This window comes from Aptenodytes patagonicus, chromosome 6 (genome assembly GCF_965638725.1).
Source record: "Aptenodytes patagonicus chromosome 6, bAptPat1.pri.cur, whole genome shotgun sequence".
Taxonomy (NCBI): domain Eukaryota; kingdom Metazoa; phylum Chordata; class Aves; order Sphenisciformes; family Spheniscidae; genus Aptenodytes; species Aptenodytes patagonicus.
The window spans coordinates 30,570,049-30,639,541 of NC_134954.1; the positions used below are offsets into that span (position 1 = coordinate 30,570,049).

At 52.3% G+C, this 69,493-nt stretch overlaps 3 protein-coding genes across 5 annotated transcripts; all 3 read right to left on the reverse strand.

The window, feature by feature from the left end:
• Positions 1–10,223: 10,223 nt before the first annotated feature.
• Positions 10,224–31,124, reverse strand: UBE2G2 (ubiquitin conjugating enzyme E2 G2). Of its 2 annotated transcripts, none has more exons than XM_076341855.1 (6): positions 31,019–31,124; positions 23,336–23,371; positions 23,205–23,250; positions 17,471–17,589; positions 14,217–14,357; positions 10,224–12,293 (listed from the first exon to the last, which is right to left on the reverse strand). In XM_076341855.1, exons 1-6 carry the CDS (start codon positions 31,059–31,061, stop codon positions 12,166–12,168), a joined length of 513 nt encoding a protein of 170 aa, XP_076197970.1. In that variant the 5' UTR covers positions 31,062–31,124; the 3' UTR covers positions 10,224–12,165. The 2 variants fall into 2 exon arrangements, with proteins under 2 accessions (XP_076197970.1, XP_076197971.1); XM_076341856.1 differs by having other exon boundaries at positions 10,224–12,278; positions 31,019–31,120.
• Positions 31,125–31,619: 495 nt separating this feature from the next.
• SUMO3 (small ubiquitin like modifier 3) lies at positions 31,620–36,251 on the reverse strand. The gene is made up of 4 exons (XM_076341857.1): positions 36,142–36,251; positions 35,587–35,715; positions 33,800–33,871; positions 31,620–33,125 (listed from the first exon to the last, which is right to left on the reverse strand). The coding sequence occupies exons 1-4, from the start codon at positions 36,160–36,162 to the stop codon at positions 33,063–33,065; spliced, it is 285 nt and encodes a 94-aa protein (XP_076197972.1). The 5' UTR covers positions 36,163–36,251; the 3' UTR covers positions 31,620–33,062.
• Positions 36,252–49,808: 13,557 nt separating this feature from the next.
• On the reverse strand, positions 49,809–59,787 carry PTTG1IP (PTTG1 interacting protein). 2 transcript variants are annotated; one of them, XM_076341859.1, is made up of 7 exons: positions 59,700–59,787; positions 56,819–56,871; positions 55,771–55,879; positions 52,795–52,897; positions 52,622–52,687; positions 52,148–52,194; positions 49,809–50,593 (listed from the first exon to the last, which is right to left on the reverse strand). In XM_076341859.1, exons 1-7 carry the CDS (start codon positions 59,776–59,778, stop codon positions 50,550–50,552), a joined length of 501 nt encoding a protein of 166 aa, XP_076197974.1. In that variant the 5' UTR covers positions 59,779–59,787; the 3' UTR covers positions 49,809–50,549. The 2 variants fall into 2 exon arrangements, with proteins under 2 accessions (XP_076197974.1, XP_076197975.1); XM_076341860.1 differs by lacking the exon at positions 59,700–59,787 and adding an exon at positions 57,727–58,042.
• Positions 59,788–69,493: the final 9,706 nt, after the last annotated feature.

The window sequence follows — 69,493 nt, forward strand, 5'->3', positions numbered from 1 at the left end:
TGCTGGGGGGAGATCCTCTGTACCCTCCAGTCCACTCCACCCTGCCCCAAAAAAAACCAGCCCACAAGGTGCATATTTTTCCCCCAAAATGGCCTCGGGCAGGTGATGCACAGCTGGTGCCAGGGGCAAGGCTCCAGCCCAAAGGCTGGCCACCAGACCCAGTCCTGTCGCGAGGAGGGCAGCAGCATGCCAAGCATCGATTCGGAAACCCTCGAGGTTACACTGTTCAAACGGGAGAGACAGCAGTGGAAAAACTCCCTGCACGCAGCAAGCTCCGCTGGGTTTCTCCAGCTGCAAAACAAGTTACTTCCATTCCCTGAACAATTGAAATGAGCTCCCACCCACCCCCGTCCCCAAAGCCTTCCCGCAAGGCAAGCACCAGAATAGAAAGCGAATGGCCGGGACAAAACGCCAAAAAATTGTGTCGCAAACTGGGGGTTTCATCAGCAAGGAACAGCCAGAGCTGGACCTGTGGACGTGCCTCGCTGCCAGTCTGTCCGCACCCCTTGCCGGCCAGAAACCCACCGAGCTGGCACCAGGGAGGGTGCAGCCTATGGGGTGCGGGCATATGGTGGAGCGGAGTGCCCTGCACCTCGGTCCCAAATCCTGAGAGGAGCTGCTACCAGAGCCCGCAGACACCCAAATGCCATCGGTGCCTCCGTCTTGGAGTCAAATAGCCTGGAGGGCAGCTGCGTGCATGTCCGGGGATGCTCTGCACAGAGTAGGGCTGCACGGAGCTCCCCCTCCCCACAAAGCCTCTCTTTGGGCACTCCCCAAATTAGGGCTCTACCAGGACCATACTTAAGCGGAGCTTAAGCAGAGCTTAACCTCTCTCCAGAGAGAGCTGCAGAAGCGAGGCACCACATCCCTCCTCATCCCTGCGCTGGGGACAGCGCCCAGTGGCACGGCCACCGCCCAAACCCAGGGATCCCAAATGGCAGCTGCTGGCAGTGACCACAAGGGATGTGGGAGGTGCAAACCATTCCATCTCCCCTGACAGGCTCGGCCCCTCGTGTTGCTCCCCGTGGCCTCGGGGACACCCACAAGCGCCAGGGCTGGGAGCAGCCATCTCACTGGGACCCCACGCCGCATCTGCTGGCAGGAGGAAGTGGGGACCGGCGTCCTCGGCCCATCCCACAGAGAGGTCGGCGCATTGGAAGGGAGGCTGGTGCAGAGCGGAGCGCGGCTGCTGGCTGGACCCTGCCTCCCAGCAGGTTGGCTCAGGGTAAGGCGGCACAAATGAGAATCAGAGCCGCCACATTTCCCAGGGCCGCACACATGTGTCAAGTTAAGCGTGGCTTTGGGAGCTGGCAGCACCGCCCCACCGCCCTGAGCGGGGGACTCGTACAAGCGGACGGATTTTGGGAAGTCTCCCACGGATGCCAGCCCCGGCTCTGCGAGGGTCCAGGTAGCCCATGTGACTCTTCCTGGGGAAGGAGAAAAAGTCCTGCTGGGGACCCCGGGGAGGCTGGTTTTCCAAAGGGGATGCAGCCGCCTTTGAGCGCTTCCTCAGCCAAAAAGCCAGGCAGTGGGGACATCTCCAGACCCAAGGACACAGCCACGGGTGTCCTCTCCGGAAGCAGGGGGATCTGGGGACTTCCAGGCAGGAGGTGGAGGAACCGAAGCCCCTGTCAATGAGCACAGAGGATGCACCAGGCAGTACTCAGCCCAGCACTGTGGGCTCAGGCTGCTTTTCAGCCATGTGCTGTTAATGAACAGGGATGGCCCTGAAGCCTGAGGCTGAAGATAGTCTCCTGGTGAGGACAGGGACGTTGATGGACCTCAAGGATTTTCTCCATCCTTGGGCTGGGGACCCTGGCATGGCAGAAGATGGTGGAGCAGCTTGAGCAGTGCCCGGCGCTCTTCTCCCTCCCCAGGAGGACCTGCCCAGGGAACCGAGCTGTGATGTGAAATAAGGACAGGGGCCCATCACTGCCCGCTGTCGCGTTGGGTCCAGGACCCGCTCTGTGTCCCAACAACAGTAGGAAGTGGTCTGCAAAATTGTTCCTAAGCACACACGCGCACATTCCTATGCGCACAAGCAAGCGCAAGAGGATGAAATAAAAGAGACAAACAGCACGACGTTTGCCTAATTCACATGGGTCATAAATAAAACCATGTGGTGGCTCCGAACAAAATGATCCTTGGATTTCCACCAAAAAGGTTTGGCCATCCCTGGGTTAGAAAAGGTTGAGAAACCCATCTGTAGACAATACGTTTCAAGTAGAGCTTCCATGCAGAGGACAGTGTGAGGAGGGCACCTAATCAACACCAGGGACAGGCTGGACCCTGCACACAGGGTAATGTTCCTGCTCTTTCAAGACTGTAACTCATTCCTTATTATTTGCAGACACAAAGTCATGTTTCAGGGATTGTTATGCCCTATTCATTTCAGCCTTTATTCCTGACATCTGCAAAAGCTTTCTCCTTTGAAAGGCAGCGTGCATACAGGCACCGGCCGTGGCAAAGCTTTGAGGGACCCTATGCATAACGCACGGACAAATGCAGCACCGTGCATCTCGTGGGTGTCCCCAGCCCGGGCTCCGGCCAGCAGCAGGCAGCACTGTGTCCATCCCCCTGCCCGCACCGGCAGGGCCAGGGGAACTGGCTGAGCCCGGCTGGCCACCATGCAGGTGTGGCCACACATCCACAGGCATGGAGCTGGAGGTGAATGGTGAGCACATGGAGCTGGTCTCACCTGCGTGAGCAGCAGGGTCAGGATCAGCCCTTTGGGGTCAGTCACAAAGGGGATGGGGGAAAATTGTTCAGAGCAACACCCCAGACGGCAGATGGACAGTTCAGGCTGGGCACCGGGAACAATGCCTTCCCTGGGATGGTGGGATGGAGAGGGACGGGGTCTCCATCCCTGGCAGTTTCCGAGGCTACTCCCTCACCACCTCTGCCCTTTCTTCTAGGCTGAAAATCTTCCCTGTGTTTCCTGGAGCTACTTCAGCTCCCCAAGCCCAGCCCACCGACATAAACTGGAGCTCCCACAAGAAATCTCCGCACCAGGAAACATGTCAGTGTTATACAAGAAGTGTAAATGTCTTTAACCCCATCGCCTTTCAAAAACTTAATTCCCAGAAGTTTTGGAGGGGTTCTGCCAGGAAAAGTTTTGTCGAAGGACTGGGAGGATTGCAAAAGGCACCATTTTTAGGAAATCCACCAAAAAAAGCACAAAGCCACCCCAACACTGCAAGTCCTGCTGCCAGCTTCCCAGGCGTGGAGCTGCCTTTGGGAGCAATCCCTGCCGGGCAGCGGTGAGCCACCAGCATTGCTCACATCCCAGAGCCCTCCGTGTCCACACACCCACACGCTTCCCCGGCGCTGCCAGCCCCATGGCCCCAGGGCACAAAAGAGCTGGGAGCTGCTGTCCTGGCAGGGCTCCCCCCACTTTGGTCACAGGCAGCAGGCAGGACTGGCGACCTGCAGCCCAGGTCCCTTCCCAGGCAGCCGGGAGCGAGCAGAACATCCTGCCCTGCATTTGGAGGACACATGGCAGCCAAGCTGGCAGGCTTTGAAAGGGCTCCAAAAAGCAGTCACTTAACTTTCACCAGTACAAGCAAAAAGGCTTTAAGACCGCGCTTCTGCACTAGAGCTGCTCAGGATGGGGCTAGGCAGCGCCCAGCAGCCGTATCTCCCCTGCACGTGACAAAGCCCTTTATCGCTGCCTGTCCCTCGGTCACAATGGCTTTTTTCTTTTTGCCACCTCTCCCCAGTGCACCTGAACCTCTTGCAAGGGGCTGAGCCACATCCCCGCAGCCGCAGGACCCCCAACCTTTCTCTGCAATCACCACTTTCCAGCAAGCTGACTCCGTATGGATGGAGGGCATCAAACCCAAGCAACCATGAGCATGCAAACTATGGAAATGGTGCTCCGAGTATTTTCTGTAGGTCTTATGTCTACACAAAGGCAAAAGAGTAGCAGGGGGGCTAACATGTCACTCGGTGGCAGTGCAGGAGACCCAGGAGCTCTGTCTGGATTCCCTGTTCCATCTGCAATGCGAAAGCCCCACTTGCCTTTGAGCTCGGCTAAGATCTCTCTGCAAAGGGAATAAACAGAGCTCCCAAGGCCAAGAGGAAGGAGGCAATGTTCCCATTTCATGCTTACTGCTGGAAAGCCCCCGGACGCCCGTGCTCACCTCAGCCTGCTCCCAGCTCTTCAGCAATGGCACTTGCCCGAAGACCCTGGGGGTTTGCAGAGCATGTGCTGCAAGCGGAGAGGGGAGAAAGGGAAGGGTTTTGCAAATGTCTAAGCCTTCCTCGGTCAGGAGCAGCAGTTTACCAGGCTGAATAAGCAAACCTGAGGGCTCTGCGTGGGGAACTGTAAGTGGGAGGGTTTTGCCAAGCAAACCCCATGTCAAGTGCCGCATCTCTCTCAGCAGGCTGCCTTGGGGTAACACCTGAGCCCCAGGGCTGGCTCTGGGACAGGGTCAGCCGCTCCCCATGCGGAGAGGAATCTCCCTTGGCAGCCCTGTGGGAAACCCTCCGCCTTTGCCTTGTGGCCCTTTGATCCGGGCAGTGACCGCATGTTCCAGCTCGCAGCAGGCAGATGGTGTTAAACGGCAGCAAAAGTCATGGTAGAGAAGCCCAGGGACTTGCCCCCACATGCCCGGGCCTCTCAAGGACCGGCAGGGATAGAAAAGGGGATGCACAATGCTGCTTGGACCAGAAACGATCCCATCGTTCCCCGGTTAGGGCCCGGCCAGCACCTTCTCTCCCAGCTGAAGCCCACCTCGGACTGCCCGGGGCAGTATGAAAAGGTGTGGGCATCGCAAGCCCCGCTGCCGGTCAGAGGTCCCCCAGCACAGGCAGCAAATCCCCTGCCTGCACTCAGGGCTGGAGCCAGGTCCTCCCCCCTGCCAGGCTGTGCTGCCTGGAGCACAGGCAGGCTGAGTGCCCCGCAGCAAAGAAAAGCAGCTTTAGCACTGCTTTGCTCTGCAGCCTTAAGAAAACCTCTTGCCCCATGACGATGAGAATCACAGGCCAATTTTATTGCTTGCCCATATAACAATATAGAGCTTTTATTATTATATGAGCGATGATTCACGCTCTGGAGGAGCTGGTGGGACCGGGAGGGTGGTGGGCGGCTGAGCAGGCGGCACGCGACGCAGGCTCCCTGGGTGCCAAGGTGGGAGCGCAGGCAGCCACGCTTGCTCTGCCCACCCGCCAGCAGCCAAGCGCAGCTCCATCTCCTCTGACATCCGGGGAGGGAAGGGAACAAAGACAGAGAACAATTGCTATTGTTTTCCAAGACTTTCTTCGGGCCAGTTCCTCCAGCGCCGTGGAGGCAGGTTCCTGCCCAGCCACTCCGGCTGCAGCACTGCAGTCCCACTGCGCTCAGAGCTGTGCAGACACCGGTGGGGACACGGCCCCCGTCCCCATCGCCTGCCACCCAACCATCAGAGCCTGGTCCCCGCTAGCAGAGAGATGGAGCAGGCATCCTCAGCGCAGTTACCCCATGCACCGCAGCTCCTGTCCTGCTCCCCAATACCATCGGGCATCCCCAAGATGCTCAGGCATGGGGACATCCAGCTTCCCATAACCCACCAAGGCATGATCCCCACAGCAGGGAAGGGGCAATCCCAGCCCATGGCTCAAAGTCATAGGGACGGAGAAGAACAGAGCAGGCTGTCCCGGGGAAGCTGGTCACCCTCCCCTTCGCCGGTCCTGCACAGTCCACGCAGCGAGGAGAGCAACCATTGCTGGCAGCAGGGCCTCATACTGGGGAGCAGGAGGTCATGCAGCAGGACCATGCACGAGCAGGATGAGCATCTCCTTGATTTCCCCCTGAGCAGGGCTCTAATTACAGCCCATCCTCTCCCGGCCCAGCACCGCAGCACCCAGCGATTGCTGCCTTTGAAGCCTGGGCTTTCAGAAACCACCGCAAGGCTGCTAATCGCACTTTGCAAGAGTGGGGAGGGATTAGAGTCAGGAGGGGACAGGTGAGGGTGGCAGCAGGAGCTGCTGCAGGAGGGGGAGCTGGGGTCCTGCCGCCGGGATACTCAGCATGTGGCATCACCCTGGGCTGATCGGTCTCCATGGGTCCCACAGAGGGAGTAGAAAGGTGTCTACAGAAGAAGGTGGTATCTAATGCATGAGAAGGAATTCAACCTAACACGAGGCTTCTTTGACGGGGATTGTAATTAATTGGTAAAATAAATCAGATGCCCCCTGGTTACTGACTTGGTGTTAAAAGGATGGATGCTGAAGAGCATCAAATGCTAAAAGTGAGGCTGCATGGGGACAGTTCAGGCAAGTGGCTTCAGCAACAATACCGAAGTTTTCATAAAATCAACTTTCATATAGAGTCCTAAGACCTTAATCAGGCCCTCAAACATGAGCACTCCCACCAAGACCATGCCTAGGCTCCAAGGCAGAAGATCTTGTGTCAAAGCAGGATCTGGCCAAGGACAAAGCTCAACTTCTAATCACCTCTCCAGGCAAAGTGGATTTGAAAACACCTGCCCTCCAGCCTGCCTTTCTGGCATCCCTCCTTCATCGCAAGAACTGGTGAGCAAAGCTGAGCTCTGGCTGAGCAAGGCGCCTCCTGAGCCACCCTTGCAGCAAACCCACAGACACCAACCAGAAGGATCTCCAACCTTGCTTCCAACATTGCATAAGAGCAAACTCCCCCGACTTGGTCACTGCCCCATACTCCACCATTTCCTAGCTCCCGGAGGGATGAATGGTGAGGGGAAGCCAGGCAAGACATAAAGCCCTGGGGATCAGCTCTGCAGTTCAGTGTCAGCTCAGAGATGTGGGCATCTCTCTTGCCCTTCAAACACACCTGCCGCACAGAGCGACATCCCCCCAGCACCTAATGGCTGCTGTTGACCAAGCTTGGAGGGACTGACGTGTTGACCAGACCGGCAGAGGAAGACAAAGATCCTGGTGAAGCAGCACACCGGGAGAGGGGCCTGCGCAAACCCATCCCAGGCAGACTCAGCAAAGAAACCCCGATTCACCTAACATCATCATGCCAGCCCCAATTTGGGTTCAATTTGCCAAATTGTTTTGGTGTGGGAAAAACTGTTTTGGGGAAAAACTCCCAACCCGGCTGTGGGCGGAGAGCCTCCCCATGCTGGGCCCAGCATCCACGCGTGTGGGTGCCCCCCACCCCCCTGGCATGTTGCATCCTGCATCTCTGCTGCTTTGAACCCACCTCCCGCACCAGCCCGCGGCCCCCAGAGGGGCAGCCACAGCGGGTTCATTCACCTTCACTCCACAGCCCCATGGCACCCACCCTCCTGGCCACCCTCCACAGCCACTCCGGCCAGGGTGACCCAGCTCCTTTCAGAGCTGTGACAGCACCGCAGAGCCACAGCCTCTCCCTCCACTGCACATGCCTGACTCCTGCCTGCATCCCCCGGTTAAACACATCGAAGTGCCCCCGGAAAGCCCTGCCCTGGTGAGACAGGGCCGGTAGGTGCCCCACGCATGGAGGAAGGGGACTCGGCCCAGGACTTGGCTCATCTCCCCCCACGCCCTTCAGGAATGACATGACTAGACAGACCCGCTCGCAAATTGCTCCCTGAGAGCTCACGCACACGCTACTAACACCGGCAGCTACCCTGTAATAACCCACCATCCGTATCATTACCATTAATTATGTATTAACATACCCCATAATCTTAACTGCTGCTAAGTTCGCATCTCAGGGGGTGCGAGCCACTTTCAAAAGCCACCTGGCTGGTTCTCCTCTGGCTCTGACACCACCTGCCCCAGGAGAGGGGCTGATGGCTGAGGCAGGACTAGGATCTGGCAGGCGGCTGCAAGGATTAGGGCTGGGACAGGCAGGAAGATCACCAGGGCTAGAGTCACGGGGAAGGCACTGGTCTCCCAGCCACCTCGTGCTCCTGGGGGACCGTGAGAGCACTGAGCACATTATGCAGGACCCCCAAGCATTAAGCAAGTCCCTCCCCAGTGCTACATTTCATCCCTGCAGCACCAGGGAGCCTTGCACAGCCATAGCTGCCTGCATGACCCCGACAGTGTTTTTGGTGCTCGTGACATGGGTGGGACCTGGCTGCATGAGAGGTGATACCAGAGCCCTCACTGGGGCTGGTGTAGGGGCTCGACGACCTTGCTGTTCAGGCAGCACACGGGAGGGCAGCTCATTCCAACCAGACCTTCAGAGGTTGGAGGAATTCTCCAGATTCCTGCACGTTCCCCTTCCCTGTGCCACCCCCAACCATCCCACCAGCTGGCAGCAAGACCCCCAGCAACCCTCACCTCACTCCTCCCAGCCTCTGAGCTTGCTGAAGGGCAGAGTGATTTTCTTCTTCCACTGAGTGAGGGAAATCTGAGAGAGAAGCAGCATGGGGTAGGTAACCAGCGCTGCTTCTCACCCAGGCAGCGCAGGAACCTCCCATGCTCATACCTCCATGCCCTGCTGCTGCCCGGCTCAACGCTGCTCAGCCAGCACGCACAGCCCTCACCCCACACCACAGGGCAGGGGAGGCTGCTGCTTCGAGCCCGTTTCTGGAGCTACCTCCCAAAAGCTGCGCCGATCCCACATCCGAGACAATCCCCGTATCAGCAGCATGGCTGGCACTGGCGACGGACATTTCGGGTCTGTGCTGACAGAGCGGGTGCTTCTCCTTTCGATTCTCATAGGAGTAAAACATACACAGCATCCTCACCAAGACAAAACTTCAGGAAGAAAGCAAGGATCTTCCAGAGACACAGAGCTTTCACCATTTCACCTCAAAGGCAGCACACCACCTTCCATTCATGATACAGCTCCAGCCAAAAAAAAAAAAGCTGGAAAAAAGCCTGGGGCTGGCTCTGCCCCGAAGCTGCAGCCGTTTCATGTGGCTCCAACGCCTCTTGCCCGACAGCTCACACTTTCAAAGAACCACTTGCATGCACACAGGCACACAAAACAATTAATGAATGTCTCACATCCCACTGTGTGTGTTCTGACACAGCCCCAGTTGCCAAGAAAAAAAAGTGTGCATGTGTGGATGTCTGTACATACAAAAGCTTTAAAGAGGACGTTGCTTGCATTTTTACAGCTTTGTTGAAGGGTTTGGTTTTGTTTTTTCTTTTTTTTAATATAAAAGCCTAAAGCAAATATAATCCAGAGAAAGGGGGTTTTTTAACCTTTAATACTTTATCTTCATGTGTAACACCTGTAGAGCTCCGACACTCCCCAAGGAACATGTTTTACAGTAACTGTTTCAGACTGAGAAAAGGCAACTGCTCAGAAAAAACATTGCTACTGGCTAGTATTACACATGCTGCCAACATGAGTATTCCTTCATGAAAGGAGGGGATTAAGCCTTTCAGGGAAGTCTATCACAGGATCAACTCAGCAGCTTTACAAGCTTTTACTCTCAGGTGTTCCCCAGTTGTAATAAGCCACCTCTCAGGGCAAGCCAGGCACAGCAGCCCACCTGCCTCTGCACAGGTGTGGAGCTGCGTGAGATGAACCCTCATGCTGTGTGCAAGGATTCAGTTTATTACGGAATAATGATGATGAAGCTTTATTTCTTTCCTGCGAGTAAAGCAAATAGGGAATCTAACACATCAACCATGGTGCCATGTTTAAGCCTTTCAATGACCACAAATGCTCACCGTCGATTTCAGCTAAGCAAACAGCCATCGTTCGGGACAGTTCTTCTCACCTCGACACGGCAAGTTTTAGTCCTCTGAGGTGGACTTCTGCTCACATTTTGTCACCTGCAAGACTGCTTGGTATATATGTTCACTGGGTGGCTTAAAACACCTGAGTTAGCAAGCACACTGCATGCCAGTCACTTAAAAAGAAACAATTTTATTTCTAAGCAACAGAGATTTGGGGACTATGGAAATTCTCAGTAGGAATTAGACATCTAACTGTCCTTCTCAAATCCAAGAGCTAGTATCAGCAGATTTTGAATGATATATTAAAACTCATGATTCACCTGTTGCCGTAACAAGACCTTCCTAGGCCAGATACAAAGATCTTGTTATGATCCATGTAAGAAGCAAACCGCATCACATCTGCAGGCTGTCAGATTTTTATAGTTTTCTTGAATTATCAAGTCATTGCCATCATTAGAGACAAGAAACTTGCCTGGAAAGCCCAAGCAACTGTGTCAACTCTTCCACCCCTCTAAAGCATCCCCTGTGTTTTAACTGCGTTAGAATCAACCCTTCCATTCTTTTGGACCAAGTCAGAATTGGACTCTTTTACCCATATAAAACACCCACTGCGATACATTTGCATACATCTATGAAAGGAGAAAATATAATCACTTTATTTTCAGTATACAGAACTAAATCCCACCATAAAATAAAGATAATGAGTGAGCACACATGAATAAAATACTCCGCGCTTAAAAAAAAGCCCACTTTTGCCATGTCTGCCAAATTCATCGTTTGCCATGTGGTGCTCACAGCTCTCCAGCGTTGTTTCCAAAAGCGGCTCCAGTACTCCCAGGAGCAACGCTCCATCTACTACAATTCAAAAAATGCTCCCAGTTTGCATATAAGTACTACATTTTCCTGTATGCCTTGAAATACTAGTTAGGTACAACACTATTTCATCATGTCTGCTCCCAAACTGTGTCAGGTCCCCCTCCCACCCTTACACCAAAGCGAGAATTACTTCTCCAAGAAGGTAAAATCAGCAAGTTGTAGCAATACAAACTCTTCAGAGGTGCAGAATGATGGCATACTGCGATCTGCAGCACGTGAATATGCAGCACGGACAGCAAGACATAAATACTGATGAGTTGTACACACACACACATGCACACAATCACCTCCGTAAAGCTTTCTCCACAGTGTGACTCCTTCCATATCACATGCTTTTCACAGGAAAAAAAAAAAGCCCTTCTCAAATTTAGCCCGTTTAAAGCTGCCAATAAAATTTGATTCCATGTGCTATCAATGGGCATGTTATTGCTTGTAGTAAATTGGAGAAGATTTGGACCTACACAAGAGATTCGCTTGCAAAGCACAAAGGTCACCCATGGCCCCTAAGCAGTTTTACAAACTGATCATTGCAGCTAGTATTTCCCACACCCTCCAACACCAGTGGTCGGCTACAATACTCTGCAGTTCTAAACATGTGTCGTACCATCCTCCAGAAAACAGAGTCGGTGTCTTCTCTGACTCATATTTAAATACACAAGAGCAGTCAGCATAAAGAAGTGCTACAGTTAATTTTACAAAATTCATCATGTTCATCTTCACTCGTTCACCTGCAAAATGGGTGACCGGGGCTGTAATGGCAAAGGCCAGCAGTGCCTAATCCTCTCAACACCCAGATGTCAACAGAAGAGGAGCTGACATTATTGCAGAGATATATTTTACATGCCCAGTGGAGCAGACACATTCTCACTGGATTTTCAGGCTGCCAATGACCTACCTTGCCCATGCTGAACCTGACCGAAGTGTATAAGAATCCAGTCTTTACATCTTGCACCTCTAATTGAATGTAAAGTTTACAATTGAGTGTCTTTAAGGAGTAATAAAGCAGCTCTTGGGATTTCTTCCAAGCAAACACTAACTCAAAGGCTCAATACAAACTCACAGTGTTAACATGGGAACATCAGCCCATTCTAGACCCCCAGCCAGTCACTGACAACTCCCTAGATCTTCTCTTAAAGTTACATGCTGCACAATCACTTTATTTGCTAATGCAACCTGATTATAACCTTGTTTTATAGCCTCTCTCGCTAACTATACTCTTCAAATCAGTTCTGACTGCAAATGCTGTCCTTAACTTAGCGAGTATCATAAAATGGATAGATTATTTCCTGTCTACTGGTGCTCCAGATGCAATGCTACCTATAAAAACATACAACTAATTCTTCCAGCAGGTGATCCAAACCAGCTCTGTTCTCAAACAGCAGATTGGCGAAGGTGCGCTGCAGATTGCAAAGTCTCCAAGCTTTCCATACCATGAAGTGAGGTAGCAACAAGCAGCCTTTAAAACAGCATTGTCTCCATATTTTTCCCTAGTATTAAATCCCTTTTCCACACAATTTAGTGAGTGAACTAGAGGCTTCTCTGGAGCAGTGGAAGAAGAAAAGAGATGGTAAATAAATAACAAATTATAAGAAGAACTAGGCCAATAGTTTTGCAAAGTTTTCCTTTTTGGTACCAGCACTGAGCACTGCTCGTTTTCAGGTGGAGAGAAATACAAAACACTTCAGTCTCTTTGTAAGCTTAAAGTCCAAGTGACTTCTGCACAATCTGCTTGGCAATTTTGTTAAATTGTTCTCTGTCTTCCCGCCACATCTTGGAGGCGTCTACATTGGCTCCACTTTCATCATTTGGCTCTGAAACGAGAGAGACTGAAAGATAGGTGGGCAGGCAGGCAATGGAACAAGACCCTCTTGCTTTTTCAATAATGCCTCTGTACTGCCCACTTCCCTGTGGCTTTGGCATGCTTCCCCTGCTTAGGACTGCAGAACCACCACTAAAGAAAATCCAGTGACAGCTGCTGGACTCCCGAATGGTTCTGACTTAACTGATCATAAGAGAATATCACAGCAAGGTCAAGTTTAGGTAAGAAACAAGTAGCAGAGGAGCAAGACTTTCCTTTGCTTATGGTCTCAGCAGTTGAGCCCCGGCATGCACATGGAACAACACAATGCGGCACCACCAGTGCCATCAAGGGTTTTTAAAACTGCACACTGCTCCCTGCAAAATGCTTTTTTCTGGTTCTGCAGCTTCACAGACACAAAGCCCTCCCGACCAGGCCACCCAAACAGGCTCTGTCACTCTTTGGGATGGCTTGTTCTATTAAAAAACAACAAAACAAACCAAGAAAACCCATACAATGCTTTCATTTCTGCAACATCTTTCATGTGAGGATTTCAGAGCGCTTTACAAAGTACATTAAGCCCCTGTGACTCCAACACTTCAGTTTGTACAGAGGTAAGCTGAAACACGGAATTTATCAGGTTCATGGTCAGCATACAGCAGGACAACTGTCATGGGATTACACAAGTCACTAAGACAGAACGTACTCTACCCATTTTGCTTCACACACTAGTCCAAATCCACCCCAGCCCAGTTCACGGGAGGCATCTTGGGTTCATGTCTTTCTCGACACAATGCTGATGGTCCGCCCTTAAAGCCAGTAGATGTGCAGGTCACCCAGTTTGGTAAGCTTGGGCTTACGCTATCTGCAAGAGCCAGAGCTGAGAGTTTGCCAGCATCCTGACAGAAGGTGACCATTAATGTTTTTTAGGCCAATTCCTCCAAAAAACATGGGAAAACTGGACGCACAGGCAGAAAATGAGAGACCAGGTGACTCCCACGCTAACCAGCCTAGGTAAGGCTGCACCACAAACGAAGTTCTTGGAGGCCATGGGAAGCCCAGTGAGGTACTGTTTGTCTGCACAGCTTCCTAACAGTAGGTTACTATTCTGAAGCTAAAACAGTCCCATGTAAGAATCTGCTGCTTGCTCTTTGATCAGCTTTGCTGCTTCTAAACCCTCTAAACTGCCTAGAATCTTTTATCATTCAAAACCGATTCTAAGGGACACTGCCCTTTTCAGACAGTTCAGTGGCTCTGTCCACTGTGTGGAAAAGGATCCATCTTTCAGGGAGCTGTACACGACAGAGCTGATCCACAGCCCTTGCTGGATTTAGGGAAAGTCATTTAAAAGGCTGCACGAAAAGTTTTTCACCCCACCCCTCTTCTCAAGAAGCCTTCCTCTGAACAGAGATGGCAGAATGGGGTGCATTCCCAGGCTGGCAAATAACAGACAGAAATGGAGGGTGCTGGCTTGTGAATCACAGAGGCCATGGACTCCAGTTTACTGTACTGGTTAGATCTCGCTGGTAACCCTTCAGCTGCTAAAGCCAAATCCAACACAGGCTGTAATCAATAGCTTTAAGACCTGCAAGAGCTGAACAGACATCATAGCAAATACAAAGACGGAGCACAGGTTTTGTGCAGGAGCAGGGAACCAGCTGAGCCTCTGGACCCACCTGACCACCATCTGCTCAGTTGCTGCTGACCTGGAAGGAAAGCAGTGCAGTTGCTCACAAAGCTGGAAACACCTGTTTACTAATTCGGTCTTATTTTTTTCAATTAGTTTCAGAGAACTGGTTTATTAATAAATACTAGGGCTTCAAGAACTGTGGTTGCTGCTGAGCAGCTTTAAATGTCCTTTGCTCACTTAACAAATCAAACAGCAAGAAGCAGCCCTAGCTAACTCAGTAACTGCTATCTGAGCTACTGCTAATAAAACAGTAGTCCTTACCTGCCAGCATGCTAACAACCGACAAGAGGATCTTTTCCACACTCTGCACAGGACTCCACCGCTCAGCGCTGCTCTCATATCCCATGGGATCATCCCCAGGAGCATGAAGAATAGAGATGCAAACTCTCCCATCTGGGTAAACTGCACAAGAAGTATAGGGGATTGATTGTTACTCAGTGGAAACACTTGGCCTCTCCAGATCTTTAGCACAGATGAATGTTTGGACTCGGCCTTCGTATGACTGAAGCTAAACCCAGTTTTAAATCTCCTCTTCCAAAGGCAAGAGGACACAAAATCTGAAAGACAAAAATCTAGCAAAAATTTCCTTTAAGCAAATCTAACAAACTGGGGTTATTCTTCCCCAACAGAAGCCTGCTGGGAGCACTTGTGTCATTCAACGACCAGTGACATGCTCCATGGAAAAAAATAAGAGATGCAGCCTGGTGGAACAATGCAAGTATTTATGCACGGACACAGCTCCAAGTAGGTAACCACTCCTACTTAAATCAAAAGGTAACAGTCACACAGCACTGAATACACTTTGGAGTCCTCCACCGGACAGTGACTGTAAAAAGAATTAAGTGAACTTGCTCTGCTGCAACAAGGAGGGAAAAGTGGTATGTTATAAACAGTATAATTGATCTTATTTTGAACATTACTGAGGTGCAACCAGAAGAGTTCACAGTACCTTTTTAAATTTTGCTTAAAGCTCAGCTGCATTAAAGCACATGGAAAAAAGGTAACCTATCAGTTAAGGATACAGATGTCTTCCCCTCCCACCTTTAGTGTAAGCAAAGCATCTGCAACAGTACAAGTCATCTTCACAGACACTGGACTCCACTGACTTGATAATGAGGCCAAAGAAAGGTTGAAGAGGCAACACAAAGAGCATAGAGTCTGAAACACTGCTTTAGCAACACGGCCTAATTCTACAGCCTCCCAAGGAATGATAATTTTAGCCCAGTATTTTCAGTGCTTCTATTCCTTGGGTGACCAAACCTGTGCCATTGCCAGGAAAACAAGACAAAACAAAAAGAGGGAATGACCGCTGGAAGCAGTTGTGCTCATTTTCAGTTCCTTCCATCCACCCAGCTAATGTCTGCACAAGCCTGCAACACGTAAGCGCTTTGGAAGACTTTTATTTACATCCCCTCCTGCAGCCCCAGGCTGGGGACTGGAGCTGGTCTAGCCGTAGCTGGAAGAGATGAAAACAGCACCTGCTGACTCAGCACTTCTCCTTGCAAGTTAGGAACACACTGGTAGTAGGTACTTCACTGGTAAGTTACTCTAATGTTTTTATGCAGTGCCTCATTTAAAACAGCTGGACCACAGCAGCACAGTCAAGACAGTAAATGCTGATTCCAGGAAGACGTACACATCTTCCCACTTTGTCACTAAGTGCTAATGCAAGACTTGCCATTAATTGCTACTTTGAAGTTATCTTTGCCAGAGCATCCATGAACATAATTTTATTTTAAGAGAAGATAATTCTGTGGTGTCTCAATTCCCCCTGTACATAACACAAACTGCAAAGATAAAGTAACACAGCAGACTTTGTAAACATTTTCCTTGCAGTTCCTCACAGGTGGAGGAGTAAGCACTTAAGGAACAGAAAAAGCACAGCACGGCCACCCATTTCTACAGCCTTTCTGGGTATAACCAGATCATCACAATCCCACCCGAGAGGAAAGATTCAAGTGTCTACTTTTGGTGATCTCAACTTTACATTAACGTGACCCAGAGTCACGGGACTTTAAAGAGCTGAGCTGACCATCCTGTATGTTCCAGTTAACCCCACCAAGGAAGCGCCCACATGTAGAGCCATTCTGTAACACATGAGAGACAAGCAGTTTGTGCTTCTCCGCACCCTACTCCTCCTAGCTATGCTGCACACAAAGCAGCTGCAAGCAGCGAACCTCAAGCCAAGGCCAGAACTGGAGCTGCAGAGTATTGCGTGGACACAGATTTGCTCACGGAGACCAGTTCTGCCAAGAAGTTTGGGTGAATTAGTCTAGCTGGAGCAAGGTGCCAATGCAGCCACACATCTTCCAGGTGCCAAACGCTGCACTGCTGCGGACATCGGAGCTTCAGAGCTGATGCTGCACTGCCTTGGGCAGGTCTGCACAGTTCTATGCTGTGATGTGCAGGTGCATCCTCCACAGAACAGAAAGATGGGCTTGCTTGTGGATTAAATGGGCAAGAATCTGCATCAGTGGTGTTCTGAGAAGGGAAGAACAGAGGATCTTCAAGAAATTGCAAAATTCCTTGGAATAGGATGAAATAAACCGATTCCCAGCTGAGATGAAGATTTGTGTTATGCAAGTGCAGGAACATCAGCTGGGAAGGAAACACTAGGCAGGAGGGCAGCATTTTCCTTTTATTGCTCTCAAGTGGCAGAGACCTAATAGCCTAGAATACAGATCCAGCCCATCAAATCTGGGTGATGATAAACGATCTTTACACAATCCATGTTGATTTAGCAGATGTCATAAGCAACAATTTTACAAAGAATGCCATGGCTGACTCCAGAAAGTAGTGCTCCAGGCTGTGAAAGGGGGTTTTAAGGTTTTTACCTATCCAAGGCTCAAACTTGTTAGCTGTACTTGTTACTACAATTACTTCCACTGAAAAGTCTTAAGTTAATATTGTCACCATCAGAATTGCAGAGAAAAGGCCAGCAAAGTCTTTAATATTGAACGCCTGCAAATGCGTCATCTGCTTGGACAGAGCACTCTGTATCTCAGAAAGATCACATCAGAAATGTTACTAAACCTGTGACTTAATGGGGAAGAAGCCATGCTGCCAAATAAAGCAGCATCCAAACTTTGATCAATATGAACAAATTTTCACTTGTTAAAATAGCACCAAACTACTTACATACAAGCCACAGAGCAAGACTGGAAAGAGTCTGTGTTAATTCACTAAATCTCACATCGTGTACAGAAGATTTATCTTTAGACTATTTATACAATAGTTACAAGTATTCCTGGAATGATGTTAAAGGCAGTGAAATTGTTGGAATCTTTATTGCACTGTTTATGACCAAAAGGTATGTAAGAAATAATGTGATAAAGAGAAAGTGACCCTAAGACAGAGCAAAATTGCTGGACAGCTGAACACTCCTACTGCATACTCAAGGTTGGAAAGGGAGAGAACCACCCTTGGTCAGGATGCCAGCTCTCCTGCTGCAAAAGTTTGTTTTTAAGGTGCACAAGCAACCCACTCCCCCATACATCCTGCTGCATCAGACTCACTGTTTGGATGGAACATCTCGCACGTGAACCTCATCTTCGGAGGACTTAATGGGTAGTCGAGTGGAAAGCTCAGAATAGCAGGGAAAACCCCATACTCGAAACAGGTGTCTTCAGGACCCCTAAAAACAGATAAAAAACTATTCACCAGAGTTTTAAATTGTTCTTTCACCCAAATTCTTGTCTAATGAGACATTTGAAGTTTGGGTTATACCATCTTCTCCAGAAAACAAAGAGTTAACACTTACCCCACACCTCATAAACTTAAATCCAAATATGGGGTTTGGGAGGGAGGGGGGAAATCAAAGCTTGCACACTAAATTACTAGGAAGGTCACAACACTGCTTAATTAGCAAGGTGTGTCTGGATATAATTGGAGTATCTGACTCCAAGGCATGTTCCAGGATTCGAGCGTCTGCATGTCAAGAGAAAGCAGAGGCAGGTGTGGGACTCCTGTGCCTTTGAAGATACTGTTATGCTGCACAAGACAGAGAGAGATGTCAAATGCTGTAGCTCAAAAATAATTTATAAAACTCATGGAGATTCAAACTGCCAGTATCGAGCATAACCACACATAAACACTTATCACTATCTGATGCAAAAAACACAGCAATGTTTTGTAAAAATAAAAACATGGCTCAGGGACCGTAATTGCTAGATGCAGGACAACAATGTTTCTTTGCAGACTTAAGGTATTTAGTTTGCACTCCCTCAAGTGCATGCGGAGAACAAATGGCTTCATCAGGGTTCTTGTAGAAACATTTCCTTATTGTGTTCATCATCTAGTTCAAAGTGCAATCAAGTTGAGAATATAAAGACAACTATTTTACCCTCCCTACATAAAACATTTTTGGAAGGTGAGCAAAAAAGTTTATTAGACATGATTTATTCAAATTTGATGAGCCATCTGGAAGTTATAACACAAACATGATCTCCCTTGATTGGAAAGATCACGAAACAAGCTTCATCACTGAAAATCTTAGCCAAGGAAACCTCATGTATTTAGTAAAAAGCTCTTCAAACACGGGTTTAGGAATACCTTCATGCCTCCTCCTCCCAATCCACATTCTCCATGCCAGAAAGAACATAAAAGTTCAAGGACTCCTAACAGTTAAGACTGTTACAGTTGGTAACCTACAGAAAAAGAAAATTGAGACCAGCAAAACCTAAAGCCCTAGAAGGCTCACTCTCTTAAACTTTGGGATTCAAAAGACTTGGCTGGTAGATAAACACAAGAACTACATGATTTAAACCTGAATATTGACACTGACAGGTAAGATTAGAGAAATGCATCAACATACTGCAAGAATGAAAGTTAAACCATCTCAACCATTTTGTTCCCTTTCTGGCCTTTTCCCTAAATTTAGTCGGGATCCAATTCACATCCAAGAGTAAACTGAATGCATTTTTTCATGAACATTTTAATTCCAGCTGCATTTTAAAGGCTTATTGTTGAACTTCTAAGAGTATGTACATACACGCATTGAAAAGCTGGTGGGCGTCTTATGTTCTGTTTTGAGAGCAAACACACAGCCTTAAGGGCTCTTCTGTCAAATATGTTAACCCAACATGCTCCATTTTAGGTCCTGTATTATGTGAGCAAAATGCTTTTGTTTTAGCCATTCATTGCTGCCAGGATCAACTTCAAAGAAATTATTAAAAGTTAATCTAAGACAGCATTTGCAACTACAAAACACTCAGGAGGCCGCAACATTTAAACTTAACAGCGTCACTTTGAGTTCAAAAAAGAAATTGGCAGGGCCAGAGAGGTAAAGAGCACAGCACCTTTTGCAATCACACCACCTGCTCTGCAAAGATTTCAAAGTACACCACATTCAAAGCTTCCGTGCCTTATGCTATGATCTCATCTGAGCTGCTATGCTAGTTGAAGTCCAGATTAACCCAGTACTTGATTAGGGCTCCTCCAAGAAACACCCAGACCATGCAGTAGTGACACCTATCCCACTGAGTGAAGAGCACCAAGCCAACAGGCCAGTTGCCTTAAGCAGCTCCCATGCCCCAGGAAAGACAAAGCACTTGCCATCACTAACCATGTGCACACAGAAGGCACTCATTCTGCACAGGCTTGAGGCACATAACTCCAAGAAAAACCTTGTCCTAAACCTGCTCCATCTAAGACTCTTCACAGCCTGCAAAGCAGGCAGTCTCTGCATCTTTTTCCATGCATGATGCTACTCTACAGACTTCCCTAAAGCATTGAGGAGCAGACATCAGTTCTCCTCCGGCCATTATATGGCATTAAATGACTTGCTAGACAACCAGACTGTTTAGCTGTGTGTGAGATGTTACAAACAACTCTGTTGACATACGCCATAGCATGAAAGTAGGAAACTCCTAACTCCATGAGCTGGCCATTACTTAGGCAGGGGGAAGAAAAGGATGGCGGGTATCTGCCAAAAAGGAGGGAAAAGCGCATTGACAAGGACAATTAATTCTATAATCATAGCTTCATGTACATTTGTAAATGGCTTATTTGTAAAAAGATGCTGGAAAAAGACCAAAACCCACAGTCATCAGATGCCGAAAAGGGAAATTCCATGCTAAACAAAAGTCATAAGCCTAATTACAGATCTAATTACCTTTCTAGACAGGTTTTTGATAAGTTGACTTCAATTTATGCTGTTTAGTTTTCAAGCAATCTTTAGGCTAATAAAGTTCTTAACAATTATGTGGTTTTGTGTCTTTTGGGGATAAACTTTAATAGCAACACACACTTGTATATGCCAAATAAAGAGGGCAAAACTTGGTCGTGAAATGTTAAATTCACAAACTTGCACAACACAATGCAACCTGTAGGACCTCATGCAGCTCTAAGGAATGGAGTGGCATTATGGTAAACTCTTGACGTGCTGGGGCTATTTATCATCATGAATAAGTCACCCTGTTGCAAAGATTTGGCTTTCACAAATACTCTAATTCAGCTACTGTTTGATGTCTCATCAAAAGGGTGCATTTTACATCAGGCTCCAAACCTCCCCTGTTCAGAAAGATTATCACATTGTATTTCCAGTTCAGGATCTATTACACTCACTTTGGGAGCGTAAGAACTGTTCTATCATTCAGACATGTCAATACAGCCTTAAAATTTATATGTTTAACATTTATCCAGCACTGCTGCTGCAGGCAAGAATACTGGAAATACAAATTATTACCACCATTATTTTAAAAGGCATTATTTTATCTCTGAGCCAAGCTCTTACATCAATCTTTGTAAAATTACCCAGCCCACCTCTGAACTGATAAATGGGCGATGTCTTTTCTCTCTTAGGTGCCTTTATTTATTTCTTTATTTATTTGCCATTACATATGCTCTAGCTTTATACAAATTGGGTGGAGGAAAAAGTATTCTGTTCTCTTCATTATTATGCTACTTACTTACCTTTTGCACTTCATCTGTCCAAAAATTTGAAGCCAACTTTACTTTAATTTCCTCATCTGCACTTCTTTCATTCCCAGAATCTCACACAGCACATTTGAGATTACAAAACATTTGAGAAGATTATCAGACAAATATAAACAAGTCATTTAGCTCGCTTTCCAAATGTACGCAAACACTTCTACTAATAGAGTTTTGTAAAGAGATGAAAGTAACCAAACACGTTTATGGTAAACATGTTTCTATTGTACCACAGCTTCAGAATTTAGCAGATCTTAAAATATAATTTTATTATGACACACACACACAATACAGAAACCAAAATTAAAGCACCTAGGCCTCTCATTTTGCGCTGACAAAGACCTGAAGCTCAACACTCGGCACTTTGAAGGGCTTTCAAGCCTGCAAGCAGCTCCTCTGTTGTTTAAGAATTTGTTATGGGAAACATCAGAAAAAATATTTTCTAGGTAACGAATCAAATCCAAAAGTACCTCTGTGCGTCCCCCATGAAAGCTCTACTCAACCACACAATCTCTGCCATGAGAAAGTACCAATAGGCAGGAATTTCCTTCCATATTCCAAGAAATGCATTAAATTCTCTGGGATTTCTACACTCCAAGCAATGCACAGCCATCTGAACTGAAATTTGGTACATTAGAAAGCGCATGTTTCAGAAGAGTGATAACTATCCCACTTGCAGAAAGAGAAAGCGTAAGACACTGCAGCCAAAATCTTTGGTGTCAGGCAACAAATTACCTATTTCCATGCTAAGTGTTTATTTTCAGGGGACTGAGCTACCAGGAAGTACAACCTGTTCATCACAGGATAAATTGCTGCACATAAGCAGAGGCATTTGCCAACTCTTCATATCAATCAACAAGAAGTGGTAATCCAAACCTCCATTTACCGAGGCCTAAAATAACTCAGAGGCTCACGCTTGCCATAAAGCAGGATCACCCACGCAGCCAGCCTGTGTGGAATAGGTGATATGCTACAGCTCGGGATGCTTTTGTATTGGTTGCATGCCTGATCCCAAGAGACAGAAATCTTGTTTTTCATCCCTAGTCAACACACTCCAAGCAAACCAAGCTAGGAAAATTCTGCCACCCACGCTAGTTGAGAATCTCATAAGTCAGCACTGGTGGTTGCAGTGAAAACCTGCCAAGAGCACAGCAGGCATGCTGCGAGCGGGGCCACAGCCACCGCCTCCTGCCCCCAGTGTCCTCTGGGACCCCCTGGCCCTGGCTGAAGGAAAGGAAATCACCAACTCTTACTAAAGGAATCTTGAAATACAGAGTCTGGATCTACCCTAACAACAGACTATCAGCTTCAAGACAGACTTAGCAGTTTGGAGCTTCTTCATCTTTTAATTCTGTAGCATTTGTGTAAATTGTCGGACCCGAGTGACAAAGGTCTCTTTTCCTCCCCCCTACCATTTTAGAACTTTATTTTGTAAAAATCAAGTTATTCCATGTACTCAAAGTTCCCAAAGAAGGGTACAGCATGAATAAGAGTACAAGCAAGAGAGAAGACAACTTGTAGGATGCTGGGCAAGAAGATTTTGTCTTTTCGTGGCAAATTTTGCTACGAACAACCGTACCCACCAGTTCGGGAGTGGAAGGGGGAGGACACAGCTTTGTAAAGAAGTCTTTGTCACCTCCCAAAACACAACAGGTAGTGATCAGAGCTATTCACCAACAGAAGAGCTTTCTACATGGAACCACTGCACCCAACATCTTTACAACACCAGCCAATTCATGAAGTGTAAAGAATTTCAAAAGAATTATTATTTTTTTTTAATTTGAATACTTTCTCAGATCAATCCCCTTCCATTTTTCCAGAAAAAATTTGAATAGTAAGTAAACTAATTTTAGACATTGATTTCTTCTCCTATCACTGCTAATCTGTGTATTTTGCTCCACTTAAAACATGACAAAAACCTGTCCTGTATTTGCAGTTGAGTAATGTTCCCAACAGGTTTGTGTGATCTACAAGCAATTCATTGTTTCCTACAGTGTTTGTATATGCAACGTATATCCAAGGGAGTCCAAATGAGGATTCCTGTCAAATTTGCAAGTTACTTATGCTGAATGTTGCTTATTATAATGACACCTGTACAACAAATGATCACTTAAGTCCCAATGCTGCCTCTGTCACACTGTTTCAATTCCAAATATAATTACCTGTTTGGGTCAGAAAAGAAGTTCCCAGCCAAAGGTAGGCGAAAGTCGATGTTATGCAGAACTGATACTATTTTTTATTTTTTTACATTCTTGTTCTCCTAGAAGCTAATCATAGCGTGCAAGTGCTGATTTCAGATACAAACCAGTATTAACTCACATAATCAGAGCTTCCCATTCAAAGAAGTTCTCTTCATTCATGGGACCTATTAAGAAAAAACAAAACAATGCTTAGCACTACCTGAACGCAAGGTTACAACTTCACAGTGCAAACCCTGCTCAGCTCCTCACCTGCTACTATCCCTTCTGGTGGGTTCAGGGTCAGCTCTGTAAAAACAAGAACACAAGGAAGGTTAACATGACCTGCAAGCCCAAGCATTTCGTCTAGCATTTGGGTGGCCACAGCTTAGCACAGAGGCCCCACCAGCAAACACCCTTGGAGAAAAGCTTGAGGACACCATGGGAGGAATCTTCTGGCCGTGCTTTACTGGGCAAGACTCCACATGCAGAAGGCCCAGTATCTCACTGCTGACAATTTGACTTCTTCATGCAAGACAGTTTTCTAGCCAAAATTATTTGGCTTTTTGTGCTTTTTCAGATTCCCAAAACTAGCCTTCCCAGGGGCAACAATTTCAAACTGAGAAGGAAGGAAAAAAACCTCTTTCCACAAAGCATGGGAAACACTCTCCTCTTGGAGCACTGTGGTATCTGCAGGTACAAACTCAACAGCCTGAAGAGAAAATGAGTTGTATTCCTGTAACCTCTCTGCACCAATTCAGACTTGACAGCATCTCTATACAAAACCCAAAACGATGCAAAAAGGTGGAGAAGCAAAGCAAGAGAGATTTGACAAGCACCTCTGTTCCTTGAAATCAATCCAACTCCCCCCGCGTGGCCTGGAAAACGCGAGTGAAAAAAGAAGCAGCAAACAAAAAGCAGCCATGGCTGCACACAGCAACTTTGGATCCATCAACCCTCACTTTCTGTAGGAAACTGGTACAATTCCCAATTCGTACAATAACCTTCAGCATCAGAACCTCATTTCAAGCCTGCTGAAACCCAGCACTCTGTGCACAGATATAATAATAACAACCAGGTTTTCTACTATCTAGTGCAATGACCATCAACTTCCAGTTTCTGAAGTCCTGCAGGGTGGTAGCAACTGGCAAGGCAAAGTTCAGCCGTGCATAGGCAACCAGTGGACCTGCAGTCCCTGGGGGGCTGAACACCAGCCCCACAGCTCTGAGCGAGACACGGGGCAGGAGGCAACACTGCAAGGGTGTCAGACCAGAGGAGGTGACAGTAATTAGGCCAACTTAAGTAAGGGCTGTGAGCTGCTCATCTAGAACAGTGTTTCCTAACCAATGGCCTGTGGACTACTAGTGGCCCGCAACACACAAAACGCAGCCACAGGAAATGCCAGGTGCATTCCCGCGCATGAAAACAAGCACGAACACAGACCCAGGGAAGATGGGAAGTCACAAACCAATAAACGAGACGCTTGACCTAATTTCTGTTAAGCTATATGTGAAAATTGTGGGTAGCGCTGCACAGAACAGCGCACAGATTTTTGTCTTAAAACAGCTAAGTTACCATTGGATTAAAAAACGTGCTGAGATACGCCGACAGGAAAGATAGCAAAACTCTTCAGTTCACTCAGATTGCCATTAACTTTGGCACAGACCTCTCTGATTGAAGTTCAAAAGCACAGCAGCAGATTGAAACTCAGCGTTACGGTTTCCCACGACATCCTGATGTTAAGGAGCAGGTTTTTCCAGCTTGACAGTGGGTCTCTAACAGCTTTTCTTGTTGATGTTTTCAGACAGAAAGAGGGAGATGTCAAACCCAGGAGCTCCTGGAATCATTTTGCTCCATCTTGTGGCTCTCTCTAAGAAGAAAAACCCTCCAATATTTCCCACGACTTCCCTTGAAAACCCCGGCAGACAGCTCTCCACTCCCAAGGAAAACCGGAGCAACAGGAAGCAAGAGCCAAACCCTGCTGAGCAAAGGGTCTTTACAAGGTTGGAGGTTCAATTCTCCAGTTTACCTTGCTCAGCTCTCCCCTCGGAGATAGGCGAAAGAGGTTTCCATCCTTAAGGATCAGGCAAAGCAGTAACTGGGCAGTGCAGGGGCACATGAGCTTTGATTTTTGAGTGGCTGTTACTATACCTGGTCATTGAGGAAGGAAAAACCCCTTTTAAACGTGGATGATCACATCCTACCCCATGATTTGTCTAGAGTCGTTCAAAGGGAAATTGGGAGCAGAGCTTTCAGGAGCTACACAGCATGAATTGCCAGTAGCTGACACAGCATCAGCTGCTTCAGTCTTATCAGAGCTTCCAAAGTATGGTCATTTTAATGGAATGTCAGGGGGGATTTTTTCCAATTATTTTCAAGCGAGCAGCAGAAAGCATGTGATCAGAGCATTTGTTTTAACCTTTCACTGCAGAATGACTTTGACAAGTCAGCTAGGCCAAACAGCCTCCTACTCCACGCTCCTCTGCCACCCCAACCATCTGCGGCTGTCCTGCCAAGCAAGTCACATGGCACAACAGGAGCACAGTCAGCAGATGAAACAGCCCGCCCTCCACTCTCCAGGGCATCCAGCCTGGGGGTAACTTCTGGCTAGCCTGAGTTTGGCCTCCTGGCCTGCAAGACCACCACCCCCACATGCATGGTTTAAAGCTTTCCCAAGGAAAGCTCTCCCTCTCTGCAAGTGCCATGCCATGCTGTCCTCTCGCCTGTCCACCCAAGACAGCAGCGTGCCAGCACACACCCACACCCCAGCCACCATCACCCGACAGCCTCAAACACTGATGTGCCGTTTCTGTTCCTGCATGCACCATTTCCCAGTGATAGCAAGGAGCTGAGCTCTCTGCCCGTGCTGAGCATGGACAGCATCCAATGCAAGGCATTACGGGGGAAATGCAGATCCTGAAGCTACACCAGCTACTTGAGAGAGGCAGCTTGCACAAACTGCGAGCCACCGCCCTCGATCCCTTTTTTCCAAGGGGCAAGATCAGCAGAAAGACTTTGCAGGAGCCCTTGATGCAGCAGCTCCTTGCCCATGGCTGACTGGTGACTGCGGGTCCAGGAAAAAGCCTCTGAGGAGTGGAACCTCATGATTTGTGGGACAACCGAGGTGGAAGCAGAGCCGTCAGACACAGAGGGGCCAAACCGAGGTGGAAGCAGAGTCGTCAGACACAGAGGGGCCATCCTGTGCCCTGGAACTGCAGCTTCATCACCCTCACCTGGAGCTGTGGGACCCACATGTGTGTTGGAGCACAGCCACCGTTCTGCAGAACATCACTACTTCCCCCGTTACCAGCAGGTAGATAACCTCTTTGGGGCAGGCAGAGCCAGGCCACCACCTTCCTGTGCAGGTATTTTACATAGTGCTAACTACCATCAGCAGGAGCCGTGGGATAAAGCAGCCTTCCAACATGCCCTCGGAGTACCCTACCGCCAGGCAAGCCTTCGGGGTTCCTACAGAGCAAATGCACTAGCAGCAACGACCTATTAAGGGATTCTGAGAGGCGGAAGGACAAGCAGTCAATGTGGAAAAAAGGATAAAACAGAAAGCCAGAAAAGGAATCAGTTTTGAAAGAGATAAAGAGGAAGGCCAAGAAAAGTCTCTGCAGAAAACAAAGGAGCGGCAGAGTCACGAGGAGAAGCTGAGGCTGGCAGCTGCTGCTGGAAGGAAAGGTTGCAGTGATGTATAGGCACCAGGTCACCTATATATCACCACAACCACTTCAGGGCGCCCCAGGGTCTGGGGGGTTGTGGGGAGCTCTCTACTCAAACACGTGTTGGCTGCATGTTGGAGGAGCCCATGGTGGTGCAGCCCACCACCTGATTCAAAGCAACATCTCCTTTCAGCACTGCATTTGGAGCAGTTTCCATCTTCACATCCTCCACAAGGCATCCTGTTCGGTTTGCAGGGTGGTTTTGCTGCACGCAGTCAGGGGATTTGCTTCCAAATCGAAATGCAATGAAGTCCCAGCTTGTAGCACCATGGCTAAACCTTACTTCAAAGCTTTGCTTAGAAGCTGAGACCGAATTAAATGGAGCTGACACTAGTGAAGTGCAATGCTTCTGTTAGGAACTTGGGGCAGATTTGGGTGCACACACAATCAATGCCTCCCTTTTCATTTCATTGCTCATTATGGAGTCATTATAGGCCAATTATGCCTTGGTCAAAAGGAGAACTGAAAACACACCTTCTTGTTAAAGCAGTTAATAAAAAGACTGACCACATTCTTAAAAGAGAAGTTCAGCCATATGCTTTCTAAAAACTGTATCAATTTAGCGTATCTCCAAGGTGATTAAACGCACAAGACTCAGGAAATATTAAGGGCACATATACACTTCAGTATCTGACAGCATCTGGACTGAGATGCTCAAAACCAGAATCTTGTTCTTTCCACTCTGCCAGAAGTTCTCCCTTCTCTGATGTAGCATCCAATTGGCATAAGGCAGTTTGAGCTCACACAGACACATGGCGCAGTGTGTGTCTGAGATTTCCTAAGCGTTATGCTTAGGAAAAAGCATTTTCAAAGCAGGTTTAACAGCGACAGCTGCAGAGGCCTACCACAAATGTTCACTCCTCTCTCCCCGCCAGAGAGAGCAGCTCATCACAACCCACCCCACCGCAGCGGGAGTTTTCTTCCAGCTCACACAAACTCTCTCCAAGCAATAAGGACAGGAAGCATCGATTGAAGTGCTGCCAGATTTTGTTCTGTACAACGGTGTATTTTTTCTGTGAATCCTGAAACTGAATTAACTTAAATCTCACATTTCTAACCCGACAGCACTCCCAGTGATACCTGTCGGCATTACAATCCACTGCTCTGTTACCTGTTTGTACCAGAAAGGAAATACAGTGCATACAACTAGGCACTACAATACTTGCGTCTCTACAGATTTGACTTAATACTTTAAATCTAAAACGGGTTATTTTGAAAAAGTCCAGCCAGTGATATCTTCAAGATCATGCAGCCAGGAAACAGTAAATGTAGAAAAAGAAGATTTCCATCTCTTAACTCTCACAAGCATAAGCTGCTATTGAGAGACTAATTTCAGGCTTTAATACTGCTAAATATTCTAAATCTAGAATTAATAACAAACATATGCTCTAATAGAAATGATGCTCTTTTTTATATCTGATTTTTTTGAAAGCTTTATCTAAATTAGTTCTGGTAGAGTAGAAAAATACTTGAATAAATATGAGACAGCAAAAAGTCATCACACTGCAAACATGCAAACAAAGATCTAAATGAGAACAAAAAAATACATACATCTCATCTGGCTGCCCACAGCCACCTTCCCTTCCTTCTCCACAAGGAAGGGAAAACAGTGCAATTTCATAGCCTCTGCCAAAATGGAATAATGGGCTCCAACAGATAGAAACTCCTCACAAATTCAAGCATTTTTCACATAAGGTAACAATAAACCTTTATTTAAAGATTTAAACACACACATGCACATACACAGAGAAAATCAAAGACCAAAACTAAAAAAAAAAAAAAAGCAAGTAAGGAAAGAATTAGAAATCTGGTAAACAAAATACACCCACCAGCAGGGCACTGACTGCCAAATATCTCTGTCATGACTACAAGTAACTAAAGGGAAGAGATACAGAAGAAGAAAGAGGAAAATTAAAGAAAAAAAATCATATGCACAAATATATACATAGATATATACAAGATTTCATCCAAGGTGGGCAGCCAGGAGGAAGGGGTCATTTAAAGTCGTCTCTCTATTCCCATCCACCCAGGGCCACACAGTACTTACACCTGCACCAGGAGCATGCATGCTCAGGAGGAAGCTGAAAGTTCACACAAAGCTGAACCTCAGACTACAGCCCTGTCCCAAGACAGGACTTTCTCTTTTTCTGCACAAAGAGGCAACAGAATCACCTACGACTAGGAACTATTTTTATTTTTCAAAATAACTTTTGCTGCAAATTTCTACGGGGCAAAACAGCTTCTGAAGAGCTACAACTAACTGTCCAGTCTTTTGTGAAACACTAGGGAAGGATTATAATTCAGGCTTGATTCTGGGTTTTGTAGCAAAGTTTGATGAGCGCACCCACTAAAGGAAAAGTAACAACTCTGGAAATGCATATACAGCACCGGGTAATCCAGGCAGCCACAGAAACGAAAAAGTCTGGCTTACTCTACTTCTGTAACTCAGGTTTCCAGAAGTAAAAGCATTGTACACTTAGCCATTGTAGATTACATCCATTTTTCACAACGCTATATTTTATTAGAGTCAGGAAAGTATTTATAAAGGAAGATCACAAACAAGATGTTATCTCAGTTCATCGTAAGCGTTACCCTAGGAAACTATGAGGAGATTCATGTAATGTCTACCTGTAGCATCAAAAAGAATTTGACAATGCTATTTAATATCACTTTTTCCTACAGAATTCATTCATACAAGACATTCTAGTAAGATCTCAGAGCTTCTCAACAACAAAGGATCAAAACCACTTTTTGGGACTAAGGGGATTTATGTAAGAGAACAGATAAAAACAGAGTCAGGTCTTTTTGCAGCTGCCTTCCAGGTCAGTGCTTCTGGATAACAATAGAAAAATGCAGGTTCCTAGGACACACCATCAGCACAAGCTTTACCTGCACAATGGCACACAGTGGGGCTTGCTCACTGCCCCGAGCAGCTACCAGCAGCAGCCTGAGCAGCAGAGGGCCCCAGGCCAGCCCTAGCCCTTGTAAACACCTGCGTGACGGTTCAGTTTAGAGATCTGTGCTCTGCAGAGCGGCCTGAGAATAAACACGGTATTTTGTCAGGAAACATGCATCTATAAATACTCTATTTTATTGATGGAGTCTTCCACTAAATGATGGTAAAGCAAGAAACAGCTTCTCATCCCTGGACAACCTCAGGAGCGCTGTCAATGATCTTCACTGGAGCAGGAGGCCAGTTCTTACAGTGTAATGCCATCCTTCACCTACCAAACACTTCTTTTTTTCCCCATTCTACTTCCTTGCCTTAAATAACAGCCAGAACATCAGAGGCCAAAAGCAACTAGGTAAACAAACAAAAAAAGTATTTCTTGCCAAGAAAAGGCACCTTCAGACACCTCACAAGCTCACCAGGGAGCAGATCACCCACCCCAGGAGAAATGGGATGTTCCAGAGGGACCCAGCCCGCAGCAGCAGGTCCCTGCTCCCTCCGGTGGGGCCAGCAAAGACCACAGCGCGCCACTCCTTGCCAAGTCACACCTCACACAGATTTTTAAACAAACAAGTCTATGTCGTTGATCGCTAAATTCGAGTTTAAATGCTGTTATTAACCACCGCACTTCCGTTAAGGTCTTGACAAACACCTCTAATTATCTCTGAGGTAACAAAGCTCTGCAACAGAGGATTCCATGGCTGCATTTTGTTCCACCTGGAAAATTCAACCGTGAAAAAAACTGAAAGAATTGGCCACTTGCCCAGGATTCCTAGGCCTCCCCCATGACTAAGCTCCCTGTGCCATGAAATCCCAGATAAGTCAACCGCTCACAAACCACCCCTCGGTGTCTCAGCCGAAACAGCCGGGGCTCACTGCCAAGGTCGGTGCGCAGGATGCTTTCCTACCCAGGCCTACAGCAACGGCGAAGGGAGAACCTCGCAGAGGGAAGCGGTGCCATCCATGGCTCCCCTCTTCCACAGCCGCACTTCAAAGACCCCGGTGCCCCCTAACCCCTCCCCCGCCCCAGGTCGCTCTGTGGGGACGCAGGGAGAGCTCTGCAGGCCGAGCAAAGCGGAGCAGCCGGCGAGGGCTGGGAAACCGTGGCCGGTGGGGCACAGGGAGGGAGGGAGGCCGGGAGGCCAGCGGCCTGCCCCGTCACCGCCGCCGCCCGGCCCGCGGTCTCCAGTCCTCCCGGGCTTTAAGAAAGATCCCGTCAGGAGGGGCAGCCGGGGGGAAGACCAAGGAGTGCCCGGCCCCGCCGCTCCCCCGACTCACGCTTGTACTCGGCCATCAGCCGCTTGAGCGCTGTCCCCGCCATGGCGCGGCCCCGCCGCTCCCGCCGCCGCTTCCGGGCGGGCGGCTAGAGAGGACGGCCGCCTGCCGCTCCTCCTCTATGGTGTGCACCCAGTCCTCCCAGCACCGGGCAGGGCGGCGGGGCCGCGCATGCGCAAAGCGGCGCCCGCCGTGCGCAGCGCCGAGCACCCCCTGGGCAGAGGCACCCCGTCAGGGCAGCGGGCTCGTCAGGGCTGCACGGGCAGTGGGAAATAGCCGGTCCGGGCGGCGATCCTTTAGGAAACAGGCTGCAGGCACGGAGGGAGAAACTACAGCTGCTCCACGGGGAAGGGAGGAGAGCGAAGAGAGTGCAAAAAGCTGTGTTGTACAGCAAAATGCCCCCGGGAGGATGGGTTTTGCTGCTCACGGAGGGGTACAGCAGATACCCTGGAGATTTATACCTGGCCATGTACTTCTGCTACCTCAAAAGTCCCTAAGGTGGACGTCCGAAGTGCTGCTGCCACATACACCTCCCCCGCCCCCGGAAGGGAAATAAGAAGCCAGGGCAAGGGGAGCACGGCCGTATTAAGCATAAGGCACAAGACAGAGTAGCAAACTATATTTACTGTATACAATAGTAAAGGACAACAAATAAATGTACAAATCGGTGAATAAACAATGAGATCTACCGGACATCCCACCCCAGCCCACATACAAGAAAATGAACAAGAAAACAAGGGCCTTTCCAGCAAGATTTCCAGCAAGCGGGAGGTGATCTAACACAGCCAAATGGGTCAGGGAAAATATAAAAGGCAGATAACGATCCCACGGAGCAGCAGCAGACAGCCTGTCAAGGGACAATAGGATGGCCTTTGTAAAAATTCATCTGGAACAGACTCCACACTTCACATGGAGCTCAAACCCATCACACAAATGCATTTAAAATTCAGGAGTTTTGGGAGGCAGTAGAACAGATTTTTTTTTTTTTTTTTTGAACACACGTACATGCACACACACGTATCTCTCTCCTTGCCCACCCGGTTCTTGACAGCTCTTCTGCACATACAGCTCGGTGACATTAAAAGGCGCTTTTTTCCCTCATTTATCAAGTTTATCTACCAAAAACAAGTATTAAAAAGAAACCTGAGGCCGCACACTTCTAGTACCCACTGAGATATAGAGAGACGTACTAAAGGGAGCAGGAGAAAGGTGACAGATTCTGCCTGTCACTCAGCAAACGGCTGGAGTTGCAGTGACAGGTTTCTCTTTTTATAAGCTTCCACAACAAAAAATACTGCTGTTCCATCATGAGCGTTAGTTTTTGGACCAGCTGCTCTGCTAACTCCGTTTCTGACAATAATTCAGGACAAATCTCATTTCTGCATTAAAAAAAGTGTATTTTGGATGACTTTATCGTAATATGACAAAGCACATGTAAATCTGCAATATTTTAAACTCCAACTCTGTACTAAGCATTGTATCTGCATTGTACCAGCCTTGTGTCATAGGCTTAATGCTTCTGAAGTAACTGTGTTTGCAACACGCACTAAAAACTCAGCATCTCTTTTCCTTCTCTTAGGCATATCTTAAAGGGAAACTTTTATGCTTACAATTGGCATGAAAATATACTGAATTATTTACATGATTAGAATTAAACAGAGGGGCAAGACCGACAAGAGCCAGGAATGAACGCTCCATGTCCTAACACATGGATGAATACTTAGGCCACAGGTTTAAAGAAAAAAAAAACAAAACCATGAAAACAAAAGGTAACAGCAGAGAGACAACGCATATTACTTAATCTGAACTTAAATCAAATTGGCCCAATTGAAGATATAGATTAATCCCTGCAGATACTGTTTTGACTTGCACACGCAGTACGTCAAAGACAACAAGCAATTTTGGTAAACGTCCTCTACAGTTTAGAAGAATCCCGTGTGATTGGCATGTTCATTTGTTTACTATTTAATAGCAAATCCAAGGACAGATGAGAGAGTGAGGTGTGATGAGGATCCTTAAACTCCTCTTCTCAAAACGACAGCATGTCTTAACACACTCCACCCGTCTGCTGTTGGAACACATCGATAGTGTCTTCATCTTCCATCTCCAGCTGTTAGCGTAATACGGAAAATACAAGACTTGAAATACACACAGCTGCAAAAGCACTTAGCTCTCTACTCCTAACCAGTACCAGTAATAGAGCACTTAAGGTGAAATTTTAATTAATTAATGCATGAAACACTTTCCATCAGTCACTCCAGAGCAGGCACTCCATCGTCTCTCTGATCGGAGCATCACCAACACTGAAATGGGTTTCAGAGGCACAGTTGTCAGTCAGACCAAACTTGGCAGTTTAGCGTCTTCCACAACCAATCACCCAGCCAAGCGTCTCCTCTGTTCCTTGCCTCGGGCCTTGTCAGCCCAAAAAATACTGGTGCAAGGGCAGCTACAGCCTGCAGCTTCAGTGCTGGCTCAGAACAGGCTGACGCAGAAGTAGGACAGAGCCGAAAATGCCAGCACTTGCCAGGGGTCCTTTCCACACCAGCACTCCAGTGCCAGCTTGTTCAGCACCGATGCTCTTCCACATTTTCCTCCTGCCCCCCCACCCCCAACAGTGAAAACATTCAAGGGGGAAAAAAAAAAAATCCCCCCCAAACAAATTATTTGTAACACGCTAAACTTACAGCAACTTTTTCAGAATCATTTTGATTTCAAAACCCTTTGATCTACACACAGACATCAAAATATTTGTATAGCAATTTGCAGTAAAAGTATTTTTCATACCTGTGCAGGTGTGTCTGCTTCATTAATTGGTTGTCCATCAAATCTGAATCTAATCTGCCTCATCGACAAGCCCTGCAAGTTTAAAGCAATTAATATGAGAAACCACACTTTTGTTTCTGAATCCAAACAAAACATTTATGGATTTTCTGCCAGAAAAAATATTAACAAAGTTAAGACTCAAAAGATTCAACCAGACAGGAAACTTAGCACATCTGTCTTGCTATATGAACTGAGGAAGCGGAGCTGTTCAAGTGACATCCCGCTGCGCTCCTGTCACAGCAAGGACTCTATATGGAGCCACAGGTGTGGGTTTGGTACCTGGTTCTGATCCTGCTCTGCAAGGCACAGATATCAAAAGTTAATTTGCAAAGGTAATTTAAGAAAAGATCAATCAATACACCATTCTATAAAGCCTCAGGGGACATGTCAGGAAAGAGCAGCAATTGTTTCTCACACAGTCAGAGAAGTAACAGTAGATTAAGTTGACTCAAAGGAAAACGTTTTAAAAAAAGTCTGAAAAAACTACTTTTTTGTGTAACTAGCTATCAACACCGACTACCCATAGTTAAGAGAAGTTTTCACTCATGCCAGGCATCTGCTCCCAGTTCTCGTTCTTTATCTTCTGATGAAAAAAGGAACCACGCAGAAGACTGAGGAAAAAAGAACTTGCAGGACTTGACGCAGATTTTTCCCTTGCAAGGTTTATTAGAAAAATGCTAGGGTCTAACATTAGTAAGTTAACATTGCCCTTAAAACCTGAGTTGAATTCAGGACGGAATCCTGTTTTGACAGTGTTTAATCACATGAGGCAGTCTTTATTCCCTGCCTCAGAGATCGAGGTCTTTGCTTTGCCTTCTAAAATCCTTTGAAATCCCCACGTGATTCACACTTCCAGTCACACACAGAGCCACACAAATGCAAAGACTCCCCACACTTCTCTAAAGACCCTACGTATTCAGTTCTCGTTCCCAACCCAAGAGGAGTTATGCTACATCAGGCATGGGACAGGGCAGAGCATAAGGTTCAAGTAAGCAAAGAAAGGATCCCACAAGGTGACGGACAAGGGGAAAAGTCGGCAAACAAAATCCAACTCCACTTCCGAAAGCCATTCGCATCCCCACCCTCTGCTCTGCGCCACCGAACACAGCGTAGAAGCACAGGCACCGAGGGCTACGGGCTCAGGAACTGGGCTGTGGAGATAAATCCCTCTCCCCTTTAGCTCAGGGTAGCACTGAGGAACAGCCTCTGACACAGAGCAGCCAGCTACCACCTGCAGAATACAGCAGTCCAAACTGCGCAGCGGGCAACAGGAGAGACACGTGAAGGGAGGAGAAAAAAACCCACAATGGAAGTCATGGCACAGAATAATGTGGTTTGTGCCATTTTCCAAACAGAAAACACACTTTGTATGAAGTTGATGAAGTTTTCAGAGATGATAGAACTGAGGGTTATGAGGCTAAAAATTCAAACTGAATTGATCTCAGAGCCAGGATCAGAGCTCAAGAACTTCTGGTAACACTGTCACAGGACATTTTTAGAGCTCTAGGGGCACCTGATGAGGAAGAGGCACTTTTCATTAACTGAAGAGAAAAACTCTTTACACTTAAGGGTTTTCAGCAGCCCTCACCCTCGCTCTCCTACATGCCTGGATATATTCACCCTGACACACTGGTACTTTTAATGTTCCAAACAGAAAAGCAGTGAAGTTTCCACTATCCCAAGGACTGTTCCACACGGAAAGGGGCAAGCCGGGAGCGGCGGGAGCAGCCCCGCCGAGCTGAGCCTACCTGCCGCTCGCAGTACGCCTTCATCAGCTTGCTCAGCGGGGTGTGCCGCTTGATTTTGAACTGCACCACGGAGCCGTCTTGCCCCGCCACTTTCAGGTTGATATGATCGTTCTCCGTTTTCACGCCTTCCTGGATGAAAAACGGGAAAAAGAAGAGGGTTCAGAGCCGGGGCAGGCGAGCCGTACACCGAGCGAGCCCCGCCGCGCCCCTGGGCGAGGTCCCGGCCCCGCAGGCAGCAGCCCCGCCGCCGCCGCTGCTGCTACCCTCCAGGCGGGGCGGAGGTCATGCTCGGGCCGGACACCACCCGCTACGGCCTGCGGAGACTGGGCGGTCCCCCCCCGGCGCGGCGGGGACACGGGACTCCGCGGGGGTGGGGGGGCTCCTCCTCCTCCCGCCGCGCCCCGGCCCGGCCCACCCCGCCATCTTGGCCGCCGCACGCCACCGGGCGGGGCGGGGCCCCACCGGCAGCCCTGCCCCAGAGTCCGGCGAAGAGGCCTCTCCCCCCCGCCCCGGGCCTCGCCACGCCGCGGCTGCCCAGGCCCCGCAGCGCCTCACCTTGGGCTTCTCCTCCGACATGGCGGCGGGGACGGGACGGGGGGGGAAGGGGAGGGGACGGCGCGCGCGCGCTGAGGGAGCGGCCCGCGCGCTCGACTCCCGCCTCGGCTCCCGCCGCCGCCTGCCGCCCGCGAGAGCGCGCGCCTCAGCCCCGCCCCCGTCCTGCCGCCGCGCAAGCCGCCCCGCGCGCCCATTGGCCGCGCCGGCCCGGTCACGTGAGAGGAGGCCCGTAGCGGGCGGGGGCGGGGAAGGAGACCGCGCGCGCCTCCTCAGGCGACTCTGGAAAGTGCGTCACGGGGAACAGGAAGCGCCGCTAGGGGAAGGGCGGGGCCAAGGGGCAGGGAGCGCGGGGTGGGGCCAAGAGGACGAAGGAGTGGGGCGGGGCCCAGGGGCGGGGCCGAGGGCAGCAGGGCCCACGCAGAGCCGCACGGGGTCGCCGTGCGCCGCCCGCCCCGGCACTCCGCCGCCGCGCTTAGAGCGCCCCGTGGGACGGGGAACCGGGTTTTCCCACCTGACCGCAGACCGCCCGCCCGGGGCGGGCATCCGGGGCGGTCCCCCACGAGCAGCTGCATCTGCCGTGCCGCCGGCAGGGAAAGGGACGGACGGCAGGGGAGACGGGGGAGACCCAGAAGCCTTCCAGCCCCAAAGCACAGCCCGGCCGGCGTCTCCACACCGGCCCTGTCCCGGAGCCTCCCAGCACAGTCCTGCCCAGCCCGGCGTCGTGCTGAGCAGCAGGGAGGGCGGGAGTTTAGCGCTGCTGGAGAGAAGAGACCCTGCTGCAGAGCAGCGGGGAAGGGCTCCGGGTTTCCCTGAAGAAAAGACTCCCTAAATATGAGGCACATCCCAGCTGGGGCCACTTCTCCCATGGGCAGCGCAGGCAGCTGCCCTTCGGCAGGCAGCTGTGCCAGGGCTGCCTTCCCCAGCCTGGAGAGCCTCCTCGCGGGATCGCAGCCGTCCGCAGCACAGGGGTGTGCAGGACCGGGAGAGAGAGGAGGGTCTCCCCCAAACCTCCATCTCGGCCTCTTTCCTCGCCCTGGCCTTCAGGAGAGCAGACACTGGCCCCTTTGGGGATCTGCTTGGGAGAGTCCCAGGGGGCTCCCCCTTTCCCTTCCCCTTCCAGGGGTGCATCCCCTCAGGGGTGAGCAAACTGGCACGGAAGAAACCAGGCATGGCCCCTCTCAGCATCCCCGGTGCTTTTATTTCAGAGGGAGTCCGGGGCCCCGCTCAGAAGCGGAGCCAGGGGAGGCGGTTCGCGTGGTCCCCTGAGCCCGGCTCTTCCTCCCGGACCCTCCGCAGCCACGATGGATCTTCACTGGTCTCTGGCGGGTAGCGGAGCCGGCTGCGCCCGTCACTGTCCCACTGCCAGGACAGGCTCCGGACACGCTGGCGGGGCATGGGGGGGCTGCGCTCCCCACCCTCAGCGGAGAGTCTCTGGCGCTGGGGACCTCTGGGGCCCCGCTGCTGCTGCTGCCGCCGCCCCTGCCGCCACGGCCCCATGTAGGGACAGAAGCGGCCGCGGCGACGGCGGGCCACCCCAGCACGCTCATCCTCTACCTGCAGGCGGCGGATGGCCATGATGGGCCCCCGGCAGAGCGGGCAGGTGGCAGCGACGGCGGTGGCAGCCCAGCGCTGGATGCAGGCATGGCAGAACGCATGCCAGCACGGGTCCACGCCAGCGGGGCCTTCGAGGGGACCCAAGCAGATGGGGCAGGTGTCCCCCCACGGGGAGCTCCTGGCGGCTCCCGGCGCTGCCGGCTCATGCCTGGACGCCTCCAGTGCTGCTGCTGGGACTTGGTGTCCTCTCAGCTGCTGGTGGGTCTTGATGTCTTGTCTGCTGCTGGCAGGACTTGATGGGTGCCGCTGGCAGGACTTGAAGGCTCGGGTTCTGCTGTCAGGACTCGGTGGCTCCTTGGCTGCTGGCAGGTCACAACGTCTGGCGTGCCGTTGGCAGGACTCGATGGCTCGGGTGCTGCCCACAGGACTCGACGTCTCGTGTGCCGCTGGCAGTACGTGGCACTGGCATATAGAGCTGCCCATCGCAAGTGACATCATGGGGAGACTGTGACTGGTGACATCACAAGGTTCTCGGGGGCACACCCAGGGGTGCACCGAGGAGCTTCCCCAGCCTCAGAGACAGACCCTGTGATGCAAAGCCCATCTGACAGCGTGCTTCACACCTCCGCGTTTGCTCAGGCCCCTTCCAGGCGGTCCCTGTTGCTGTTGGTGGTTGTGCCAGCATCACATACTCACAGAGCAGCTGGGGATTCCTTCCCCTTTCCCTTCCCCTTCCAGGGGTGCATTCTCAAAGGGACGGGCAAACGGGCGTGGAAGAAACCAGGCCTGGCCCCTTTCAGCACCCCGTGCGCCGGTCCTGGAAACGGCTGCTCAGCATCTTGGCTCCAAGCCTCGTCCCACTTTTTGGGCCAGTGGAGAATGGCCCCATTCTCTGCCGAGGCTGGTCACAGTGCCTGCCCCCACACATGGCCAGGCCAGGTTTTGGGGACAGAGGAAGGATTTTGCACTGGTTGGCACAGAGGCCAGGTACTGGCAGTGGGGGATCTTCAGCAGAGGGACCTGCCGCACCACTGCCTGGACATCTGTTACCAATATGCAGCCATGTCTGTGTTCCTTCACTCCACCACCGTACATTATATATGGCCAGGATGGATTAGTGGGGCTCGCTTACGCATGAGAAATTCCATCGAGGGGCTGGAATAAAATCAAGAAGCAGCAGATCAAAGCCTTTAAACACTGATTGCCCAGCGAGGATCCATTACAGGTTCAGCCTCTTAATCCCTCCCCGGCCCTGGCATGGGCTGACGCCCAGCACAGAGCAGCTCTCGTGGGGGGATGAGCCGACGCCACCCTGCGATACGGCCGCAGCGCCAGAGCAGGTTACACTGTCCTGTAAGGGGAGGATTTTGCCAAAAGCCCTGCAAGGGTTGGATCTTCCTCTAGGTACCAGAAAGCCACTCACAAACATCCTGCCTCCTGCTCCCCTGGAGTGCCGGGGAAGGGCAGAAAGGGCCACCTCGATGCCCAGCACGGCCTGGGACCTCTGACGAGAGGATGCTGCTCAGAGGGAGCCTTTGGGAAGTACCAAAGGGCCGGCTCCCAATTGCCAGCATTTTCCGATCTAAATCTCCATGAGATTTTCATCTTTGCATCCATTTCCGGGGCCCAGAAGGCACTGAGGCACCATGGTCCCCCTGAGCAGCCTCAGCCCATGCTGGGCTGCCCTTGCGGCAGCAGACGCAGCCCCTAAAACTCTTGACATCAATGTTTGGGTCTGCTCGCTGGGAAGCAAGGTCTGCCAAGGCAGCAGGCAGGTGTGGGCAGCAGCGCAGCCCCAATGCCGGGAGCTTCCCAGCCACCTGGTCCATGGGAGGGGATGGAGTGGGGCGGCAGCAAGGGCCTGGCACCCTTCGGGGCACACTGCCACCGCCCAGATCTTGGGGACACCCGGGAGTGCTCCCCATCTGGGGGGATGTGTGGAAGGGCTCTGGGTTTCCCTGAAGAAAAGACTCCCTAAATATGAGGCACATCCCAGCTGGGGCCACTTCTCCCATGGGCAGCGCAGGCAGCTGCCCTTCGGCAGGCAGCTGTGCCAGGGCTGCCTTCCCCAGCCTGGAGAGCCTCCTCGCGGGATCGCAGCCGTCCGCAGCACGGGGGTGTGCAGGACCGGGAGAGAGAGGAGGGTCTCCCCCAAACCTCCATCTCGGCCTCTTTCCTCGCCCTGGCCTTCAGGAGAGCAGACACTGGCCCCTTTGGGGATCTGCTTGGGAGAGTCCCAGGGGGCTCCCCCTTTCCCTTCCCCTTCCAGGGGTGCATCCCCTCAGGGGTGAGCAAACTGGCACGGAAGAAACCAGGCATGGCCCCTCTCAGCATCCCCAGTGCTTTTATTTCAGAGGGAGTCCGGGGCCCCACTCAGAAGCGGAGCCAGGGGAGGCGGTTCGCGTGGTCCCCTGAGCCCGGCTCTTCCTCCCGGACCCTCCGCAGCCACGATGGATCTTCACTGGTCTCTGGCGGGTAGCGGAGCCGGCTGCGCCCGTCACTGTCCCACTGCCAGGACAGGCTCCGGACACGCTGGCGGGGCATGGGGGGGCTGCGCTCCCCACCCTCAGCGGAGAGTCTCTGGCGCTGGGGACCTCTGGGGCCCCGCTGCTGCTGCTGCCGCCGCCCCTGCCGCCACGGCCCCATGTAGGGACAGAAGCGGCCGCGGCGACGGCGGGCCACCCCAGCACGCTCATCCTCTACCTGCAGGCGGCGGATGGCCATGATGGGCCCCCGGCAGAGCGGGCAGGTGGCAGCGACGGCGGTGGCAGCCCAGCGCTGGATGCAGGCATGGCAGAACGCATGCCAGCACGGGTCCACGCCAGCGGGGCCTTCGAGGGGACCCAAGCAGATGGGGCAGGTGTCCCCCCACGGGGAGCTCCTGGCGGCTCCCGGCGCTGCCGGCTCATGCCTGGACGCCTCCAGTGCTGCTGCTGGGACTTGGTGTCCTCTCAGCTGCTGGTGGGTCTTGATGTCTTGTCTGCTGCTGGCAGGACTTGATGGGTGCCGCTGGCAGGACTCGGTGGCTCCTTGGCTGCTGGCAGGTCACAACGTCTGGCGTGCCGTTGGCAGGACTCGATGGCTCGGGTGCTGCCCACAGGACTCGACGTCTCGTGTGCCGCTGGCAGTACGTGGCACTGGCATATAGAGCTGCCCATCGCAAGTGACATCATGGGGAGACTGTGACTCTCTGGTGACATCACAAGGCTCTCGGGGGCACACCCAGCCTCAGAGGCAGACCCTGTGATGCAAAGCCCATCTGACAGCGTGCTTCACACCTCCGCGTTTGCTCAGGCCCCTTCCAAGTGGTCCCTGTTGCTGTTGGTTGTTGTGCCAGCATCACACACTCACAGTGTTGGGGTTGGCAGGGACCTCTGGAGGTCATCTGGTGCAAGGCCCTGCTGAAGGTCCCTTCCTGGTTAACGGGGGAGGTCCCAGACAACTGGAGGCTTGCCAATGTGACACCCATCTACAAGAAGGGCCGGAAGGAGGATCCGGGGAACTACAGGCCTGTCAGCCTGACCTGGGTGCCAGGGAAGATTATGGAGCGGTTCATCTTGAGGGCGCTCACAAGGCATGAGCGGGACAACCAGGGGATCAGGCCCAGCCAGCACGGGTTCATGAGAGGCAGGTCCTGCTTGACCAACCTGATCTCCTTCTATAACCAGGTGACCCGCCTAGTGGATGAGGGAAAGGCTGTGGATATGGTCTACCTGGACTTCAGTAGGGCCTTTGACGCTGTCTCCCACAGCATTCTCCTAGAGAAGCTGGTGGCTCACGGCTTAGACAGGTGTACTCTGCACTGGGTAAAAAACTGGCTGGACGGCCAGGCCCAGAGAGTTGTGGTGAATGGAGTTAGATCCAGTTGGCGGCCGGTCACGAGCGGTGTTCCCCAGGGCTCAGTTTTGGGGCTGGTCTTGTTCAATATCTTTATCAATGATCCTGGATGAGGGGATTGAGTGCCCCCTCAGCAAGTTTGCAGACGACACCAAGTTGGGTGGGAGTGTTGATCTGCTCGAGGGTAGGAAGGCTCTGCAGAGGGACCTGGACAGGCTGGATCGATGGGCCGAGGCCAACTGTATGAGGTTCAACAAGGCCAAGTGCCGGGTCCTGCACTTCGGCCACAACAACCCCATGCAGCACTACAGGCTTGGGGAAGAGTGGCTGGAAAGCTGCCTGTCGGAAAAGGACCTGGGGGTGCTGGTTGACAGCCAGCTGAACATGAGCCAGCAGTGTGCCCAGGCGGCCAAGAAGGCCAATGGCATCCTGGCCTGTATCAGAAATAGCGTGGCCAGCAGGAGTAGGGAAGTGATCGTGCCCCTGTACTCGGCACTGGGGAGGCCGCACTTCGAATACTGTGTTCAGTTTTGGGCCCCTCACTACAAGAAGGACATCGAGGTGCTGGAGCGTGTCCAGAGAAGGGCAATGAAGCTGGTGAAGGGTCTGGAGAACAAGTCCGGTGTGGAGCAGCTGAGGGAACTGGGGTTGTTTAGCCTGGAGAAAAGGAGGCTGAGGGGAGACCTTATTGCGCTCCACAACAACCTGAAAGGAGGTTGTAGCGAGGTGGGTGTCGGTCTCTTTTCCCAAGTAACTAGCGATAGGACAAGAGGAAATGGCCTCAAATTGCGCCAGGGGAGGTTTAGATTGGACGTGAGGAAAAATTTCTTTACTGAAGGAGTGGTTAAACATTCGAACAGGCTGCCCAGGGAAGTGGTTGAGTCCCCATCCCTGGAAGTATTTAAAAGACGTGTAGATGTGGTGCTTAGGGACATGGTTTAGTAGGCATGGTGGTGTTGGATTGACGGTTGGACTCGATGATCTTAGAGGTCTTTTCCAACGTTAATGATTCTATGATTCTAAGGAGGGCCAGCCTCAGCCGGATGGACCCTGGGCACCACTGAAAAGAGCTAGGCTCCATCTTCTTTGCACCCTCCCTTCAGATAGTTATATATATGGAGAAGATCCCCCGAGCCTTCTCTTCTCCAGGCTGAACAGTCCCAGCTCTCTCAGCCCCTCCTCACTGGAGAGACGTTCCAGCCCCTTCCCCATCTCAGTGGCCCTTCACTGGACTCTCTCCAGCCTGTCCTTGTCTCTCTTGTCCTGGGGAGCGCAGTACTGGACACAGCCCTCCAGGGGTGGCCTCACCAGTGCTGAGCAGAGGGGAAGGATCTCCTCCCTCGCCCTGCTGGCAACGCTCCTCCTCGTGCAGCCCAGGACACCGTTGGCCGCCTTTGCTGGCTCAGCTTCAACGTGGTGTCCACCAGGACCTTCTCTGCAGAGCTGCTTTCCAGACGGGCGCCCCCAGCGTGTCCTGGTGCCTGGGGCTGTTCCTCCCCAGGGGCAGGACTTTGCGTGTCCCTTGGTTGAACTTCAGGAGGTTCCCATCAGCTCATTTCTCCAGCCTGTCGAGGTCCCTCTGGGTGGCAGCGCGATCTCCTGGTGTCTCAGCCACTCCTCCCACTGTGGGATTGCCAGCAAACTTGCCGAGGGTGCACTGTGCCCCATCATCCGGATCACTAGTGAAGAGGAAGAGGATCAGACCCAGTACTGACCCTTGGGTTACACCGCAAATGATCGGCCTCCACCTAGGCTTCGTGCCACTGACCAACACCCTTTACTTAAAGACCTAGAGCATCAACTTTCAAAATCACTTCTTCACAGAGCAGAGACTATTTGCAAAGTTCTGCCTCCCCCAAGCCTTCTGCTGTCTCCAAAACCATGAGAAGTTTCCGTGCTATCGTTCATTGGCCCCAGTTAGCATTTTCATCTTCAAATACAGGACCTCTGGAATATAACGTAGGATCTGTTGAATTGTTTGCCGCCTCCTCCACTTTTCCTGAAAATACCGTTGCAGCACTACGTGCTGAAACCGCCTGTCTGAATCATTTTGCGCTCCCTGCAAACACACTGAGGACGCCGCCGCGAAGCTCAGAGAAGCTCGGGGAGCCACCAGAGCAGAGATTTCCAAAGCCGCAAAGGTTTTAAATCCCTTTGGCCGAGGTGGGTCTTGGGTCCCAAAGGAAGCTACAGGTGCAAACCAGAGCCATCGTGCCATCACGCAGTTTCTGCACAATGATTGGCGTCAGAAAGCTTGTGAGAAAGAAATGTCACCGCCAAGGCCTTCCCTAGAGCCGCACACCCACCACAGAAAGCCTTTGGAGACAATCGATGGAGAAACGCAGCCACAACCGTCGCTCCTGCCTCTGCTGTAGACCAGAAGCAGTGCTAGACCTTTGCCTCCCTCACCGCGGAGGGACTCGATGACAGATTTCATGAAGGTCAAAGACTGCATCATGACTCCCGAGTCAGAAAAAAGAACTGCCGAGAGCGATCCCCACTGTTCGCAGTGTCTCTTGCTGCCCGTTGGCTCACAGTTGTCACCCAAACTCTTGTGGTACTCTGCACTGAAGCTAGGTGAGGTCTGGTCCTGACCTCCAGGACTGCCCCAAATGCTTTCAGGTCAGCTGGACGGCACCATCAGGATTGGGTCCTGCGACAGTTCTCTCCGTCCCACCGCAAGAGGTAGGTGCTCGCTCCAAATATCTAAGCTGAGTTTCATTAGGCGGGAGCTGGAGTTCTCGGGGTCTGTCCCTGCCGTGCAAATCCATTCCTGATCCTGCTGCTTCCGCGGCATTATTCAGGCTGCAGAGAAGGGTCCAGGAGGTTGGATCTGCAACCCAACGCCTGCTAAGAAACAGGCATCAAAAAGCCCCTCTCTAAACACTGCCAGAGCAGAGGGACGCGCTGACCACTCTGCAATCATGCCCAAAGACACAGCCATAAAAATAAAAGCTATTTATTTATTTTTTAATATACCATTACAGAAACATCTGAGTAACATTCTCACAACAGGACGGGCAGCTCCGCGGCCCTGGGGGCGAGCGCAGGCAGCCAGCTCCGGGGTCTGCCATGCCGTGCTCCCGAGCTGCCGTTGCTCTCGGTGCACGACGCCCCGCTCCTCACCCTCGGCGGGGAGACCCAGCCCTCCCGGTGTCAGGGCGTCACCTTTTTGTAGGTAATGTGGAGGTGTTGAGTCATGGGCTGCGTAGTGGTTGCCATCGAGACAGTTTGTTCGAGTTTCCCATCGGAATTGAGCCTGAATTTTCTGGTAGTCTAAAAAGGAGGGGAAGAAAAGAAATAACAAAATCAAGCAAACAGCAACCACAGGCTAAATTCCTTACCCGCGCTTTCTACCTTCCCATGCCATCCTTCTGTTTGCTGTCAATGCACCGCAGATGGAAGGGTATGCTCACTACAGCCATGCGAGTAAACGAGGAGAAATTTTCTCTCCTAAAGAAGTCAGCCCTTTCCAAGCCCCAAGACCATTATCCACAGAGCAATGCAGTGTCCTGGCACTACTACTGACATCACCTCAGCACAGACAGGCCAACACCCCTCCACCAGAAGAGCGGCTCCTGGCTGGCGGCTCAGGGAGTTGCTCTGCGCTGGACGACATCCCCAAGGCAGCTCTCAAAACCACTCGGGCTCTCTGCAGGTCACCACACCGTGCCAGACTAAGGCCTTGCTCACGCTACATAGGGAGATGGGAGCCTGCCGAGCCTCGGCTTGCACCTGCAGCCAGGCAGGGGTTCAGCCCCGGGGCAGGAGGGAAGAGCACTGCCATCCTTCAAGAGGGTTCGACAGGCAACATCGTCCCCATCCCTCCTCCCGAGCAGGCTGCAAGTCTCTCTGTGCTGCACCAAACCTCAGGAGAGGCAATCAGGGGTTGCCCTGTGGAGCTGGACCACTTAGGTCCCGTGCAAGCAGACGCTTGAACCCAGGCTTCAGCGGCTTCCAAACCGGAGGAGGGAGTGGCTAAGCGTCCACAGTGTTCAGCCCAGGTTGTAGGTCTGCTCCTCGGTGTTGCCGAAAGAAAGGAGAAAAGTGGGACCATCCTTTTTGAACCTCAGCTCCTGTTCCGGAGTAACGCTCTGGCGGGCGTCACTCCAGCTGCCCGGCCCGGCAGAAGAAGGGCCACGTAACCGTGTGGATGACACCAGGGCACGGGCAGCCCCCCGAGTGGGCGCTGCTGTAAGGAGGCAGCTTGGCACAGACCCCGCGCACCCAGCACTTTGGCCCTTTGCGCGATTTCAGCACAGAAGTTGCTCCACATCATCCAGAAGAGCTGTTTATACTGCCTGGTGGCCACTTGCTGCTTCCCATGCCAAACACAACCCCAGGGGTGAACAGAAACAAAGTCCTGGGGACAGCAGGATAACCTGCAAGCACGATTAATGTGCAGTCACTTAAACCAGCCCCATTTAGAAATTCCTAAAATGCAGAGGCTTTTGCAAATGCATTCGTTTCCAGTGAAGGTCACTCAACGGCACGTCCACGAGCTAGCGCCAGTCTGCGTGCTCTGAGACAGCGTCCTCGCCGTTAACACATCTGTTCCTACGCCGCAGTGTGCCCTTAATGCCAATATCCAACACGTCCTCCTTCCGGGAGGTTATTGCCAGCTGAGAGCGAAGCTACGCAGGGCTGTGGGGGACGCACCGCTGTTCTGACGTTCACGGGGGCAGCAGCAGGAACAGGGTCATAAGCAAATGATGTTTTGACTGATATCTGCTGATCGGATGGGGCTTTCTTTGTAATGCATGACAGTGTTCCTCAAATACCCTAAGCAGGAAAAGGCAATTAAAAGGAATACGGCAGACGCTCATCTTTAACAAGAAATTATCTCACAACGTGTGACCTTAGCTCAAGGTTCCTGAACGGCCCATTTTCTTCTGAATGGACCACTGCAGGTCAGGCAACGAGGTCTGAATGCCAAGAGGAGGAAACGAAATGAACTGGGCAAAAAGAAGAGGGGGAGTTTCCCTTAAAAGCGAGCTTCAGCCAAAGGCTGGCTGATGGTACCGTGGGAGGGCAAGCTCTGTGTACACCTGAGACGCACAGGCAGCCTGCCACTTCCCACACAGGAGAAGAAACATGAAGCACTGGGAAAGGGCTGTGGGAAATTGCTGAATTCAAGGTAAGTGACATCCATGGCTCGTCCCTCCTCCACAAATCCTGCCAAGAGCAGCAAACCTCCAGCCAGCACCGCGGAGCCTCTGCTGGGATCAGCCCCTCACTCTGGCTCTCTCCCAGTGGTGACTCCTGCTCAGCGGGAGCTCCCTCTCCTGCCGGGGCTCGGTCCTCCCAGAAGCCATCGTGGTGCTGCCCTGGCGTGGCTGCTGCTGCTGCAGGTGCCGGAGGCTGTCCCGTGCCGGCTCGCTGCAGAGCGGGGAGGATGCCTCCCTCCTTGGGTGGGAAGGCATTCAAATGACCTGGCGAGGGAGGACACGTGCCCTGGTCTGCCAGGCAAAGGGGGTCCCTCCCGCATCTTCCCCCCACGCCCCAAAAGCATCGTTTGGGCCCGTTTCTCCAAGGAGTTCCCGTGAAGGATGCCTCCTTCCAAGGGCCTTTCCTGAAGCGATGCCTCTTGCCCGGTGGAGACAGAGGCCAGCAGCAGCTGGGAGGGAGGGAGCATCTGTGGTGGAGGCACCGCAGCCACCAGCCCTTCCCTGGGCAGGGCCAGGAGCGCATCCCCGCAGGGGCGAGCAAACTGGCACGGAAGAAACCAGGCATGGCCCCTCTCAGCATCCCCGGTGCTTTTATTTCAGAGGGAGTCCGGGGCCCCACTCAGAAGCGGAGCCAGGGGAGGCGGTTCGCGTGGTCCCCTGAGCCCGGCTCTTCCTCCCGGACCCTCCGCAGCCACGATGGATCTTCACTGGTCTCTGGCGGGTAGCGGAGCCGGCTACGCCCGTCACTGTCCCACTGCCAGGACAGGCTCCGGACACGCTGGCGGGGCATGGGGGGGCTGCGCTCCCCACCCTCAGCGGAGAGTCTCTGGCGCTGGGGACCTCTGGGGCCCCGCTGCTGCTGCTGCCGCCGCCCCTGCCGCCACGGCCCCATGTAGGGACAGAAGCGGCCGCGGCGACGGCGGGCCACCCCAGCACGCTCATCCTCTACCTGCAGGCGGCGGATGGCCATGATGGGCCCCCGGCAGAGCGGGCAGGTGGCAGCGACGGCGGTGGCAGCCCAGCGCTGGATGCAGGCATGGCAGAACGCATGCCAGCACGGGTCCACGCCAGCGGGGCCTTCGAGGGGACCCAAGCAGATGGGGCAGGTGTCCCCCCACGGGGAGCTCCTGGCGGCTCCCGGCGCTGCCGGCTCATGCCTGGACGCCTCCAGTGCTGCTGCTGGGACTTGGTGTCCTCTCAGCTGCTGGTGGGTCTTGATGTCTTGTCTGCTGCTGGCAGGACTTGATGGGTGCCGCTGGCAGGACTTGAAGGCTCGGGTTCTGCTGTCAGGACTCGGTGGCTCCTTGGCTGCTGGCAGGTCACAACGTCTGGCGTGCCGTTGGCAGGACTCGATGGCTCGGGTGCTGCCCACAGGACTCGACGTCTCGTGTGCCGCTGGCAGTACGTGGCACTGGCATATAGAGCTGCCCATCGCAAGTGACATCATGAGGTGACTGTGACTCCCTGGTGACATCACAAGGTTCTCGGGGGCACACCCAGGGGTGCACCGAGGAGCTTCCCCAGCCTCAGAGACAGACCCTGTGATGCAAAGCCCATCTGGCAGCGTGCTTCACACCTCCGCGTTTGCTCAGGCCCCTTCCAGGTGGTCCCTGTTGCTGTTGGTGGTTGTGCCAGCATCACACACTCACAGAGCAGCTGGGGATTCCTTCCCCTTTCCCTTTCCCTTCCCCTTCCAGGGGTGCATTCTCAAAGGGACGGGCAAACGGGCGTGGAAGAAACCAGGCCTGGCCCCTCTCAGCATCCCCAGTGCTTTTATTTCAGAGGGACTCCAGGGGGCCTGGCCGCCACTCTCAGAATGTGAGCCGGGGAGGCAGTTCGCATGGTCCCCTGAGCCCAGATCTTCCTCCCGGACCCTCTGCAGCCATGATGGATCTTCACTGGTCTTTGGTGGGTAGCAGAGCCAACTACGCCTGTTGCTGTCCCACTGCCAGGACAGGGCTCCATGCTTCCTTTTCCATGCGCACAGGGCACTTTGTGCAAGGAGCTCCAAATCAAATGCAGGGCTTTGGGGATTTCTTTAAAGCATCATCTCCCAGCCATGCACAGCCAGATATGCTGTCTCCACCTCCCACAGCTCTTGACCAGCAGCACGAGGATGCAGCCCCTGCCCAGCCAGTCCAACAGACTAGGAGAGAAGATGGGAGAGCACCCATGAGAGCTTGGCAACCCAACCCTAGTTTTTCAGCCCTCATCCCATCACTGCAGCCTAGTTCACACTTACAGGAGCCCAGGTTACAGACCAGGTGCTTATTCAGCATTGACAGCGTCATTCACTTTGTTCCTACCACCTGAAGCCAAGTATCTTCTGGCAGCAGCCAGAGATAGCCTAGATTAAAAGTCTTGCATCTCTCACTATCCTGGCAACAGCCAGACAGATTCTGGCCAGCACACAACTCAGGCAGCAGCAGCAAGTTTTCACAGCTGGTTTAGCTTCAGAAGTTCAGCTCGAGCAGTTTGTGTCTGAGGGCCATAAGCCTGGCAATGCAAATAGAGCATTTTATGCAAGCCCACAGAAATGCTACCATCTGCAGCCCAGAGCAAGTCACCCCACGTGGAAGGCAATAGCCAGCTTTTCTTAGACAAAACTATCAAGGTAGATGTATTGCTTGCATGTGAGGCTCCTTCATGCTGCAAAGCCAATTTTGGTCAAGTATAGGACTACATAAGAGCAGTCAGCTCCCATCCTCATTTCCCCACCCCTGGGTCCCTTACACAGGTAGCACAGCACAGGGTTTAGTCTGTGGCCAACACTTCCAGGAGCCCCCAGGCCACCCCACTTAGACAAGGGCTCTCAGGGGTGCTAGGGGACACAGGCCAAGCTCTTGTGGAAAGACCCAGCTCCTTTGTTAGAGAGCAGTGTTACTCCCACCACCCAGCTTTTCCTAACAACTGAACATCTCCATGAGCAGACTCCCCCTTTCAAGCCCAGCAGAGTTCAAGGCAGCCTTGCTTCTGCCTCACTCAGCCACCCCATCAGAGCCTGACAAGCCGGGGCCATGAGGGCCATGTAACAGTGACAACTCCATCAGCCATCACTGCCAACCCATACCTGATGTGGAAGCAGAATTAAACTCTTTCAGACTGGGATAGTAATCACATCAGTTTAATATAGAGTCAACATTTTGTAAAGGCATCTGAATCATTCAGTATTGCTATCAGCTGTGGCCATCAAGCCCAGGAGACCACCTTTCTGGAAAGGCACAGAGGTAGGAGAGTTGGGGCATTTCCCCAGATTAGTTGCAAGTGAGAACATGCACATGGGACCTTCCTCCTGGAGGCCCGAGATAACCAGAAACTTGTGCTTTTTGAAAGGAATGCTAATGTGCTGGGACAAGTACAGGCACCTGGAGTAACAGCCAAGGCCTCCTGCTGACTGACAAGTCAAGAAACTCTTGCTGGCTTCTGCCTATACTAAAAGAAAAAAAAGAAAGAAGGGGGTGGACAAAAGAGCCTGGCTCTGTGTGTGTGAAGGGTATTTGGTGAGGCAGGAGCAAGAAAGATGCATAAGGTTGCTTTTGCCCTTGGCCAGAGACAAGGGCTGTTATTTGCATTGCTTTGGACTCCATTACCACCCCAGGGTGAGTGAGGAGAAACCTGTTCTCTGGTATTGCCACCATGTTTTCCTGCATCAGCAGAGCAAGAGCAAAGCTCTGGAGCAAACTGAGCATCTGGAGTGGAGACAATAGTGTCACCAAGCATTTGGCTCATCTTCTGTGGCAGCTGAAGCGGGAAGTGGCACCACTGTGGTCTCCTTGTGGCAGGGGAAGCGTGGAGTCCTGCGGCTCTGTGGGAAGGCACTGTTCACTGGGATGGGCAGGTCCGGAGGTGCTAATTCTCAAATTTTGCATAAGGGTTCTCTTCCTTAAACAGGCCTAGAAGAGGAGATAGATTAATTCAGACAGCAGCAGCCATGCCAGTCACAGCCAGCAAGAAACCTAGTTCTTGGTTACAGCTCTTTGTCATTCATGCTTCATCCAGCCTCCTGTCCTGCAGTCCTTCCGAAAGACCTGCTCTTACTCGAGCCGTGCATGCAGTCAGCACTATTTCACTCTCCTCCTCTACACAGGAGGAGAGATCCATTAAGAAGCTTGACCTGATGGCAAACTCCTCTCCCAGGCACACCATATAAAGTCCAGGTAAAGCAGCATGACTGATCTTCCAGAGCACCCCTTCTGCACGCTCCTTCTGTTGGACTGGACTCAGAAGCAGAGAGCCCCAAATTAAATTCAAGCCATTCTTAGACCTGCTCCTGCATCCACAGACTGAGAGACAGCAGAGCAAGGATACAGGGCTGACTTCTGGGCCAGTGACAAGCCCCCATGCCACTCTCTTGACTGCTTTCCCAGCCCCAGCCCAACACTTTTGAGGAGGAACAGCCAGAAAGGATGATATTGCAAACTCTGCAGTCAGGCTGCAGCGAGACAGAGCCCTGGCATGGCAAGTCAGTCCTGGAGCACAGCTCTTCCACTTCCACAAAGTGCTTCCCCCACCAAGTGCTCCTTCAGGCACAGCTTTGCCCGCTCTTCCTCCCTGACAGGAGCCAGCCCAGCCAGAGACCCCCAGATCTCCTGCCCCACCTGGACCTGCAGTGGGCAGCAGCTGCAGGCAGAGGAGAGATCTCCAGCTTTCCCTACAGCCCCACCTAAAGCCAGAGACCACTATGCTCAGTGTGCATGAGCCCAACTGCTCCCTGCTCCACAGCCACCCTGGGAGAGCCCCTGGCAGCCCTGACAGCCAGGCAGGAGAGTCCCCTCCACCAGTTCTGAGCAACTGGCTGCTCACCCCCTTCTTCCCAGGCTGCTGTCCCTCTCAGGTAGGTCCCCACCTGCCCTAGGACCATGGGACTTACCTGAAGGACAGTCCAGCCCCAGGAGGGAAGCTGTGCACTCCCAGAACTCAGGGGACTGAGCCACCTCTCTGGGAATTGCTGGCCAGCACAGAGGACCAGCTCTGTGGTCGGGCTGGTGCCTGCTCTGTGCTCCTGCAGCTGTGGGCACCCGGGCTCCCACCTGGCCCCCCACCCCAGGCTGTTGGCCACTCTGTGACCATAGGGCTGCCGGAGGGCCATGCCTGAAGGGCAGCAGCATTACGTCTGGTGCTGTGTCTACCAGCTTCTGCATCTCCCCTCCAGTGAAGCCCCAGCAGCTTCTCCAATGTGGTGAGTTTGGAGAACACAGGTCCCAGGGAGTGTTAAACACTCCCTTTTCCCTGCCCAAGAGGAGCAGCACTTGTGTGGGGTCACACACTGAGCATCTCTACTCTTGCTCCCAGAGGGCAAGAGAGCAATTCACTGAGACAGGGGAAGCAGAGACTGTGTTTTCCCTGCTGGCTAGGTCTCCTCTGCAGCTGTAACCATAGGAAGGAACACAGTTACTGAGGCTGCTCGATCTAAAGCTTAGTTTGAATCACTTGCGTCAGCACTGTACCATATTTTCTTCGGATTTCATCATGCCGTGATTTCATCTCTGCTCTCCTGCAAGAAGCAAACAGAAAAACCACAAGTCAGTGACTGGCGATACAAAACCAAGCAAGAGGAGCTACAGCTTCTTGCTTCTTCCCAACCCAGGGACCTCCAGGCTGCCAGATTTGCTCAGCCCCCCGCCAGCCACCTCCCCACCTCCTGGAGGCACTGGGGACCACCAGAGCCCACACATGTCAGCAGCCCTCAGGGAGTCAGAAACACAACACCGTTGTGATACTGCATCCATGAGTCACCCCAGAAAGATGTTGCTCACAAGGTTTATGTTCATGCCAAGGTTGAAGCAGCCACTGACTGCACATGTCAAGCCCCACATGCCTCGTGGCATCACGTTTTGACAGTACAGACAGGAGCCAAATCATTCTGCAGCCTGAGGCAGTGTGGCTCACTCAGAGGAGCAGGGGCTGCAGGGCGACCTCACCTCTCCTCCTGCCGCACCCGCCTCTTCTCCCGCTCCCTGGCTGCTCTCTCATCATCCTTGTCTGGCCTGACAGACAGAAGAGCCCATTAGCGGCACTCAGCACTCAGTTCTGCAACAGCATGTGGTTGCATGTGAGCTACTCCGAGAAAACAGCGAACCCCTCTGATACTTACTTTTTGCTCTTTTTCTTACAACAGCAGCAGCAGCAGACCCCCAACATGATAAGGATCATTCCTCCCACCACAGACATCGCAATGATCAGGGCTTCAAAGTTCACTAAAGGATTTGACAAAACACATTTAGCACACAAATACATGGCTGCCTGGAGTTACAATATTTACAAGTATACAGCTACTGTCACCAGCAGCTTCAGTCACTGGGCTGGAGCCATGCATAACAGCCTGGAAAAGCAAGATGGACATCGTTACCTATAGGTATACCAAGCGTTGGCATCAGCACGTACACACCAACTGAGTATATGTAGCTGCTAAATATAGCACTCAGTTACTGGCTATGAAAAAAGGCAAAACCAAATGCACTCAGGTCAAACTCCTCCGGCAGAAACAGGAGCAAAGCTACCTTTATCACTAATCCAGGTGAACAGTAACCCATCAAGGGAAAAAAAACCTGGAGGCTTCAGCGCTGAGGAGCAACCTCCAACAGGCCACAGCTGGCACTGGAGTTATTGCCCACAGGAGCCAGCTTCAGAAGTCATCTAAGATAAGATGACAGTGGACTGGAGGCACTTATGGGTGTCTGGAGTCCTTGGGCAAGAGACAAAGTGAGACAAGATCCATTGGGATTTATCAGCTTGGGACCAGCAGTGCTGCTGAAGCAGCTGAAGGCGGAGGGCTGCTTCATGCACCCCACCATCATGTCTCCCCAGGGCTTGGGGGATCTGTTTGCCCATGCCCATAAAACCCACTGGGACATGGTAGTGAAGCAGCAGCCTTGAGCCCTGGCCCCAGGGAGGCAGTCATCCTACTCTGCTCCTGCAGTAATAGCAGTAGAGACACCAGCCAAAATGGACATATCTAGACATCACCTGAAACCCTTTGCAACAAAAAGGGATTTCTTCCAAGAATGATTCAGACTGTTCAGAGACTTGGACCTGTGGAAATACTTGTTTAGGAGCCACTTCACACACAGCAGCCAAGTTACAGAAATCCTAGTGCACCTGAGCCTTCTCAGAGCACTTCTGATCCCCTCTTCTCCATGCAGCTCGGACTGTGAGCCCAGTGGAAAGCCTGAGCACCACACGTGGTGCATTTCAGAAGATGCCTGCCTGTCCCCTCGCTGCAGGGACTCAGTGGTAGCAAGCTAACTGGGGTGCTCCAGGCTGAGCTGACTCCACTGCTGAAGTTGCTTTCAAAGCCTCCAGCTCCTGCTCCCAGTGGAGAGCTTCATCACTGCCAACAACTGTGCCATCTGACTCTCAAATCATCCTGTGTCCCTACCCAGGCTATCATTGCAAGCACCATGCAAGGAATGTGGTTCCAGATACCAACCACAGATAGCTGCTATGGCCTAGCAGGTCACCAGTGAGACTAGAATTCAGCAAGCCACCAGCTTGCGGACACTTGCGTTTGTCCCCACAGGTAGGCTCACGCAGCCTCTCCAGCAGTCACCCAGCAGCAGGGAGGCCTGCAGGTCCATGTTCCCAGTAAGGCTTTGAGAAAGATGGTATTTGAGACCTGACTGTCCACGGCACTGTCTTGCCTCAGAGCAATGTGAAGCTTTTGCTGACTGCACTGCGACAGACCCACGGAGTCATGTAGGGGACAGCCTAACAGCCAAGGATGAGAAGTCAGCCCAGTGGGGGTGAGACAAACCCAAACAGGCTCTTCAGCTCAAAAAGGAGTTTCTCCACCAGCACATCTGTATTGGTGCTTCTGAAACATCGACTTTCAGGGTGAGCCTGGGGTTCAGATCACCCCTTCCCACAGAGAGATCCATGACAGAGCACCAGGCACTCCTCCACCTGATGATAAAGGCTTAAGTCACACACACCAAAAATGCAGACTCATTTAAGAGCTAATCTCCCACAGGACTAATCTCCTCTAAAGCGAGTTTTGCAAGCTAAGGAATGTGTTCTTCTATAATGAAACCTTTTGTGAAGCTACTCACATACAAACTAGTATTTCAAGGTCTTACACAAGTTTCAGAAAAGCATACTGTAGTGCTCACAAAGAGGAGATTCTTTCTCCACAAGGAATGGGAGCAGTTTTAACTCTCTTGTGGGTAGAGAGCCCACCCTCAAGCACAGTAGATGTCAGGTGACCACAATTCAACTCCAAGTTCCCCATCAAGGGGACAGGTGAGAGAAATCAAGCCCCAGCTTGCTTCCTAGCACCCCAGCCCCCAAAAGCTGGGTCCTGTCTGAGCATGAGCATGCACCAAGCTTGGTCTAAACAAGACACTAATTTCTCCAGAAACCCACCCGGAAACAGAGAACCAAGGAGGAAAGGCAGCCAACAGTCAGCTGTCAGCCAGAAAAAGCTCCCAGAGGTGACCTGGCCGCAGTACAGCTTATGCAGGGCTAGTTTTGGAAGAGGGTATTTTCTCAGGTGGATAAGAGCTGAGCAGGACCACAGCATGCTCAGCACTAGAAGCCCGCGCAGGCCTCCAGAGAAGTTACCTCACTTCTAGTTCCAAGAGCCCCCATGAATTTTAAGAGCCTGCCTGGGACAGCAGCCACACCGCTGAAGGTGAAGAGCCAGAAGCCGTGCAAGGAATGATGCACAGCGTGCAGAGGAAAGTGCTGCCGAAGAGTCAGACACTGGCGTGCACACTTTGAGCACTGGGAAGGTTTGGATGGGCAGCTGCCCACAGAGCACCTTCAACTCTCGATCCTAGGTGCTGGCCACATGTGGAAGCCTCCATCACATCAAAGCATGAGGCATGTATTTAGAATAGCTAAAGCCCCACAGGTCCTTCTTGCCAGAAGGCAGGGACTGCTCACGCTCTGCTTTCTCGCCCACACTTCAGGAAGTTTGGAGAACCCTGATTGACTTCAGCATGTCATTGCTACACCAGCAGTGAGAAAGGGCGGCAAGGGAAACCTCCCAATATCACTAGCACAAGCGGCAGTCAGTGCCATTTAGCAGCAAGCACTAAATGCAGTCATCGCTTGAGTGTGATCCACTTACCCCAGCAGACTCCCCAGCGCGCAGAGCGGAGCTCACAGAGGTCAGCCGGGGGGAGGACTCTTCGGACAGGGTACTCCACGCACCTCCCACTGCTGGCACACCACAGGCACTGGGACACAGGAACCAGGCAGCACAGTGTTACTGGTGCATGACAGTGCTGCCAGTTAGCCATGCTCTGCTTTGTTAGCCGCAGCAACAGGGCCACCACTGCCTGCTCCCAAGGGCCAGGTACCACCCAGCAGCAACAGGATGTATTAGTTGTGTTCAGTCAGCATGGGCTGATCAGGCTTGCCTGCACCAGGAGAGGCAGGCGAGGGGAGTGTAGATTTCTAGAGCAAGTAAAGATGCTGAGAACCCTTCTCCTGGCTTGCATGATGGTAGTAATCACCAAATCCTTCCTGTTTATGCCATGCAGCATTTTTGGGACAAGAAGAAAGCCTTTGAGACAAGCCACTCAACACAGAGCTGATGAGCAGGAGAGGTCTGTGTGTGCCCTCACTAGTCTTTCCCAGCCAGACTACCTGCAGCAGCTTTGCACCCTCCTCTCCTGGTGGCTCCAACCCCCAACGCCAGCATTTGGCTGGGTTTGGTCAAACTGGTTATGGCTGTCAGCTGTGAGATCACACTCAAGTTCAAGTTTGCTGATATCAGAGATAAGGCAGTGGAGGTTGGCAGGACCCAGGTACGCACCCTGCATCCACCCAGTGCCATGGCACCCACAGACTGGTGGAGGGGCAGCTTGACCAGCCAGTCCAGCCCTCTCAGCTCCTTCACTGTGCGCGTCTCCCATCCATGAGGAGGAGCTCCATTACTCGACTCGAAAAGCATACAACAAAACCCAAGCAGTTTCTAGCAACCTCTTCCCAGAGCACCAAGGGGTGTTTGCCCCCTCACCGTCATGGGTGGGTGGCATTTGCAGTGTGTTCAGGACAAGGGCAGGGGAGCAGCCCCCCTTCCAGGAGGGAAACTGCTCCGTAACAGCCCCACAAAGCTCACGCTATGTTTTCAGGCATCGTGAGACGTTGGGAGTTTTACTGCTGCTACTTACAGTGACATTTTTCAGACATTCCTCACAGCTCCTGTTCGTATACTGGCGACAACCTACAGGAAGGAAAAAAGACACCCGAGTACTCTGAAGAGCCTCTTAGTGGTTTAAAACTCTGGGCTCCTCAGAGCCTGCTCCTGCCCGCTGCTTTGCCTACTCCAGGAGGCAGTCACTCCCATCAGACCAGCAGCAATGCAGTGTAATGCTGCTGCAAGAGCTGCCAGCTTCAAAACACACCTGGTGTCACAGTGGGAGGCCCAAATGCAAATGGGAGTCATTTGCCTTGCCCACGCTGACCCAAAGACCCAAGCTGTGAGTTCCTTTCCCTGAGTCTTATTTCCCTAAAAGCCTGAGCATCTGCTGTGGCCGGCAGGCAGCGGGACAGCTGGGGGACACAGCTGGGGTTGGTCCAGAGGGACCCTGCAAGGATGAGGACAAGCATTGGGCAGGAAGTGCAGTCCCATATCACTGGATGACAGAGCAGCTCAAGCAAACAAGCCCCAGACAAGGAAGTTACTACCAGGAAAAGCAGAAGCAGAGGAGCACAAGGCAGGACACGGTCCCTGCAGGAGCCCGTACCCTGCCCCAGCCAATTCATCCAAACCCTCCTTCAGCAGGAAACACTCCAGGTGACGGAAGCAGCACCGCAGCTGAAATCTGCACCCATGTTCAGAAACTGTTTCCACCCCCATTTGGCAGAGGAAGGCCCCTGCTCTATAGACACAGGTGGCTCTTGGCACCAGTGCCACCATGGACAATGGCATCCCCAGGGGATGCAGGTTAGCTGGGTGGGGGGAACAGATCAGGTCTGAACAGAGGACAAGGTAGCCCAGTCCAGCCGCCTTCCTGGGCTTCCCTGCAGCTCCCGGCAGCGCTAGCTCTTCAGGAAAGTCTTCCTACAGGATACTCACCTGCCATTTCATTGGTATGCTCCCCCAGATCCTCAGGAAGCGTGGTTTGCCAGCCCTTGAGAATCAGCCATTTCAACCTCACCCCTGCCTAAAGAATCTAAGCATCAGCCTGTTTGACTGTGGTTTTAAAAAAAAAAAAAAAAAAACACAAAAACCACACAACAGAACAAACCAACTAATTTGCCTGACTACTCAGTAACTGGTGGAAGAAGAATCACTGCTTTGCAGCACCTTAATCAGGAAAAAAAATCAGTCCCAGAGGTGCTTGTTTTCCACACTCACAAGCAGCAAAGCTGCATTTTCTCTCTCCAGCTGGCAGGAACCCTCAGCTGTGACCCACTGTCAACAGTCACATGCTCTGCACAGCCCTCCAAACAACTGGGCAATTTATTAACATAACTCGGATAAGGGTGTTTACACATGGGCCTGGAAAGGCCGAGATTGCAGATTTTAAACACTCTAGGAAGCTGTGTCTTCCCCGTTTTTCCAACCAAGGCCAGAAAAGCATCACAGCGCCTGTGCTGCCCCTGAGACTGTTTGCTTACAAGGAGGCACAAAACAGCCCTCTCGCACCGCAGGAGGCCATCAGCGGGCAAAAGGAGAACCTGCAGTTTTAACTGAGCTTCCTACTGATGCTCTGCTTGCCACTGGGGTGTCCCCTCTCCTGGCACCCCCAGCTGGGGTTCATCCTCTGAGCCATTAAGTCAATGCCACCCTTACAGCTGCATGGGAATGGGCCATTTCCAGGACCTTGCAGCCCTTCAGGATTGGGGTTTTGTCTGAACACCCAATCTCAGGGGACTAGCCCACTCGCACAGGAAGCACCGCAGTCCTTGGGGACAGAGGTGGGAAAGCAGCTCTTGCTGTGCTCTAGCAGGAGGCTTCTAAGCCTCCTGGATACTGCTTTTGCCACTTGGCTACAAGAGATGTGAAGTTAATGGCTTGGGGCAGAAGGAAGACAGTACATGCTGGTCCTCAGTCTCCTCCTCAGTCTCCTCCCAACCAGAGCCACCATGCAGCCATCAAAAGGCTGGTCATCACGTGGAGACTAGTTCCTCACTCAGAAGAGTGGGCAGACTTCTTGGGACACCCCTGAAGGGGGCTGTCCCCACCCTTTGCTAGAGCTTCTCCTCTACCTGGCATGGCACCCATGGGGCTATGCTACATCCTCCACCCAGCAAGGAGAAGCAGTCAGCCACCCACTGCTCCTCACCCGGATCTGACAGCACCCATCTTCTTCCTGGTCTGAAGCTCTCAGCCTGAAGCTCCCCCAGCCAGTCTCCCCTGTCCTGAAGGAGGATCTCCTCCAAAGGGCCATCAGTGGGTGCCTGGTTGCCCAGCAAGTCCCCCCTGCCCAGGACAGGTACCCAACTCCCACCTGAGACCTGGCTGAGCCATTAGCATCACTAAATGCACAGTTACTTTGCAGCGGCAGCTGGAAAAGTGGCAAGTAAAGCCTCTCTTCCAGACCTCAGAGGTGCCCCATCCTGCACAGGATCACACCCTACAGAGCTCCCAGCAAGGATGGGACCTGCCCTCCCGGCTTCCACTGCCCGTCCCCATCCTGAGTGGCCACAGGGCCCTGGCCAGCAGCCACCCTGTGCGCAGTGCACGCCTGGAGTGCAGCCCATGGGGCAACAGCCTGCACCAGGCTGCTTCATGCACCAGACATCCTGCAAAAGTGGGGTCCAAAGTAACTGCAAAGCCATGAGTTTTGGGTGCTCTGCGAGGAGTACTTGCTGCCAGGATCTGCTCCCCACACTCATCCCCATCCCCTGCGGCGCGGTGGGAAGCACCCAGCAGGGCCGGGACCGCAGGGCTCAGCCGATCACAGGGCTCAGAGCCCCCGGTTCCGACGGGAAGGGAGCGCCAGGGGGTGTCACGGTGCCGGGGCGGGCACCCACCCCGCTGGGACCGGCAGAGCCTGTCCGGGACCCCACCAGCGCCGAGACCGGGGCCGGGGCCGCGCTTACCTCCCGCCACGTCCTGCGCGGCGGCGGCTGGCAGCAGCGCTAGGGCCAGGGCGGCGCAGAGCTGGAGCGCCGGTGCCATGGCGGAACGGAGCGGGGCGGACCGGAGCCGGCTGGGGCGGGCGCCGCCGCCTATGTAGGGCCGAGCGCGGGGGCGGGCCGGGGGCAGCTCCTCCCGCCCCGTCCCTGGCGGCCTCCGAGGGACGGAGCGCACGGAGCCAGCGGCGACCGAGGAGCCGGCTGGAGGAGAAGGAAGAACCGTGGGGCCAGAGGCACGCTGGTGCGGTCGCTGGAGGAGTTGCCTGCCCGGTTATCCCTCCCCGCAAAGCGGGCGGAGAGCCCCCCGGGGCTGCCGGAGCCCACCGAGGCGGGAAACCGCCCGCCGCCCCCCGCGCAGCCCCGGGCCCGGCCGCAGGAGGGGGCCAGACCCCCGCGGGAGGAGGAGCTCCCGGCGAGAGGCTGCGGAGGCACCTGCCCTCCCGAGAAACCCTCCGGGTTTGGATAGTGCCAGCCCGAACGGAGACCCTTCTCCTGCCCCCTGCGCAAACGGACCCCCAAAGGGTCCCCAGGATCCCCTTCCCTCACTGTTACATCAACCTTTGTAGCATGAAAGTGCATTAACTTTGTTAATGTATACATTAGTTCACATGATACACTGCGATGTAATGAGGTAGTGGAATTTTACTGGAGGCTTTGGTATTGTTCATGCTTAAGTAAAACAAACTAAAGGACAGCCCGGCCCTGAAAAGAAGGACTTTGCTTCTGGGAAGCTTAGAGTGGTCCATGAAGGATAAAGAACAGCTTTATCCCTGGGACAACCATGATAACGCCAGCATCCCAGCACCTCTGACACATCTTTGAAACCCTCCCAGCATTGTCTGTGGCGTCACAGATCAGTAACTCGAGCAAGACTGACTCCAGGGACGCCTGGATCAATAGACAAGCAGCAAGAATGCTGCAGAAATAGAGTGGCTTTGCAAAGTTTTACTGTGATTAGCAATTGGTAGCGTGGGTGTTAGTGATTAGTCCAATCGTGTTGTACCTGAACATTTGAAGGGTGTAAGAATCCTGTGTAAAACCACATTTGGGGTGCCCCAGTTTGGCTGGGACACTGCATGCACATGAATAAATATTCATCGTTGTAATTCTATGCTTTGCATCCCAGCCTCTCTCCTCGGTCGGCATGGGCCAGCTGCGAATGTTTGTGTCACCTGGGGCATTGGGATCTCCCTGCTGGGCAAAGCAAGAAGCCTGCTGGCCTCGAGCCCACATGTTCAACATTTGAGAACTAAGAAGCTGCATCAATATAAACGGGGATTTTCACATGCTGTAGGTCAAGAATACAGCTGAGTGCTTTCCTGTGCTGGAGCCAAATAGCTCCGCACCACTTGATTCGTGCCCAGCAATGCAGAGAACCCAAAAGAAATGGGTTTCCAACTGTCACTGCGAGGAGAGTTGTGATGCTGCCTGTGTGGGGCTGCTTTGGGACCTGGTTTTACTGCAGATCCCTTGGGAATGGGGTAAGAGTATCACTACAGGCACGTGGGCTTCTTGGCAGCAGCAGGGCAAAACCGCTGTTTCCCATAAGTGTGCCTGTCCCAGCTTGCAATCCTGCACCTGGCTCCCCGTGGGTAGCACGGGGTGCTGTATCCCCACCGGCTGCTGCTTCCCTGCTCTGCAGTGATGGCTGAAGCCACTATCCCTTGAAGCCAGGTGGGCATTGGGCTCCAGCATAAAGGCATGCTCAGGCCAGGCTGATTCAGAACAAGACCAAACTTTTTCAGGCAGACACGTGGCTGCAAATCCCCAGAGAGTGTCACATCCTGACACCATCAGCCCATGCCTATCACGCCTCCGAAACGCACCTTGCCCCCCTTGAGGTGCAGGCAGGAGCAGGCAGCCTGGCACGGGCAGAGGGATCGGGAGACACAAGCTACCCCTGCACTGGCGCTGTGGCCAGGCGCACCCTCAGGATCCTGTGGAGGGACTAAGCACTGTGTGGCTGTTTCTCTGTGGCACTGTACACAAGTACTCTGTACTTGGCACTGGTGAGGCCGCACCTCGAATACTGTGTTCAGTTTTGGGCCCCTCACTACAAGAAAGACATTGGGGTGCTGGAGCATGTCCAAAGAAGGGCAACGAAGCTGGTGAAGGGTCTAGAGCACAAGTCTTATGAGGAGCGGCTGAGGGAACTGGGGTTGTTTAGCCTGGAGAAAAGGAGGCTGAGGGGAGACCTTATTGCTCTCTACAACTACCTGAAAGGAGGTTGTAGCGAGGTGGGTACCGGTCTCTTCTCCCAAGTAAAAAGCAATACGACAAAAGGAAATGGCCTCAAGTTGCGCCAGAGGAGGTTTAGATTGGATATTAGGAAAAATTTCTTCACCGAAAGGGTTGTCAAGCACTGGAACAGGCTGCCCAGGGAAGTGGTGCAGTCACCATCCCTGGAGGTATTTAAAAGACGTGTAGACGTGGCGCTTAGGGACATGGTTTAGTGGTGGACTTGGCAGTGCTAGGTTAACAGTTGGAATCAATGATCTTAAAGGTCATTTCCAACCTAAACGATTCTATGATTCTATGTAAACTGTCCAAGTTGTTCGTGGCTGACTGATTTCAGCCATGGGGCAGGCATGGGGCAGTGTGAAGGAGCCCCTGGGCCAGAGGCAGCCGGCAGTGCTGGAGATGCACTGCAGAGCTGAGCGTGGGTGCTGAGGGCAGAGCTCTGGCTTGGTGAATAACTAACTCCCCAGCATGGAGGCAGTTTGGGGAGAAGGAAGAAAATGCATTTTGGATTGCCCTAAACTAAATTAAGAAGATGCCTAATATTTTTCAGCAAAATGGAGAACAAAACCTGAAGAAAGCAATCCCATAGCTTAAGCAGGCAGCATCACTGGCCGCCCCTGCCACCACCAGCTTCATTGTGGAGCTCATTGTCCATCTGCTCTGAAAGCTTCGCTCTCCCTGCCATGTTCCTGTTGTCCTTGAGAGCCAGATGGGCTGGCCACTGGTGACAGAGCTCCTGCAGGCTGGGAGAGTAAATAAACAATAGCATTAGGTCAGCCAAACCGTGGGATGTGGGGACTGAGCCATGGGAGACGTGTGATGCAGAGGAGGGAACGGACCTCTCTTGATTTTGCCACTGCAGGAGAGCGCTCTGACGCCAGGAGCCACCTCTTGCAGGTGGTTCAGGTTTTGGCAGCTCCTCAGGAGAAACATGGGGCTCTTTGCATGTTAGCGGGGACTCAGGGACTGCCGAAAAGACATGGGACCTGTGTGTTTGTTCCTCCAAAAGCAGCTGGCACTTGAGGCTGGGCAGGCCCTGGCATCGCTCCAGCATCAGCAGGCCCAGGGAAGTCTCTCTGAAGCCACCTCCTGGGCTGGAGGCAGCTCTTTCACACTTGCTGAGCAATGCCCTGACACCAGAGCCACTGCTGGACTGCTTGGGAGGCTGGAGGAAGCATTCCCCAAACTATTTCTGTTTGCAAAGTGCCTCGTTTGTTTGTCCTGGGTTCATTAATGAAGCAACACTTGGGGTACGGAGCATCCTGGCAGCACAGGCAAGGACCTGGAGTGAGCACCCGTGGGCGGGCACCTGGGCAATGAGAGCAGGCAAGGTGCCAACGGGCAAGCCGGGGAGACCAAAACGCGGCTCTAATCCTGTTCCCTCTCCTTATTTGTCTCTGAAGGGTATTTTCAAACCCTTCAAGATGGCCTCAAGTGGTTTCCAAGGCGACAGTGCTAAAGTCATCACTGCCATGGAAACCCTCTCTTTGGCATAATATAAATATTTCCCTTGAAGGAGGCTGGATGAGTGGGCGATGTGCTATTTTCTAGCACTCCCTGGCTGCAACAGGACAATCTCCAGGAGACGGGGGGGGCCAGGGAGGATAAAATTAGCTCACCGTGCCAGCCAGGGATGAAAAGGGGCAACTGACAGCATTTTGGTGCAAAAACTGGGCTTGTTTGTGTCAGCGGGGTCCAAATGAAAAAGATTTACTCTGCAGGGCGAAAAAGAAAAAAAAAGAGGAAAAAAAAGTAAGGTTGAAAATAGTCACTTTTTCTTGTCCTTCTTCAAAGTTTTCCCTTTAGTCCCAGCCCCACATCCCCTCTGGTCAGCACAGGCAGAGCAATCCTGTAGCACCCTCGGTGCTGGGCCAAAGACAGCTGAAACTGAGCCAGCCTCTCCCGGGAGCATGTGCGTGGCCGAGGTGCTTCACTTTGCTTTTAATTGCCTCCTTTCTGTCTCATCAACTCACCAACACCTTCACTTGAGCCCGGGGAGAGGTGTCTGCCTGCAGCCCTGAGCATTGGCGGTGGAGCAGGAACCCCCGAAACACCCCCTGTGCTGCGGTGTTTCCCAAACCGGGTCTGCCTGCGAGGGCGGTGGCTCTGCCATGGGCCCCAGCTCATTGACCCCTCCGGCCCCCTGCCCACCTGGGCTCCTCTGGCCGCACCGTGCTCAGCACCAGGGCACATCTCCAAAGAGGGGCTGCCGGCATGCCCAGTGCCCTGCACAGCAGGGACGCCCCGGCAGACCCCTGTCCCCCGGCATGTGGCTGTCCCCACTGCCACCCCGCTGTGCTGGCTCTTGTCAGCCATCGGCCAGGGGGGGATTTCCGAGCTGCCGTGGGAGATCCTGGTGTGGCAGAGTGCGTGTTTTCCTAAACACAGATGTCTGCATTCATCACCGGGGCTGAGCGGAGCAGAGGTGCCGGGAGCGCGATGGGAGCTGGGGACAAGGCATCTGCAGAGCCCGTCTCTGCCCAGGCTGGCACGGAGGCGTAAACACCGCCTGTCCCCTGAGCAGATGGCTCCTCTCACATCCACGCTCCAGGCAGATACCAAAGGGCTTTCCTAACAAATAAAACCCCCACTGAACGCAGGCACGTTCCCAGGCCTGGAGCAGCGCTTCTCACTTTCCTGGAAGAAGGGGATGCTCTCGCCTCGCTGGACTGCCCAGGCTATTTTTAAATCGCCACAGCAGCCAGAGGATGGGGAGACATGGCATGGTGAAGTCCCCCTGTGCTCTCACCTGCTGATAGCTGCCCTTTGACAAGGGCTGGGGATGAACGCAGGGTCCTGGTGGGTGCAGCCCCTGCCAGCTGGCTGAGCTGGAGGACAGGGACTCACCCTGTGAACCCCCCAGCACCACCCCAGAAAGTCTCCCGGGAGGGCAGAGAGCCGTTCCAAGGCCCGTTTGCCCTCCCCGCCCCAGGAGGTGCTGCTGAGGGTGTCGGGAGGCCAGCAGGGTCAGACCCCAGCACCTGCTTTGCTTTTTTTCCCTTTGAAAAAAAAAAAAACCAAACCCAGAGCAAACAATTAAAATGTTCCAGCTGCTGGCTCAGAGCAGCGATCCCAGATAAAACCCCAAGGATCTGCTGGCTAAATATAGCCTGAGCCCCATAAATTAAACAAAAGCTTTTTGCTGGACTCTCAGAAAGCCAGTTCCAGCGGCAGTTTTATCTATGTAAGGTATAACTCTGGCAGTATTTATTATTAGCTGTACCTCCCCCATGTCACCAACCTCCCCAACGCTGTTGTTTAGGGACATGAATTTTGCTGAGCCAGACTTCTTCCTCCCAGCAGCTCCTCTGCTGTGGCGGGATCACATTTTCCTGCCTTTTATAAGAATTTACAAACACTTTTTTTTTTCTTTTGGACAATTTCTGATTATTCGATACTTGCCCATCTCAGACGTCCTGTGTTTTCTAGGGCCGCCCTCACTTAAGACCTGTCTCAGGCATCTGCTTAATTTTTACCCTTATCAGCTGTCCTAGGAGCTGTGAACCCTTAAATAAAATACTGCCTGCAATGCAAAGGTGTGGGAAACCTCTTGTGGATACTGTGCAAGACAACGTGCATGTAGGTGCTTGTTTCGCCTCCTTTTTCTCATCAAAGTTATTAACAATATTTTATGATATTATATATATTGTATTTTATATATATGATATTATATAGCCAATGACTTAAGGCTTTCTGGGAGTTTTCTCCCCTGGCCCTTTAAAGAAGTTTCAGCATCCTGCTGCCTTGAGCACACGTGGCCGACTCGTGAGCAGGAGTGATGCTGGTTGTGTTGCCGAGGATGAGTTCGCGACACTTTCTCTCCAATGCTTCCTCCCAGCACGCTGTGCTCGGTGTGAGGAGTGCATCCGATGCCTGCTTTCCCATCCCAGATATTTAGGCTTTGTTGCTTTTTCTATGGGCTTTTGCAAAAGTATTTCACTTATTGCACCCAGAGCTGCTCCATCCCAAGGCTGAGGTCTGGCTCGGCTGGCATGCAGCGCCCCTGAAATCCCAGCCCCTTGCTCCATCCCAGTGCTGGGCTTTGATTTTGTTTCTGCATTTGCCAGTGGGTCTATGGCTGAGTAATCCAGCCCACGTCTCAGAAAGGTGTGAGCAGGGCTGGCAGCCCAGAAAATCCAAATCGCCTTTTGATTGAAAGCACCATCTCCTCACCGAGTTTTTCTCAGACTCTCATCACTCCTGGCTCCTGGCAGCATGACGGGCTCTGCCAAAACCACCTGGCAAAGTTCCTTCTTGCTGAGCTACGTGCAACTGAGCCTCCGCAGGCGCCAGCCTTTCTCCAGGGCCATCCGCTTGTCTCTTGTCCCCTGTGTTGTCGTGGCCCCCCCAGCTTTTTTGGTTCCCTGCAATGGTTTTTAGGCAGATAGCCCTTTTCTGGGCAGAGTGGGAGGAAGAGGAGGCCAGAGCTGCCTCCCCTGGCTCCTCCTCAGAGGCTGGAGGCAGCCTGGGGGCTCCACACCCACATCCCCTCCATCCCTCATCCCGGGGTGGGTGGGAGGAAGGGCGAGGTTCCCCCTCCCGCCATCTCCTTGGGTTTGTACCTCTGTTTGCCAACACACCTCTACCTGCCCCCTTGGCAGGGCACAAAAAAAAAAACCCAGGCTACTTTAAGTGAACTCAGCCCCCAAAAAAAAGTCATCAACTCCAAGGCTGTCATGGCTATATTTAGTTGGAACTTTTCTGTCCAGGATTCAGACTCTATTTGGAAACCCTGTACCTTGGCGTGCAGCCAAGCATCTCGGTTTTATAGAGTAATCCCTCAGCATATGGCAAATGTTTCTCATCTCCTGGTGGTTGCGGCACTGGCCCCGGCAGCCCGGCAGCAGAGGGTTTCAAGCTGAAATCGAGACAAGCTGGCTGGCTGCGGTTGTGGATTCACATCTTAGACCCAGAAGGTCTTTTAATAGAAACATCTTCTTGATGTAGCTTTAAAAAAAACAACCCGGGAGCATCAGAGCTGCTCCCGGCCCCGGACCCCAGCGCCTGGAGGGCAATTTTGGGGAGCAGACTGGCCAGTGACCCAGGGTGATGCCCAGGAGAGAGGCGATGGGGAGGAAGATGTGGGGCACCCTGAACCATGCCCTCAGGCCTCCCCAGCTGGTTCAGCTGTCAAGGTGGGAAACAGCTTCTGGCTTATTTTGCTTTTCTCTCCACTGAAAATGTCATGAAAATTCCCATTTCACATGCCGGGAGTTCTGGGGTTGACACAACACAATGATCACCCGGAGCATGGTGTAATTCCCAGTAACATGACAGTGTTTCGGTGCCAACAATTTTGTCCTGACAGTCTGTGGGTGTCTGAGTGATGCTCGGGGAAGCAGCATCCTCATGCGCCCTGGTCCTCTCCTCTCCTCTCCTCTCCTCTCCTCTCCTCTCCTCTCCTCTCCTCTCCTCTCCTCTCCTCTCCTCTCCTCTCCTCTCCTCTCCTCTCCTCTCCTCTCCTCTCCTCTCCTCTCCTCTCCTCTCCTCTCCTCTCCTCTCCTCTCCTCTCATATTTTGGATGAAACAAGGCTTGTGACAGCATCTCTCTTGGAAACGCTGAAAGTAACCAAAAGTAAAACTGCAAGTTCCCAAGTGCCACGAGCGTTTCCCTGCTCTGCAGCAGCTGTGAGATAGAGGGAAGCAGGAGCCAGCTGAGGAAAGGTGATCAAACGGCTATTTATACAGCCCTTCCAAATATTTTAGACTTGTGACATGCATGATGATGTATAACAAAAGTACCTGCTTCAAAACCTTCCAAGTTAAATCCCACATCCTTATTTTTATTCAGGAGTTCAAGGGATTTAAGGAAGTATATACTTAAAGCGATTCTTCTTATTGCTCACAGTGAGGAGTGCTCCAGCCAGCCCTCGGGAACAACGGGGCAGGCTTTGGGGAGAGACCTGCAACCTAGCACCATGACCCTGGGGAAGAGCAGCCACAGCGGGGACACAGTCTGGTCCAGCTGCGGGAATAACGTGAAGGGCATCTGTACGGGTGTGCAGGATCAGTGCCTTCAATGTGGTTTGATTCAGGGACCCCCCTGTCCCCACCGGCAGCCCCGTGAAGCCTGTCACAGGGAGACTTGGTGTCCCCTGAAGCCTGGCACTTCAGGCTGCTCAGCCTGATAGGGTTTCTAATGAGGCTAATTTGATCCTGCTCACTTAAGAGAGGCCAAAGCCCCTGAGGGACTGTTCAGGGCTCTGCAGGGCCCAGGAGCTGGGGGCAGCCAAGTCCCCAGCCCCCAGCCAGGTGTGGGCAGGAACAGAGGGGTGCTTTGGGGGTGCCGGGGTGCCTTGGGGTGTCTCGCACCACCCCAGCCTCGCCGCTCCTCGCCTTCCTCGTGCTGTAAGCACCGCCACAGCGTGCCGGAGCTGGAGGTCTGGTGGGCACAGCTGGGAGCAGAAAAGACAGCAGCCCATGTTAATGAGTGCAAATGAAGATCCACCAGCTCCTTCTGACCCCATGCAGCAGCAGCCTCCTCTGTGCTTCCCCAGCAGCTCTGCGGTCCCCAGGGCAGGGTTGTCCTGGCAAAGCTCGGCTCACACCAGCATGCCACACTGGGACCAGGTGCTCTGGTGCTGCAGCCCAAGGCACCCATCCACTGGCCTCTTCCCCTACCTCAGGGGCAGCAGCATGCAGGGGTCCCCCACAGGCATTGAAGTGTTCAGTTCCCCTCTCTGCCCTACGCTTTTTCTCTGGCTCTGGCAGGAGAAGCAGGAATAGGCGGCAGAGCCCATTCCTGCAATGCCCAAACGTCTGCCAGAACTGAGCCAAGCTTTACAGAGTAGTTTAAACACCCGTTAGCGTGTTCCCTAAAGCCCTGTGATTCATCGACAGCCACTCTGTTCAGCTCTACCCTTTCATCATCCCTGAATGCGGCATTTCCCTAAATCACATGGGCTTTTTCTGCTGCTATTACACACCTATGGGCCCAGCTGTTCCCACCCAGACACTTGCTATGCAGTGCCATCCTGCTTTAAAAGTGCCCGCTGCCTGCATGACATGTGCTGCCTTTAGGTGAGACACAGGTTTGTCACAGCGGGTTTGATCCCCGCAGTGTCCCCGCAATCCCTCTTTCCGGAGGACAGGGGTTTCCATGCCGTGGTTTCCATGCCCCACGCAGCCACCTGTGTCCCTTGTGATGCAGCGATGCAGGGCAAAGAGGATGGCGATTCAGGTAAAGGTCTGGTGGCTCTTTGGGGATGAAAGGCTGGTGGAAAAGCTGGGCAGCCCAGCCAGCCCTTTGGTTAAGGATGCAGGATCTGTGCACGCACTCCCAGTGGGATGGGACATCTGTGGGAACCAGCTACCCCACCAGAAATGACCTGCAGCCAGGTGGGTGTTTGCAGGCTGTGCAGGATCTGCACATCCCAGAAGGTGGAATGAGTTGCCCAGGAGCTCTCCTGTGCAGTGAGGATTTTTTGCTGTAATTCTGTTTTTTCTCAGTCTCAGCCTGGGAAGTTTGAGTTCATGGTGCCAAATGCTGCCCTGGCGTGTTTATTAATGCTGTTTGT

Coding starts and splice junctions, on each gene's coding strand:
- UBE2G2 (XM_076341855.1), bottom strand. CDS start 31,061: ATGGCGGGGACAGCGCTCAAGCGGCTGATGGCCGAGTACAAGC. Junction 14,358..17,470: donor CGAGATGTTCCATCCAAACA/GTGAGTCTGATG, acceptor CTTCTTGTGCAG/TTTACCCAGATGGGAGAGTT. Junction 12,294..14,216: donor GGTTGTTAGCATGCTGGCAG/GTAAGGACTACT, acceptor CCTATCTTTCAG/TCTCTCTCGTTTCAGAGCCA.
- SUMO3 (XM_076341857.1), bottom strand. CDS start 36,162: ATGTCGGAGGAGAAGCCCAAG. Junction 35,716..36,141: donor TGTCGGAGGAGAAGCCCAAG/GTGAGGCGCTGC, acceptor TTTTTCATCCAG/GAAGGCGTGAAAACGGAGAA. Junction 33,872..35,586: donor AGGCGTACTGCGAGCGGCAG/GTAGGCTCAGCT, acceptor TTAAACTTGCAG/GGCTTGTCGATGAGGCAGAT.
- PTTG1IP (XM_076341859.1), bottom strand. CDS start 59,778: ATGGCACCGGCGCTCCAGCTCTGCGCCGCCCTGGCCCTAGCGCTGCTG. Junction 56,872..59,699: donor CGCGCAGGACGTGGCGGGAG/GTAAGCGCGGCC, acceptor TCCTTCCTGTAG/GTTGTCGCCAGTATACGAAC. Junction 52,898..55,770: donor GCGCTGGGGAGTCTGCTGGG/GTAAGTGGATCA, acceptor CAAATCCTTTAG/TGAACTTTGAAGCCCTGATC.